The sequence below is a fragment of the Lytechinus pictus genome, unplaced genomic scaffold, assembly GCF_037042905.1.
Source record: "Lytechinus pictus isolate F3 Inbred unplaced genomic scaffold, Lp3.0 scaffold_24, whole genome shotgun sequence".
Taxonomy (NCBI): domain Eukaryota; kingdom Metazoa; phylum Echinodermata; class Echinoidea; order Temnopleuroida; family Toxopneustidae; genus Lytechinus; species Lytechinus pictus.
The window spans coordinates 85,643-157,731 of NW_026974144.1; positions in this window are offsets into that span (position 1 = coordinate 85,643).

The window sequence follows — 72,089 nt, forward strand, 5'->3', positions numbered from 1 at the left end:
GATTCTTCCATTGTTTCACCACATATGCAGTAACCTTATTTGGGAGATAAATGAACATATATATATTTTTGTTTTTATTAAAAAAGCAAATGGTTTCCCGTCTGTAATTTCTAGCCAATGTCAAAGCTTTTAATAAAACTTCATAATTAGTGTTTGTATAAATTCTTCATTTCCAATGCAAACTTTGATTAGCGATAACTTGAAATCCACTTGTGCTCCAAATTTCATTTTTCTTTTAAAATAAAGCTCATGGATTTCTTCAAAAATTATGTAATCATGTATTTGTCTTCAAAATCTCGCCTTAATGGTTTAAATCGCCATTTAAGTCTAAGTGTTCATTTGGTGAAAGAGTTTGGGTTATTTCTTCAATTACTTGTTGCGTTATATTCTCTCTTTCATGATCTCAGGTTAAATCTTCGGTCGAAAAATGGAAAAGTAAATTCATATGAATATAGAACTATTTTTCTTGAGATATCCTTCTCAGTAGCAAACAAATGGTTTCCCGTCTGTAATATCTAGCCAATGTCAAAGCTTTTAATAAAACTTCATAATTAGTGTTTGTATAAATTCTTCATTTCCAATGCAAACTTTGATTAGCGATAACTTGAAATCCACTTGTGCTCCAAATTTCATTTTTCTTTTAAAATAAAGCTCATGGAATTCTTTAAAAATTATGTATCATGTATTTGTCTCCAAAATCTCGCCTTAATGGTTTACATCATCATTTAAGTCTAAGTGTTCATTTGCTGAATTTTGGACAGTCAGCGATCGGGTGTACGTATGCTCATCCATATTAGATTAAACCTGTGGTTTGGTATATTTTATCTTGTCTCAAAAGTAAAAGCTTGATGATTCTTCCATTTTTTCACCACATATGCAGTAACCTTATTTGGGAGATAAATGAACATATATATATTTTTGCTTTTATTCAAAAAACAAAATGGTTTCCCGTCTGTAATTTCTAGCCAATGTCAAAGCTTTTAATAAAACTTCATAATTAGTGTTTGTATAAATTCTTCATTTCCAATGCAAACTTTGATTAGCGATAACTTGAAATCCACTTGTGCTCCAAATTTCATTTTTCTTTTAAAATAAAGCTCATGGAATTCTTCAAAAATTATGTGATTATGTATTTGTCTTCAAAATCTCGCCTTAATGGTTTAAATCGCCATTTAAGTCTAAGTGTTAATTTGCTGAATTGTGGACAGTCAGCGATCGTGTGTACGTATGCTTATCTATATTAGATTAAACCTGTGGTTTGGTATATTTTATCTTGTCTCAAAAGTAAAAGCTTTATGATTCTTCCATTGTTTCACCATATATGCAGTAACCTTATTTGGGAGATAAATGAACATATATATATTTTTGTTTTTATTAAAAAAGCAAATGGTTTCCCGTCTGTAATTTCTAGCCAATGTCAAAGCTTTTAATAAAACTTCATAATTAGTGTTTGTATAAATTCTTCATTTCCAATGCAAACTTTGATTAGCGATAACTTGAAATCCACTTGTGCTCCAAATTTCATTTTTTCTTTTAAAATAAAGCTCATGGATTTCTTCAAAAATTATGTAATCATGTATTTGTCTTCAAAATCTCGCCTTAATGGTTTAAATCGCCATTTAAGTCTAAGTGTTCATTTGGTGAAAGAGTTTGGGTTATTTCTTCAATTACTTGTTGCGTTATATTCTCTCTTTCATGATCTCAGGTTAAATCTTCGGTCGAAAAATGGAAAAGTAAATTCATATGAATATATAACTATTTTCCTTGAGATATCCTTCTCAGTAGCAAACAAATGGTTTCCCGTCTGTAATTTCTAGCCAATGTCAAAGCTTTTAATAAAACTTCATAATTAGTGTTTGTATAAATTCTTCATTTCCAATGCAAACTTTGATTAGCGATAACTTGAAATCCACTTGTGCTCCAAATTTCATTTTTCTTTTAAAATAAAGCTCATGGAATTCTTCAAAAATTATGTAATCATGTATTTGTGTTCAAAATCTCGCCTTAATGGTTTAAATCGCTATTTAAGTCTAAGTGTTCATTTGCTGAATTTTGGACAGTCAGCGATCGTGTGTACGTATGCTTATCCATATTAGATTAAAGCTGTGGTTTGGTATATTTTATCTTGTCTCAAAAGTAAAAGCTTGATGATTCTTCCATTTTTTCACCACATATGCAGTAACCTTATTTGGGAGATAAATGAACATATATATATTTTTGTTTTTATTCAAAAAACAAATGGTTTCCCGTCTGTAATTTTTTGCCAATGTCAAAGCTTTTAATAAAACTTCATAATTAGTGTTTGTATAAATTCTTCATTTCCAATGCAAACTTTGATTAGCGATAACTTGAAATCCACTTGTGCTCCAAATTTCATTTTTCTTTTAAAATAAAGCTCATGGAATTCTTCAAAAATTATGTAATCATGTATTTGTGTTCAAAATATCGCCTTAATGGTTTAAATCGCTATTTAAGTCTAAGTGTTCATTTGCTGAATTTTGGACAGTCAGCGATCGTGTGTACGTATGCTTATCCATATTAGATTAAAGCTGTGGTTTGGTATATTTTATCTTGTCTCAAAAGTAAAAGCTTGATGATTCTTCCATTTTTTCACCACATATGCAGTAACCTTATTTGGGAGATAAATGAACATATATATATTTTTGTTTTTATTCAAAAAACAAAATGGTTTCCCGTCTGTAATTTCTAGCCAATGTGAAAGCTTTTAATACAACTTCATAATTAGTGTTTGTATAAATTCTTCATTTCCAATGCAAACTTTGATTAGCGATAACTTGAAATCCACTTGTGCTCCAAATTTCATTTTTCTTTTAAAATAAAGCTCATGGAATTCTTTAAAAATTATGTATCATGTATTTGTCTCCAAAATCTCGCCTTAATGGTTTACATCATCATTTAAGTCTAAGTGTTCATTTGCTGAATTTTGGACAGTCAGCGATCGGGTGTACGTATGCTCATCCATATTAGATTAAACCTGTGGTTTGGTATATTTTATCTTGTCTCAAAAGTAAAAGCTTGATGATTCTTCCATTTTTTCACCACATATGCAGTAACCTTATTTGGGAGATAAATGAACATATATATATTTTTGCTTTTATTCAAAAAACAAAATGGTTTCCCGTCTGTAATTTCTAGCCAATGTCAAAGCTTTTAATAAAACTTCATAATTAGTGTTTGTATAAATTCTTCATTTCCAATGCAAACTTTGATTAGCGATAACTTGAAATCCACTTGTGCTCCAAATTTCATTTTTCTTTTAAAATAAAGCTCATGGATTTCTTCAAAAATTATGTAATCATGTATTTGTCTTCAAAATCTCGCCTTAATGGTTTAAATCGCCATTTAAGTCTAAGTGTTCATTTGGTGAAAGAGTTTGGGTTATTTCTTCAATTACTTGTTGCGTTATATTCTCTCTTTCATGATCTCAGGTTAAATCTTCGGTCGAAAAATGGAAAAGTAAATTCATATGAATATATAACTATTTTCCTTGAGATATCCTTCTCAGTAGCAAACAAATGGTTTCCCGTCTGTAATTTCTAGCCAATGTCAAAGCTTTTAATAAAACTTCATAATTAGTGTTTGTATAAATTCTTCATTTCCAATGCAAACTTTGATTAGCGATAACTTGAAATCCACTTGTGCTCCAAATTTCATTTTTCTTTTAAAATAAAGCTCATGGAATTCTTCAAAAATTATGTAATCATGTATTTGTGTTCAAAATCTCGCCTTAATGGTTTAAATCGCTATTTAAGTCTAAGTGTTCATTTGCTGAATTTTGGACAGTCAGCGATCGTGTGTACGTATGCTTATCCATATTAGATTAAAGCTGTGGTTTGGTATATTTTATCTTGTCTCAAAAGTAAAAGCTTGATGATTCTTCCATTTTTTCACCACATATGCAGTAACCTTATTTGGGAGATAAATGAACATATATATATTTTTGTTTTTATTCAAAAAACAAATGGTTTCCCGTCTGTAATTTCTTGCCAATGTCAAAGCTTTTAATAAAACTTCATAATTAGTGTTTGTATAAATTCTTCATTTCCAATGCAAACTTTGATTAGCGATAACTTGAAATCCACTTGTGCTCCAAATTTCATTTTTTCTTTTAAAATAAAGCTCATGGATTTCTTCAAAAATTATGTAATCATGTATTTGTCTTCAAAATCTCGCCTTAATGGTTTAAATCGCCATTTAAGTCTAAGTGTTCATTTGGTGAAAGAGTTTGGGTTATTTCTTCAATTACTTGTTGCGTTATATTCTCTCTTTCATGATCTCAGGTTAAATCTTCGGTCGAAAAATGGAAAAGTAAATTCATATGAATATATAACTATTTTCCTTGAGATATCCTTCTCAGTAGCAAACAAATGGTTTCCCGTCTGTAATTTCTAGCCAATGTCAAAGCTTTTAATAAAACTTCATAATTAGTGTTTGTATAAATTCTTCATTTCCAATGCAAACTTTGATTAGCGATAACTTGAAATCCACTTGTGCTCCAAATTTCATTTTTCTTTTAAAATAAAGCTCATGGAATTCTTCAAAAATTATGTAATCATGTATTTGTGTTCAAAATCTCGCCTTAATGGTTTAAATCGCTATTTAATTCTAAGTGTTCATTTGCTGAATTTTGGACAGTCAGCGATCGTGTGTACGTATGCTTATCCATATTAGATTAAAGCTGTGGTTTGGTATATTTTATCTTGTCTCAAAAGTAAAAGCTTGATGATTCTTCCATTTTTTCACCACATATGCAGTAACCTTATTTGGGAGATAAATGAACATATATATATTTTTGTTTTTATTCAAAAAACAAATGGTATCCCGTCTGTAATTTCTTGCCAATGTCAAAGCTTTTAATAAAACTTCATAATTAGTGTTTGTATAAATTCTTCATTTCCAATGCAAACTTTGATTAGCGATAACTTGAAATCCACTTGTGCTCCAAATTTCATTTTTTCTTTTAAAATAAAGCTCATGGATTTCTTCAAAAATTATGTAATCATGTATTTGTCTTCAAAATCTCGCCTTAATGGTTTAAATCGCCATTTAAGTCTAAGTGTTCATTTGGTGAAAGAGTTTGGGTTATTTCTTCAATTACTTGTTGCGTTATATTCTCTCTTTCATGATCTCAGGTTAAATCTTCGGTCGAAAAATGGAAAAGTAAATTCATATGAATATATAACTATTTTCCTTGAGATATCCTTCTCAGTAGCAAACAAATGGTTTCCCGTCTGTAATTTCTAGCCAATGTCAAAGCTTTTAATAAAACTTCATAATTAGTGTTTGTATAAATTCTTCATTTCCAATGCAAACTTTGATTAGCGATAACTTGAAATCCACTTGTGCTCCAAATTTCATTTTTCTTTTAAAATAAAGCTCATGGAATTCTTCAAAAATTATGTAATCATGTATTTGTGTTCAAAATCTCGCCTTAATGGTTTAAATCGCTATTTAAGTCTAAGTGTTCATTTGCTGAATTTTGGACAGTCAGCGATCGTGTGTACGTATGCTTATCCATATTAGATTAAAGCTGTGGTTTGGTATATTTTATCTTGTCTCAAAAGTAAAAGCTTGATGATTCTTCCATTTTTTCACCACATATGCAGTAACCTTATTTGGGAGATAAATGAACATATATATATTTTTGTTTTTATTAAAAAAACAAATGGTTTCCCGTCTGTAATTTCTTGCCAATGTCAAAGCTTTTAATAAAACTTCATAATTAGTGTTTGTATAAATTCTTCATTTCCAATGCAAACTTTGATTAGCGATAACTTGAAATCCACTTGTGCTCCAAATTTCATTTTTCTTTTAAAATAAAGCTCATGGATTGCTTCAAAAATTATGTAATCATGTATTTGTCTTCAAAATCTCGCCTTAATGGTTTAAATCGCCATTTAAGTCTAAGTGTTCATTTGGTGAAAGAGTTTGGGTTATTTCTTCAATTACTTGTTGCGTTATATTCTCCATTTCATGATCTCAGGTTAAATCTTCGGTCGAAAAATGGAAAAGTAAATTCATATGAATATATAACTATTTTCCTTGAGATATCCTTCTCAGTAGCAAACAAATGGTTTCCCGTCTGTAATATCTAGCCAATGTCAAAGCTTTTAATAAAACTTCATAATTAGTGTTTGTATAAATTCTTCATTTCCAATGCAAACTTTGATTAGCGATAACTTGAAATCCACTTGTGCTCCAAATTTCATTTTTCTTTTAAAATAAAGCTCATGGAATTCTTCAAAAATTATGTAATCATGTATTTGTGTTCAAAATCTCGCCTTAATGGTTTAAATCGCTATTTAAGTCTAAGTGTTCATTTGCTGAATTTTGGACAGTCAGCGATCGTGTGTACGTATGCTTATCCATATTAGATTAAAGCTGTGGTTTGGTATATTTTATCTTGTCTCAAAAGTAAAAGCTTGATGATTCTTCCATTTTTTCACCACATATGCAGTAACCTTATTTGGGAGATAAATGAACATATATATATTTTTGTTTTTATTAAAAAAACAAATGGTTTCCCGTCTGTAATTTCTTGCCAATGTCAAAGCTTTTAATAAAACTTCATAATTAGTGTTTGTATAAATTCTTCATTTCCAATGCAAACTTTGATTAGCGATAACTTGAAATCCACTTGTGCTCCAAATTTCATTTTTCTTTTAAAATAAAGCTCATGGATTTCTTCAAAAATTATGTAATCATGTATTTGTCTTCAAAATCTCGCCTTAATGGTTTAAATCGCCATTTAAGTCTAAGTGTTCATTTGGTGAAAGAGTTTGGGTTATTTCTTCAATTACTTGTTGCGTTATATTCTCTCTTTCATGATCTCAGGTTAAATCTTCGGTCGAAAAATGGAAAAGTAAATTCATATGAATATATAACTATTTTCCTTGAGATATCCTTCTCAGTAGCAAACAAATGGTTTCCCGTCTGTAATTTCTAGCCAATGTCAAAGCTTTTAATAAAACTTCATAATTAGTGTTTGTATAAATTCTTCATTTCCAATGCAAACTTTGATTAGCGATAACTTGAAATCCACTTGTGCTCCAAATTTCATTTTTCTTTTAAAATAAAGCTCATGGAATTCTTCAAAAATTATGTAATCATGTATTTGTGTTCAAAATCTCGCCTTAATGGTTTAAATCGCTATTTAATTCTAAGTGTTCATTTGCTGAATTTTGGACAGTCAGCGATCGTGTGTACGTATGCTTATCCATATTAGATTAAAGCTGTGGTTTGGTATATTTTATCTTGTCTCAAAAGTAAAAGCTTGATGATTCTTCCATTTTTTCACCACATATGCAGTAACCTTATTTGGGAGATAAATGAACATATATATATTTTTGTTTTTATTCAAAAAACAAATGGTATCCCGTCTGTAATTTCTTGCCAATGTCAAAGCTTTTAATAAAACTTCATAATTAGTGTTTGTATAAATTCTTCATTTCCAATGCAAACTTTGATTAGCGATAACTTGAAATCCACTTGTGCTCCAAATTTCATTTTTTCTTTTAAAATAAAGCTCATGGATTTCTTCAAAAATTATGTAATCATGTATTTGTCTTCAAAATCTCGCCTTAATGGTTTAAATCGCCATTTAAGTCTAAGTGTTCATTTGGTGAAAGAGTTTGGGTTATTTCTTCAATTACTTGTTGCGTTATATTCTCTCTTTCATGATCTCAGGTTAAATCTTCGGTCGAAAAATGGAAAAGTAAATTCATATGAATATATAACTATTTTCCTTGAGATATCCTTCTCAGTAGCAAACAAATGGTTTCCCGTCTGTAATTTCTAGCCAATGTCAAAGCTTTTAATAAAACTTCATAATTAGTGTTTGTATAAATTCTTCATTTCCAATGCAAACTTTGATTAGCGATAACTTGAAATCCACTTGTGCTCCAAATTTCATTTTTCTTTTAAAATAAAGCTCATGGAATTCTTCAAAAATTATGTAATCATGTATTTGTGTTCAAAATCTCGCCTTAATGGTTTAAATCGCTATTTAAGTCTAAGTGTTCATTTGCTGAATTTTGGACAGTCAGCGATCGTGTGTACGTATGCTTATCCATATTAGATTAAAGCTGTGGTTTGGTATATTTTATCTTGTCTCAAAAGTAAAAGCTTGATGATTCTTCCATTTTTTCACCACATATGCAGTAACCTTATTTGGGAGATAAATGAACATATATATATTTTTGTTTTTATTAAAAAAACAAATGGTTTCCCGTCTGTAATTTCTTGCCAATGTCAAAGCTTTTAATAAAACTTCATAATTAGTGTTTGTATAAATTCTTCATTTCCAATGCAAACTTTGATTAGCGATAACTTGAAATCCACTTGTGCTCCAAATTTCATTTTTCTTTTAAAATAAAGCTCATGGATTGCTTCAAAAATTATGTAATCATGTATTTGTCTTCAAAATCTCGCCTTAATGGTTTAAATCGCCATTTAAGTCTAAGTGTTCATTTGGTGAAAGAGTTTGGGTTATTTCTTCAATTACTTGTTGCGTTATATTCTCCATTTCATGATCTCAGGTTAAATCTTCGGTCGAAAAATGGAAAAGTAAATTCATATGAATATATAACTATTTTCCTTGAGATATCCTTCTCAGTAGCAAACAAATGGTTTCCCGTCTGTAATATCTAGCCAATGTCAAAGCTTTTAATAAAACTTCATAATTAGTGTTTGTATAAATTCTTCATTTCCAATGCAAACTTTGATTAGCGATAACTTGAAATCCACTTGTGCTCCAAATTTCATTTTTCTTTTAAAATAAAGCTCATGGAATTCTTCAAAAATTATGTAATCATGTATTTGTGTTCAAAATCTCGCCTTAATGGTTTAAATCGCTATTTAAGTCTAAGTGTTCATTTGCTGAATTTTGGACAGTCAGCGATCGTGTGTACGTATGCTTATCCATATTAGATTAAAGCTGTGGTTTGGTATATTTTATCTTGTCTCAAAAGTAAAAGCTTGATGATTCTTCCATTTTTTCACCACATATGCAGTAACCTTATTTGGGAGATAAATGAACATATATATATTTTTGTTTTTATTAAAAAAACAAATGGTTTCCCGTCTGTAATTTCTTGCCAATGTCAAAGCTTTTAATAAAACTTCATAATTAGTGTTTGTATAAATTCTTCATTTCCAATGCAAACTTTGATTAGCGATAACTTGAAATCCACTTGTGCTCCAAATTTCATTTTTCTTTTAAAATAAAGCTCATGGATTGCTTCAAAAATTATGTAATCATGTATTTGTCTTCAAAATCTCGCCTTAATGGTTTAAATCGCCATTTAAGTCTAAGTGTTCATTTGGTGAAAGAGTTTGGGTTATTTCTTCAATTACTTGTTGCGTTATATTCTCCATTTCATGATCTCAGGTTAAATCTTCGGTCGAAAAATGGAAAAGTAAATTCATATGAATATATAACTATTTTCCTTGAGATATCCTTCTCAGTAGCAAACAAATGGTTTCCCGTCTGTAATATCTAGCCAATGTCAAAGCTTTTAATAAAACTTCATAATTAGTGTTTGTATAAATTCTTCATTTCCAATGCAAACTTTGATTAGCGATAACTTGAAATCCACTTGTGCTCCAAATTTCATTTTTCTTTTAAAATAAAGCTCATGGAATTCTTCAAAAATTATGTAATCATGTATTTGTGTTCAAAATCTCGCCTTAATGGTTTAAATCGCTATTTAAGTCTAAGTGTTCATTTGCTGAATTTTGGACAGTCAGCGATCGTGTGTACGTATGCTTATCCATATTAGATTAAAGCTGTGGTTTGGTATATTTTATCTTGTCTCAAAAGTAAAAGCTTGATGATTCTTCCATTTTTTCACCACATATGCAGTAACCTTATTTGGGAGATAAATGAACATATATATATTTTTGTTTTTATTCAAAAAACAAATGGTTTCCCGTCTGTAATTTCTTGCCAATGTCAAAGCTTTTAATAAAACTTCATAATTAGTGTTTGTATAAATTCTTCATTTCCAATGCAAACTTTGATTAGCGATAACTTGAAATCCACTTGTGCTCCAAATTTCATTTTTTCTTTTAAAATAAAGCTCATGGATTTCTTCAAAAAATATGTAATCATGTATTTGTCTTCAAAATCTCGCCTTAATGGTTTAAATCGCCATTTAAGTCTAAGTGTTCATTTGGTGAAAGAGTTCGGGTTATTTCTTCAATTACTTGTTGCGTTATATTCTCTCTTTCATGATCTCAGGTTAAATCTTCGGTCGAAAAATGGAAAATTAAATTCATATGAATATATAACTATTTTCCTTGAGATATCCTTCTCAGTAGCAAACAAATGGTTTCCCGTCTGTAATTTCTAGCCAATGTCAAAGCTTTTAATAAAACTTCATAATTAGTGTTTGTATAAATTGTTCATTTCCAATGCAAACTTTGATTAGCGATAACTTGAAATCCACTTGTGCTCCAAATTTCATTTTTCTTTTAAAATAAAGCTCATGGAATTCTTCAAAAATTATGTAATCATGTATTTGTGTTCAAAATCTCGCCTTAATGGTTTGAATCGCTATTTAAGTCTAAGTGTTCATTTGCTGAATTTTGGACAGTCAGCGATCGTGCGTACGTATGCTTATCCATATTAGATTAAAGCTGTGGTTTGGTATATTTTATCTTGTCTCAAAAGTAAAGGCTTGATGATTCTTCCATTTTTTCACCACATATGCAGTAACCTTATTTGGGAGATAAATGAACATATATATATTTTTGCTTTTATTCAAAAAACAAAATGGTTTCCCGTCTGTAATTTCTAGCCAATGTCAAAGCTTTTAATAAAACTTCATAATTAGTGTTTGTATAAATTCTTCATTTCCAATGCAAACTTTGATTAGCGATAACTTGAAATCCACTTGTGCTCCAAATTTCATTTTTCTTTTAAAATAAAGCTCATCGAATTCTTCAAAAATTATGTGATTATGTATTTGTCTTCAAAATCTCGCCTTAATGGTTTAAATCGCCATTTAAGTCTAAGTGTTAATTTGCTGAATTGTGGACAGTCAGCGATCGTGTGTACGTATGCTTATCTATATTAGATTAAACCTGTGGTTTGGTATATTTTATCTTGTCTCAAAAGTAAAAGCTTGATGATTCTTCCATTGTTTCACCACATATGCAGTAACCTTATTTGGGAGATAAATGAACATATATATATTTTTGTTTTTATTAAAAAAGCAAATGGTTTCCCGTCTGTAATTTCTAGCCAATGTCAAAGCTTTTAATAAAACTTCATAATTAGTGTTTGTATAAATTCTTCATTTCCAATGCAAACTTTGATTAGCGATAACTTGAAATCCACTTGTGCTCCAAATTTCATTTTTTCTTTTAAAATAAAGCTCATGGATTTCTTCAAAAATTATGTAATCATGTATTTGACTTCAAAATCTCGCCTTAATGGTTTAAATCGCCATTTAATTCTAAGTGTTCATTTGGTGAAAGAGTTTGGGTTATTTCTTCAATTACTTGTTGCGTTATATTCTCTCTTTCATGATCTCAGGTTAAATCTTCGGTCGAAAAATGGAAAAGTAAATTCATATGAATATATAACTATTTTCCTTGAGATATCCTTCTCAGTAGCAAACAAATGGTTTCCCGTCTGTAATATCTAGCCAATGTCAAAGCTTTTAATAAAACTTCATAATTAGTGTTTGTATAAATTCTTCATTTCCAATGCAAACTTTGATTAGCGATAACTTGAAATCCACTTGTGCTCCAAATTTCATTTTTCTTTTAAAATAAAGCTCATGGAATTCTTCAAAAATTATGTAATCATGTATTTGTGTTCAAAATATCGCCTTAATGGTTTAAATCGCTATTTAAGTCTAAGTGTTCATTTGCTGAATTTTGGACAGTCAGCGATCGTGTGTACGTATGCTTATCCATATTAGATTAAAGCTGTGGTTTGGTATATTTTATCTTGTCTCAAAAGTAAAAGCTTGATGATTCTTCCATTTTTTCACCACATATGCAGTAACCTTATTTGGGAGATAAATGAACATATATATATTTTTGTTTTTATTCAAAAAACAAATGGTTTCCCGTCTGTAATTTCTTGCCAATGTCAAAGCTTTTAATAAAACTTCATAATTAGTGTTTGTATAAATTGTTCATTTCCAATGCAAACTTTGATTAGCGATAACTTGAAATCCACTTGTGCTCCAAATTTCATTTTTCTTTTAAAATAAAGCTCATGGAATTCTTCAAAAATTATGTAATCATGTATTTGTGTTCAAAATCTCGCCTTAATGGTTTGAATCGCTATTTAAGTCTAAGTGTTCATTTGCTGAATTTTGGACAGTCAGCGATCGTGCGTACGTATGCTTATCCATATTAGATTAAAGCTGTGGTTTGGTATATTTTATCTTGTCTCAAAAGTAAAGGCTTGATGATTCTTCCATTTTTTCACCACATATGCAGTAACCTTATTTGGGAGATAAATGAACATATATATATTTTTGCTTTTATTCAAAAAACAAAATGGTTTCCCGTCTGTAATTTCTAGCCAATGTCAAAGCTTTTAATAAAACTTCATAATTAGTGTTTGTATAAATTCTTCATTTCCAATGCAAACTTTGATTAGCGATAACTTGAAATCCACTTGTGCTCCAAATTTCATTTTTCTTTTAAAATAAAGCTCATCGAATTCTTCAAAAATTATGTGATTATGTATTTGTCTTCAAAATCTCGCCTTAATGGTTTAAATCGCCATTTAAGTCTAAGTGTTAATTTGCTGAATTGTGGACAGTCAGCGATCGTGTGTACGTATGCTTATCTATATTAGATTAAACCTGTGGTTTGGTATATTTTATCTTGTCTCAAAAGTAAAAGCTTGATGATTCTTCCATTGTTTCACCACATATGCAGTAACCTTATTTGGGAGATAAATGAACATATATATATTTTTGTTTTTATTAAAAAAGCAAATGGTTTCCCGTCTGTAATTTCTAGCCAATGTCAAAGCTTTTAATAAAACTTCATAATTAGTGTTTGTATAAATTCTTCATTTCCAATGCAAACTTTGATTAGCGATAACTTGAAATCCACTTGTGCTCCAAATTTCATTTTTTCTTTTAAAATAAAGCTCATGGATTTCTTCAAAAATTATGTAATCATGTATTTGACTTCAAAATCTCGCCTTAATGGTTTAAATCGCCATTTAATTCTAAGTGTTCATTTGGTGAAAGAGTTTGGGTTATTTCTTCAATTACTTGTTGCGTTATATTCTCTCTTTCATGATCTCAGGTTAAATCTTCGGTCGAAAAATGGAAAAGTAAATTCATATGAATATATAACTATTTTCCTTGAGATATCCTTCTCAGTAGCAAACAAATGGTTTCCCGTCTGTAATATCTAGCCAATGTCAAAGCTTTTAATAAAACTTCATAATTAGTGTTTGTATAAATTCTTCATTTCCAATGCAAACTTTGATTAGCGATAACTTGAAATCCACTTGTGCTCCAAATTTCATTTTTCTTTTAAAATAAAGCTCATGGAATTCTTCAAAAATTATGTAATCATGTATTTGTGTTCAAAATATCGCCTTAATGGTTTAAATCGCTATTTAAGTCTAAGTGTTCATTTGCTGAATTTTGGACAGTCAGCGATCGTGTGTACGTATGCTTATCCATATTAGATTAAAGCTGTGGTTTGGTATATTTTATCTTGTCTCAAAAGTAAAAGCTTGATGATTCTTCCATTTTTTCACCACATATGCAGTAACCTTATTTGGGAGATAAATGAACATATATATATTTTTGTTTTTATTCAAAAAACAAATGGTTTCCCGTCTGTAATTTCTTGCCAATGTCAAAGCTTTTAATAAAACTTCATAATTAGTGTTTGTATAAATTCTTCATTTCCAATGCAAACTTTGATTAGCGATAACTTGAAATCCACTTGTGCTCCAAATTTCATTTTTTCTTTTAAAATAAAGCTCATGGATTTCTTCAAAAATTATGTAATCATGTATTTGTCTTCAAAATCTCGCCTTAATGGTTTAAATCGCCATTTAAGTCTAAGTGTTCATTTGGTGAAAGAGTTCGGGTTATTTCTTCAATTACTTGTTGCGTTATATTCTCTCTTTCATGATCTCAGGTTAAATCTTCGGTCGAAAAATGGAAAAGTAAATTCATATGAATATATAACTATTTTCCTTGAGATATCCTTCTCAGTAGCAAACAAATGGTTTCCCGTCTGTAATTTCTAGCCAATGTCAAAGCTTTTAATAAAACTTCATAATTAGTGTTTGTATAAATTCTTCATTTCCAATGCAAACTTTGATTAGCGATAACTTGAAATCCACTTGTGCTCCAAATTTCATTTTTCTTTTAAAATAAAGCTCATGGAATTCTTCAAAAATTATGTGATTATGTATTTGTCTTCAAAATCTCGCCTTAATGGTTTAAATCGCCATTTAAGTCTAAGTGTTAATTTGCTGAATTGTGGACAGTCAGCGATCGTGTGTACGTATGCTTATCCATATTAGATTAAAGCTGTGGTTTGGTATATTTTATCTTGTCTCAAAAGTAAAAGCTTGATGATTCTTCCATTTTTTCACCACATATGCAGTAACCTTATTTGGGAGATAAATGAACATATATATATTTTTGTTTTTATTCAAAAAACAAATGGTTTCCCGTCTGTAATTTCTTGCCAATGTCAAAGCTTTTAATAAAACTTCATAATTAGTGTTTGTATAAATTCTTCATTTCCAATGCAAACTTTGATTAGCGATAACTTGAAATCCACTTGTGCTCCAAATTTCATTTTTTCTTTTAAAATAAAGCTCATGGATTTCTTCAAAAATTATGTAATCATGTATTTGTCTTCAAAATCTCGCCTTAATGGTTTAAATCGCCATTTAAGTCTAAGTGTTCATTTGGTGAAAGAGTTCGGGTTATTTCTTCAATTACTTGTTGCGTTATATTCTCTCTTTCATGATCTCAGGTTAAATCTTCGGTCGAAAAATGGAAAAGTAAATTCATATGAATATATAACTATTTTCCTTGAGATATCCTTCTCAGTAGCAAACAAATGGTTTCCCGTCTGTAATTTCTAGCCAATGTCAAAGCTTTTAATAAAACTTCATAATTAGTGTTTGTATAAATTCTTCATTTCCAATGCAAACTTTGATTAGCGATAACTTGAAATCCACTTGTGCTCCAAATTTCATTTTTCTTTTAAAATAAAGCTCATGGAATTCTTCAAAAATTATGTGATTATGTATTTGTCTTCAAAATCTCGCCTTAATGGTTTAAATCGCCATTTAAGTCTAAGTGTTAATTTGCTGAATTGTGGACAGTCAGCGATCGTGTGTACGTATGCTTATCTATATTAGATTAAACCTGTGGTTTGGTATATTTTATCTTGTCTCAAAAGTAAAAGCTTGATGATTCTTCCATTGTTTCACCACATATGCAGTAACCTTATTTGGGAGATAAATGAACATATATATATTTTTGTTTTTATTAAAAAAGCAAATGGTTTCCCGTCTGTAATTTCTAGCCAATGTCAAAGCTTTTAATAAAACTTCATAATTAGTGTTTGTATAAATTCTTCATTTCCAATGCAAACTTTGATTAGCGATAACTTGAAATCCACTTGTGCTCCAAATTTCATTTTTTCTTTTAAAATAAAGCTCATGGATTTCTTCAAAAATTATGTAATCATGTATTTGTCTTCAAAATCTCGCCTTAATGGTTTAAATCGCCATTTAATTCTAAGTGTTCATTTGGTGAAAGAGTTTGGGTTATTTCTTCAATTACTTGTTGCGTTATATTCTCTCTTTCATGATCTCAGGTTAAATCTTCGGTCGAAAAATGGAAAAGTAAATTCATATGAATATATAACTATTTTCCTTGAGATATCCTTCTCAGTAGCAAACAAATGGTTTCCCGTCTGTAATTTCTAGCCAATGTCAAAGCTTTTAATAAAACTTCATAATTAGTGTTTGTATAAATTCTTCATTTCCAATGCAAACTTTGATTAGCGATAACTTGAAATCCACTTGTGCTCCAAATTTCATTTTTCTTTTAAAATAAAGCTCATGGAATTCTTCAAAAATTATGTAATCATGTATTTGTGTTCAAAATCTCGCCTTAATGGTTTAAATCGCTATTTAATTCTAAGTGTTCATTTGCTGAATTTTGGACAGTCAGCGATCGTGTGTACGTATGCTTATCCATATTAGATTAAAGCTGTGGTTTGGTATATTTTATCTTGTCTCAAAAGTAAAAGCTTGATGATTCTTCCATTTTTTCACCACATATGCAGTAACCTTATTTGGGAGATAAATGAACATATATATATTTTTGTTTTTATTCAAAAAACAAATGGTATCCCGTCTGTAATTTCTTGCCAATGTCAAAGCTTTTAATAAAACTTCATAATTAGTGTTTGTATAAATTCTTCATTTCCAATGCAAACTTTGATTAGCGATAACTTGAAATCCACTTGTGCTCCAAATTTCATTTTTTCTTTTAAAATAAAGCTCATGGATTTCTTCAAAAATTATGTAATCATGTATTTGTCTTCAAAATCTCGCCTTAATGGTTTAAATCGCCATTTAAGTCTAAGTGTTCATTTGGTGAAAGAGTTTGGGTTATTTCTTCAATTACTTGTTGCGTTATATTCTCTCTTTCATGATCTCAGGTTAAATCTTCGGTCGAAAAATGGAAAAGTAAATTCATATGAATATATAACTATTTTCCTTGAGATATCCTTCTCAGTAGCAAACAAATGGTTTCCCGTCTGTAATTTCTAGCCAATGTCAAAGCTTTTAATAAAACTTCATAATTAGTGTTTGTATAAATTCTTCATTTCCAATGCAAACTTTGATTAGCGATAACTTGAAATCCACTTGTGCTCCAAATTTCATTTTTCTTTTAAAATAAAGCTCATGGAATTCTTCAAAAATTATGTAATCATGTATTTGTGTTCAAAATCTCGCCTTAATGGTTTAAATCGCTATTTAAGTCTAAGTGTTCATTTGCTGAATTTTGGACAGTCAGCGATCGTGTGTACGTATGCTTATCCATATTAGATTAAAGCTGTGGTTTGGTATATTTTATCTTGTCTCAAAAGTAAAAGCTTGATGATTCTTCCATTTTTTCACCACATATGCAGTAACCTTATTTGGGAGATAAATGAACATATATATATTTTTGTTTTTATTCAAAAAACAAATGGTTTCCCGTCTGTAATTTCTTGCCAATGTCAAAGCTTTTAATAAAACTTCATAATTAGTGTTTGTATAAATTCTTCATTTCCAATGCAAACTTTGATTAGCGATAACTTGAAATCCACTTGTGCTCCAAATTTCATTTTTCTTTTAAAATAAAGCTCATGGATTGCTTCAAAAATTATGTAATCATGTATTTGTCTTCAAAATCTCGCCTTAATGGTTTAAATCGCCATTTAAGTCTAAGTGTTCATTTGGTGAAAGAGTTTGGGTTATTTCTTCAATTACTTGTTGCGTTATATTCTCTCTTTCATGATCTCAGGTTAAATCTTCGGTCGAAAAATGGAAAAGTAAATTCATATGAATATATAACTATTTTCCTTGAGATATCCTTCTCAGTAGCAAACAAATGGTTTCCCGTCTGTAATATCTAGCCAATGTCAAAGCTTTTAATAAAACTTCATAATTAGTGTTTGTATAAATTCTTCATTTCCAATGCAAACTTTGATTAGCGATAACTTGAAATCCACTTGTGCTCCAAATTTCATTTTTCTTTTAAAATAAAGCTCATGGAATTCTTCAAAAATTATGTAATCATGTATTTGTGTTCAAAATCTCGCCTTAATGGTTTAAATCGCTATTTAAGTCTAAGTGTTCATTTGCTGAATTTTGGACAGTCAGCGATCGTGTGTACGTATGCTTATCCATATTAGATTAAAGCTGTGGTTTGGTATATTTTATCTTGTCTCAAAAGTAAAAGCTTGATGATTCTTCCATTTTTTCACCACATATGCAGTAACCTTATTTGGGAGATAAATGAACATATATATATTTTTGTTTTTATTCAAAAAACAAATGGTTTCCCGTCTGTAATTTCTTGCCAATGTCAAAGCTTTTAATAAAACTTCATAATTAGTGTTTGTATAAATTCTTCATTTCCAATGCAAACTTTGATTAGCGATAACTTGAAATCCACTTGTGCTCCAAATTTCATTTTTTCTTTTAAAATAAAGCTCATGGATTTCTTCAAAAAATATGTAATCATGTATTTGTCTTCAAAATCTCGCCTTAATGGTTTAAATCGCCATTTAAGTCTAAGTGTTCATTTGGTGAAAGAGTTCGGGTTATTTCTTCAATTACTTGTTGCGTTATATTCTCTCTTTCATGATCTCAGGTTAAATCTTCGGTCGAAAAATGGAAAAGTAAATTCATATGAATATATAACTATTTTCCTTGAGATATCCTTCTCAGTAGCAAACAAATGGTTTCCCGTCTGTAATTTCTAGCCAATGTCAAAGCTTTTAATAAAACTTCATAATTAGTGTTTGTATAAATTGTTCATTTCCAATGCAAACTTTGATTAGCGATAACTTGAAATCCACTTGTGCTCCAAATTTCATTTTTCTTTTAAAATAAAGCTCATGGAATTCTTCAAAAATTATGTAATCATGTATTTGTGTTCAAAATCTCGCCTTAATGGTTTGAATCGCTATTTAAGTCTAAGTGTTCATTTGCTGAATTTTGGACAGTCAGCGATCGTGCGTACGTATGCTTATCCATATTAGATTAAAGCTGTGGTTTGGTATATTTTATCTTGTCTCAAAAGTAAAGGCTTGATGATTCTTCCATTTTTTCACCACATATGCAGTAACCTTATTTGGGAGATAAATGAACATATATATATTTTTGCTTTTATTCAAAAAACAAAATGGTTTCCCGTCTGTAATTTCTAGCCAATGTCAAAGCTTTTAATAAAACTTCATAATTAGTGTTTGTATAAATTCTTCATTTCCAATGCAAACTTTGATTAGCGATAACTTGAAATCCACTTGTGCTCCAAATTTCATTTTTCTTTTAAAATAAAGCTCATGGAATTCTTCAAAAATTATGTGATTATGTATTTGTCTTCAAAATCTCGCCTTAATGGTTTAAATCGCCATTTAAGTCTAAGTGTTAATTTGCTGAATTGTGGACAGTCAGCGATCGTGTGTACGTATGCTTATCTATATTAGATTAAACCTGTGGTTTGGTATATTTTATCTTGTCTCAAAAGTAAAAGCTTGATGATTCTTCCATTGTTTCACCACATATGCAGTAACCTTATTTGGGAGATAAATGAACATATATATATTTTTGTTTTTATTAAAAAAGCAAATGGTTTCCCGTCTGTAATTTCTAGCCAATGTCAAAGCTTTTAATAAAACTTCATAATTAGTGTTTGTATAAATTCTTCATTTCCAATGCAAACTTTGATTAGCGATAACTTGAAATCCACTTGTGCTCCAAATTTCATTTTTTCTTTTAAAATAAAGCTCATGGATTTCTTCAAAAATTATGTAATCATGTATTTGACTTCAAAATCTCGCCTTAATGGTTTAAATCGCCATTTAATTCTAAGTGTTCATTTGGTGAAAGAGTTTGGGTTATTTCTTCAATTACTTGTTGCGTTATATTCTCTCTTTCATGATCTCAGGTTAAATCTTCGGTCGAAAAATGGAAAAGTAAATTCATATGAATATATAACTATTTTCCTTGAGATATCCTTCTCAGTAGCAAACAAATGGTTTCCCGTCTGTAATATCTAGCCAATGTCAAAGCTTTTAATAAAACTTCATAATTAGTGTTTGTATAAATTCTTCATTTCCAATGCAAACTTTGATTAGCGATAACTTGAAATCCACTTGTGCTCCAAATTTCATTTTTCTTTTAAAATAAAGCTCATGGAATTCTTCAAAAATTATGTAATCATGTATTTGTGTTCAAAATATCGCCTGAATGGTTTAAATCGCTATTTAAGTCTAAGTGTTCATTTGCTGAATTTTGGACAGTCAGCGATCGTGTGTACGTATGCTTATCCATATTAGATTAAAGCTGTGGTTTGGTATATTTTATCTTGTCTCAAAAGTAAAAGCTTGATGATTCTTCCATTTTTTCACCACATATGCAGTAACCTTATTTGGGAGATAAATGAACATATATATATTTTTGTTTTTATTCAAAAAACAAATGGTTTCCCGTCTGTAATTTCTTGCCAATGTCAAAGCTTTTAATAAAACTTCATAATTAGTGTTTGTATAAATTCTTCATTTCCAATGCAAACTTTGATTAGCGATAACTTGAAATCCACTTGTGCTCCAAATTTCATTTTTTCTTTTAAAATAAAGCTCATGGATTTCTTCAAAAATTATGTAATCATGTATTTGTCTTCAAAATCTCGCCTTAATGGTTTAAATCGCCATTTAAGTCTAAGTGTTCATTTGGTGAAAGAGTTCGGGTTATTTCTTCAATTACTTGTTGCGTTATATTCTCTCTTTCATGATCTCAGGTTAAATCTTCGGTCGAAAAATGGAAAAGTAAATTCATATGAATATATAACTATTTTCCTTGAGATATCCTTCTCAGTAGCAAACAAATGGTTTCCCGTCTGTAATTTCTAGCCAATGTCAAAGCTTTTAATAAAACTTCATAATTAGTGTTTGTATAAATTCTTCATTTCCAATGCAAACTTTGATTAGCGATAACTTGAAATCCACTTGTGCTCCAAATTTCATTTTTCTTTTAAAATAAAGCTCATGGAATTCTTCAAAAATTATGTGATTATGTATTTGTCTTCAAAATCTCGCCTTAATGGTTTAAATCGCCATTTAAGTCTAAGTGTTAATTTGCTGAATTGTGGACAGTCAGCGATCGTGTGTACGTATGCTTATCTATATTAGATTAAACCTGTGGTTTGGTATATTTTATCTTGTCTCAAAAGTAAAAGCTTGATGATTCTTCCATTGTTTCACCACATATGCAGTAACCTTATTTGGGAGATAAATGAACATATATATATTTTTGTTTTTATTAAAAAAGCAAATGGTTTCCCGTCTGTAATTTCTAGCCAATGTCAAAGCTTTTAATAAAACTTCATAATTAGTGTTTGTATAAATTCTTCATTTCCAATGCAAACTTTGATTAGCGATAACTTGAAATCCACTTGTGCTCCAAATTTCATTTTTTCTTTTAAAATAAAGCTCATGGATTTCTTCAAAAATTATGTAATCATGTATTTGACTTCAAAATCTCGCCTTAATGGTTTAAATCGCCATTTAATTCTAAGTGTTCATTTGGTGAAAGAGTTTGGGTTATTTCTTCAATTACTTGTTGCGTTATATTCTCTCTTTCATGATCTCAGGTTAAATCTTCGGTCGAAAAATGGAAAAGTAAATTCATATGAATATATAACTATTTTCCTTGAGATATCCTTCTCAGTAGCAAACAAATGGTTTCCCGTCTGTAATATCTAGCCAATGTCAAAGCTTTTAATAAAACTTCATAATTAGTGTTTGTATAAATTCTTCATTTCCAATGCAAACTTTGATTAGCGATAACTTGAAATCCACTTGTGCTCCAAATTTCATTTTTCTTTTAAAATAAAGCTCATGGAATTCTTCAAAAATTATGTAATCATGTATTTGTGTTCAAAATATCGCCTTAATGGTTTAAATCGCTATTTAAGTCTAAGTGTTCATTTGCTGAATTTTGGACAGTCAGCGATCGTGTGTACGTATGCTTATCCATATTAGATTAAAGCTGTGGTTTGGTATATTTTATCTTGTCTCAAAAGTAAAAGCTTGATGATTCTTCCATTTTTTCACCACATATGCAGTAACCTTATTTGGGAGATAAATGAACATATATATATTTTTGTTTTTATTCAAAAAACAAATGGTTTCCCGTCTGTAATTTCTTGCCAATGTCAAAGCTTTTAATAAAACTTCATAATTAGTGTTTGTATAAATTCTTCATTTCCAATGCAAACTTTGATTAGCGATAACTTGAAATCCACTTGTGCTCCAAATTTCATTTTTTCTTTTAAAATAAAGCTCATGGATTTCTTCAAAAATTATGTAATCATGTATTTGTCTTCAAAATCTCGCCTTAATGGTTTAAATCGCCATTTAAGTCTAAGTGTTCATTTGGTGAAAGAGTTCGGGTTATTTCTTCAATTACTTGTTGCGTTATATTCTCTCTTTCATGATCTCAGGTTAAATCTTCGGTCGAAAAATGGAAAAGTAAATTCATATGAATATATAACTATTTTCCTTGAGATATCCTTCTCAGTAGCAAACAAATGGTTTCCCGTCTGTAATTTCTAGCCAATGTCAAAGCTTTTAATAAAACTTCATAATTAGTGTTTGTATAAATTCTTCATTTCCAATGCAAACTTTGATTAGCGATAACTTGAAATCCACTTGTGCTCCAAATTTCATTTTTCTTTTAAAATAAAGCTCATGGAATTCTTCAAAAATTATGTGATTATGTATTTGTCTTCAAAATCTCGCCTTAATGGTTTAAATCGCCATTTAAGTCTAAGTGTTAATTTGCTGAATTGTGGACAGTCAGCGATCGTGTGTACGTATGCTTATCTATATTAGATTAAACCTGTGGTTTGGTATATTTTATCTTGTCTCAAAAGTAAAAGCTTGATGATTCTTCCATTGTTTCACCACATATGCAGTAACCTTATTTGGGAGATAAATGAACATATATATATTTTTGTTTTTATTAAAAAAGCAAATGGTTTCCCGTCTGTAATTTCTAGCCAATGTCAAAGCTTTTAATAAAACTTCATAATTAGTGTTTGTATAAATTCTTCATTTCCAATGCAAACTTTGATTAGCGATAACTTGAAATCCACTTGTGCTCCAAATTTCATTTTTTCTTTTAAAATAAAGCTCATGGATTTCTTCAAAAATTATGTAATCATGTATTTGACTTCAAAATCTCGCCTTAATGGTTTAAATCGCCATTTAATTCTAAGTGTTCATTTGGTGAAAGAGTTTGGGTTATTTCTTCAATTACTTGTTGCGTTATATTCTCTCTTTCATGATCTCAGGTTAAATCTTCGGTCGAAAAATGGAAAAGTAAATTCATATGAATATATAACTATTTTCCTTGAGATATCCTTCTCAGTAGCAAACAAATGGTTTCCCGTCTGTAATATCTAGCCAATGTCAAAGCTTTTAATAAAACTTCATAATTAGTGTTTGTATAAATTCTTCATTTCCAATGCAAACTTTGATTAGCGATAACTTGAAATCCACTTGTGCTCCAAATTTCATTTTTCTTTTAAAATAAAGCTCATGGAATTCTTCAAAAATTATGTAATCATGTATTTGTGTTCAAAATATCGCCTTAATGGTTTAAATCGCTATTTAAGTCTAAGTGTTCATTTGCTGAATTTTGGACAGTCAGCGATCGTGTGTACGTATGCTTATCCATATTAGATTAAAGCTGTGGTTTGGTATATTTTATCTTGTCTCAAAAGTAAAAGCTTGATGATTCTTCCATTTTTTCACCACATATGCAGTAACCTTATTTGGGAGATAAATGAACATATATATATTTTTGTTTTTATTCAAAAAACAAATGGTTTCCCGTCTGTAATTTCTTGCCAATGTCAAAGCTTTTAATAAAACTTCATAATTAGTGTTTGTATAAATTCTTCATTTCCAATGCAAACTTTGATTAGCGATAACTTGAAATCCACTTGTGCTCCAAATTTCATTTTTTCTTTTAAAATAAAGCTCATGGATTTCTTCAAAAATTATGTAATCATGTATTTGTCTTCAAAATCTCGCCTTAATGGTTTAAATCGCCATTTAAGTCTAAGTGTTCATTTGGTGAAAGAGTTCGGGTTATTTCTTCAATTACTTGTTGCGTTATATTCTCTCTTTCATGATCTCAGGTTAAATCTTCGGTCGAAAAATGGAAAAGTAAATTCATATGAATATATAACTATTTTCCTTGAGATATCCTTCTCAGTAGCAAACAAATGGTTTCCCGTCTGTAATTTCTAGCCAATGTCAAAGCTTTTAATAAAACTTCATAATTAGTGTTTGTATAAATTGTTCATTTCCAATGCAAACTTTGATTAGCGATAACTTGAAATCCACTTGTGCTCCAAATTTCATTTTTCTTTTAAAATAAAGCTCATGGAATTCTTCAAAAATTATGTAATCATGTATTTGTGTTCAAAATCTCGCCTTAATGGTTTGAATCGCTATTTAAGTCTAAGTGTTCATTTGCTGAATTTTGGACAGTCAGCGATCGTGCGTACGTATGCTTATCCATATTAGATTAAAGCTGTGGTTTGGTATATTTTATCTTGTCTCAAAAGTAAAGGCTTGATGATTCTTCCATTTTTTCACCACATATGCAGTAACCTTATTTGGGAGATAAATGAACATATATATATTTTTGCTTTTATTCAAAAAACAAAATGGTTTCCCGTCTGTAATTTCTAGCCAATGTCAAAGCTTTTAATAAAACTTCATAATTAGTGTTTGTATAAATTCTTCATTTCCAATGCAAACTTTGATTAGCGATAACTTGAAATCCACTTGTGCTCCAAATTTCATTTTTCTTTTAAAATAAAGCTCATGGAATTCTTCAAAAATTATGTGATTATGTATTTGTCTTCAAAATCTCGCCTTAATGGTTTAAATCGCCATTTAAGTCTAAGTGTTAATTTGCTGAATTGTGGACAGTCAGCGATCGTGTGTACGTATGCTTATCTATATTAGATTAAACCTGTGGTTTGGTATATTTTATCTTGTCTCAAAAGTAAAAGCTTGATGATTCTTCCATTGTTTCACCACATATGCAGTAACCTTATTTGGGAGATAAATGAACATATATATTTTTTTGTTTTTATTAAAAAAGCAAATGGTTTCCCGTCTGTAATTTCTAGCCAATGTCAAAGCTTTTAATAAAACTTCATAATTAGTGTTTGTATAAATTCTTCATTTCCAATGCAAACTTTGATTAGCGATAACTTGAAATCCACTTGTGCTCCAAATTTCATTTTTTCTTTTAAAATAAAGCTCATGGATTTCTTCAAAAATTATGTAATCATGTATTTGACTTCAAAATCTCGCCTTAATGGTTTAAATCGCCATTTAATTCTAAGTGTTCATTTGGTGAAAGAGTTTGGGTTATTTCTTCAATTACTTGTTGCGTTATATTCTCTCTTTCATGATCTCAGGTTAAATCTTCGGTCGAAAAATGGAAAAGTAAATTCATATGAATATATAACTATTTTCCTTGAGATATCCTTCTCAGTAGCAAACAAATGGTTTCCCGTCTGTAATATCTAGCCAATGTCAAAGCTTTTAATAAAACTTCATAATTAGTGTTTGTATAAATTCTTCATTTCCAATGCAAACTTTGATTAGCGATAACTTGAAATCCACTTGTGCTCCAAATTTCATTTTTCTTTTAAAATAAAGCTCATGGAATTCTTCAAAAATTATGTAATCATGTATTTGTGTTCAAAATATCGCCTTAATGGTTTAAATCGCTATTTAAGTCTAAGTGTTCATTTGCTGAATTTTGGACAGTCAGCGATCGTGTGTACGTATGCTTATCCATATTAGATTAAAGCTGTGGTTTGGTATATTTTATCTTGTCTCAAAAGTAAAAGCTTGATGATTCTTCCATTTTTTCACCACATATGCAGTAACCTTATTTGGGAGATAAATGAACATATATATATTTTTGTTTTTATTCAAAAAACAAAATGGTTTCCCGTCTGTAATTTCTAGCCAATGTGAAAGCTTTTAATACAACTTCATAATTAGTGTTTGTATAAATTCTTCATTTCCAATGCAAACTTTGATTAGCGATAACTTGAAATCCACTTGTGCTCCAAATTTCATTTTTCTTTTAAAATAAAGCTCATGGAATTCTTTAAAAAGTATGTATCATGTATTTGTCTCCAAAATCTCGCCTTAATGGTTTACATCATCATTTAAGTCTAAGTGTTCATTTGCTGAATTTTGGACAGTCAGCGATCGGGTGTACGTATGCTCATCCATATTAGATTAAACCTGTGGTTTGGTATATTTTATCTTGTCTCAAAAGTAAAAGCTTGATGATTCTTCCATTTTTTCACCACATATGCAGTAACCTTATTTGGGAGATAAATGAACATATATATATTTTTGCTTTTATTCAAAAAACAAAATGGTTTCCCGTCTGTAATTTCTAGCCAATGTCAAAGCTTTTAATAAAACTTCATAATTAGTGTTTGTATAAATTCTTCATTTCCAATGCAAACTTTGATTAGCGATAACTTGAAATCCACTTGTGCTCCAAATTTCATTTTTTCTTTTAAAATAAAGCTCATGGATTTCTTCAAAAAATATGTAATCATGTATTTGTCTTCAAAATCTCGCCTTAATGGTTTAAATCGCCATTTAAGTCTAAGTGTTCATTTGGTGAAAGAGTTCGGGTTATTTCTTCAATTACTTGTTGCGTTATATTCTCTCTTTCATGATCTCAGGTTAAATCTTCGGTCGAAAAATGGAAAAGTAAATTCATATGAATATATAACTATTTTCCTTGAGATATCCTTCTCAGTAGCAAACAAATGGTTTCCCGTCTGTAATTTCTAGCCAATGTCAAAGCTTTTAATAAAACTTCATAATTAGTGTTTGTATAAATTGTTCATTTCCAATGCAAACTTTGATTAGCGATAACTTGAAATCCACTTGTGCTCCAAATTTCATTTTTCTTTTAAAATAAAGCTCATGGAATTCTTCAAAAATTATGTAATCATGTATTTGTGTTCAAAATCTCGCCTTAATGGTTTGAATCGCTATTTAAGTCTAAGTGTTCATTTGCTGAATTTTGGACAGTCAGCGATCGTGCGTACGTATGCTTATCCATATTAGATTAAAGCTGTGGTTTGGTATATTTTATCTTGTCTCAAAAGTAAAGGCTTGATGATTCTTCCATTTTTTCACCACATATGCAGTAACCTTATTTGGGAGATAAATGAACATATATATATTTTTGCTTTTATTCAAAAAACAAAATGGTTTCCCGTCTGTAATTTCTAGCCAATGTCAAAGCTTTTAATAAAACTTCATAATTAGTGTTTGTATAAATTCTTCATTTCCAATGCAAACTTTGATTAGCGATAACTTGAAATCCACTTGTGCTCCAAATTTCATTTTTCTTTTAAAATAAAGCTCATGGAATTCTTCAAAAATTATGTGATTATGTATTTGTCTTCAAAATCTCGCCTTAATGGTTTAAATCGCCATTTAAGTCTAAGTGTTAATTTGCTGAATTGTGGACAGTCAGCGATCGTGTGTACGTATGCTTATCTATATTAGATTAAACCTGTGGTTTGGTATATTTTATCTTGTCTCAAAAGTAAAAGCTTGATGATTCTTCCATTGTTTCACCACATATGCAGTAACCTTATTTGGGAGATAAATGAACATATATATATTTTTGTTTTTATTAAAAAAGCAAATGGTTTCCCGTCTGTAATTTCTAGCCAATGTCAAAGCTTTTAATAAAACTTCATAATTAGTGTTTGTATAAATTCTTCATTTCCAATGCAAACTTTGATTAGCGATAACTTGAAATCCACTTGTGCTCCAAATTTCATTTTTTCTTTTAAAATAAAGCTCATGGATTTCTTCAAAAATTATGTAATCATGTATTTGACTTCAAAATCTCGCCTTAATGGTTTAAATCGCCATTTAATTCTAAGTGTTCATTTGGTGAAAGAGTTTGGGTTATTTCTTCAATTACTTGTTGCGTTATATTCTCTCTTTCATGATCTCAGGTTAAATCTTCGGTCGAAAAATGGAAAAGTAAATTCATATGAATATATAACTATTTTCCTTGAGATATCCTTCTCAGTAGCAAACAAATGGTTTCCCGTCTGTAATATCTAGCCAATGTCAAAGCTTTTAATAAAACTTCATAATTAGTGTTTGTATAAATTCTTCATTTCCAATGCAAACTTTGATTAGCGATAACTTGAAATCCACTTGTGCTCCAAATTTCATTTTTCTTTTAAAATAAAGCTCATGGAATTCTTCAAAAATTATGTAATCATGTATTTGTGTTCAAAATATCGCCTTAATGGTTTAAATCGCTATTTAAGTCTAAGTGTTCATTTGCTGAATTTTGGACAGTCAGCGATCGTGTGTACGTATGCTTATCCATATTAGATTAAAGCTGTGGTTTGGTATATTTTATCTTGTCTCAAAAGTAAAAGCTTGATGATTCTTCCATTTTTTCACCACATATGCAGTAACCTTATTTGGGAGATAAATGAACATATATATATTTTTGTTTTTATTCAAAAAACAAATGGTTTCCCGTCTGTAATTTCTTGCCAATGTCAAAGCTTTTAATAAAACTTCATAATTAGTGTTTGTATAAATTCTTCATTTCCAATGCAAACTTTGATTAGCGATAACTTGAAATCCACTTGTGCTCCAAATTTCATTTTTTCTTTTAAAATAAAGCTCATGGATTTCTTCAAAAATTATGTAATCATGTATTTGTCTTCAAAATCTCGCCTTAATGGTTTAAATCGCCATTTAAGTCTAAGTGTTCATTTGGTGAAAGAGTTCGGGTTATTTCTTCAATTACTTGTTGCGTTATATTCTCTCTTTCATGATCTCAGGTTAAATCTTCGGTCGAAAAATGGAAAAGTAAATTCATATGAATATATAACTATTTTCCTTGAGATATCCTTCTCAGTAGCAAACAAATGGTTTCCCGTCTGTAATTTCTAGCCAATGTCAAAGCTTTTAATAAAACTTCATAATTAGTGTTTGTATAAATTCTTCATTTCCAATGCAAACTTTGATTAGCGATAACTTGAAATCCACTTGTGCTCCAAATTTCATTTTTCTTTTAAAATAAAGCTCATGGAATTCTTCAAAAATTATGTGATTATGTATTTGTCTTCAAAATCTCGCCTTAATGGTTTAAATCGCCATTTAAGTCTAAGTGTTAATTTGCTGAATTGTGGACAGTCAGCGATCGTGTGTACGTATGCTTATCTATATTAGATTAAACCTGTGGTTTGGTATATTTTATCTTGTCTCAAAAGTAAAAGCTTGATGATTCTTCCATTGTTTCACCACATATGCAGTAACCTTATTTGGGAGATAAATGAACATATATATATTTTTGTTTTTATTAAAAAAGCAAATGGTTTCCCGTCTGTAATTTCTAGCCAATGTCAAAGCTTTTAATAAAACTTCATAATTAGTGTTTGTATAAATTCTTCATTTCCAATGCAAACTTTGATTAGCGATAACTTGAAATCCACTTGTGCTCCAAATTTCATTTTTTCTTTTAAAATAAAGCTCATGGATTTCTTCAAAAATTATGTAATCATGTATTTGACTTCAAAATCTCGCCTTAATGGTTTAAATCGCCATTTAATTCTAAGTGTTCATTTGGTGAAAGAGTTTGGGTTATTTCTTCAATTACTTGTTGCGTTATATTCTCTCTTTCATGATCTCAGGTTAAATCTTCGGTCGAAAAATGGAAAAGTAAATTCATATGAATATATAACTATTTTCCTTGAGATATCCTTCTCAGTAGCAAACAAATGGTTTCCCGTCTGTAATATCTAGCCAATGTCAAAGCTTTTAATAAAACTTCATAATTAGTGTTTGTATAAATTCTTCATTTCCAATGCAAACTTTGATTAGCGATAACTTGAAATCCACTTGTGCTCCAAATTTCATTTTTCTTTTAAAATAAAGCTCATGAAATTCTTCAAAAATTATGTAATCATGTATTTGTGTTCAAAATATCGCCTTAATGGTTTAAATCGCTATTTAAGTCTAAGTGTTCATTTGCTGAATTTTGGACAGTCAGCGATCGTGTGTACGTATGCTTATCCATATTAGATTAAAGCTGTGGTTTGGTATATTTTATCTTGTCTCAAAAGTAAAAGCTTGATGATTCTTCCATTTTTTCACCACATATGCAGTAACCTTATTTGGGAGATAAATGAACATATATATATTTTTGTTTTTATTCAAAAAACAAATGGTTTCCCGTCTGTAATTTCTTGCCAATGTCAAAGCTTTTAATAAAACTTCATAATTAGTGTTTGTATAAATTCTTCATTTCCAATGCAAACTTTGATTAGCGATAACTTGAAATCCACTTGTGCTCCAAATTTCATTTTTTCTTTTAAAATAAAGCTCATGGATTTCTTCAAAAATTATGTAATCATGTATTTGTCTTCAAAATCTCGCCTTAATGGTTTAAATCGCCATTTAAGTCTAAGTGTTCATTTGGTGAAAGAGTTCGGGTTATTTCTTCAATTACTTGTTGCGTTATATTCTCTCTTTCATGATCTCAGGTTAAATCTTCGGTCGAAAAATGGAAAAGTAAATTCATATGAATATATAACTATTTTCCTTGAGATATCCTTCTCAGTAGCAAACAAATGGTTTCCCGTCTGTAATTTCTAGCCAATGTCAAAGCTTTTAATAAAACTTCATAATTAGTGTTTGTATAAATTGTTCATTTCCAATGCAAACTTTGATTAGCGATAACTTGAAATCCACTTGTGCTCCAAATTTCATTTTTCTTTTAAAATAAAGCTCATGGAATTCTTCAAAAATTATGTAATCATGTATTTGTGTTCAAAATCTCGCCTTAATGGTTTGAATCGCTATTTAAGTCTAAGTGTTCATTTGCTGAATTTTGGACAGTCAGCGATCGTGCGTACGTATGCTTATCCATATTAGATTAAAGCTGTGGTTTGGTATATTTTATCTTGTCTCAAAAGTAAAGGCTTGATGATTCTTCCATTTTTTCACCACATATGCAGTAACCTTATTTGGGAGATAAATGAACATATATATATTTTTGCTTTTATTCAAAAAACAAAATGGTTTCCCGTCTGTAATTTCTAGCCAATGTCAAAGCTTTTAATAAAACTTCATAATTAGTGTTTGTATAAATTCTTCATTTCCAATGCAAACTTTGATTAGCGATAACTTGAAATCCACTTGTGCTCCAAATTTCATTTTTCTTTTAAAATAAAGCTCATGGAATTCTTCAAAAATTATGTGATTATGTATTTGTCTTCAAAATCTCGCCTTAATGGTTTAAATCGCCATTTAAGTCTAAGTGTTAATTTGCTGAATTGTGGACAGTCAGCGATCGTGTGTACGTATGCTTATCTATATTAGATTAAACCTGTGGTTTGGTATATTTTATCTTGTCTCAAAAGTAAAAGCTTGATGATTCTTCCATTGTTTCACCACATATGCAGTAACCTTATTTGGGAGATAAATGAACATATATATTTTTTTGTTTTTATTAAAAAAGCAAATGGTTTCCCGTCTGTAATTTCTAGCCAATGTCAAAGCTTTTAATAAAACTTCATAATTAGTGTTTGTATAAATTCTTCATTTCCAATGCAAACTTTGATTAGCGATAACTTGAAATCCACTTGTGCTCCAAATTTCATTTTTTCTTTTAAAATAAAGCTCATGGATTTCTTCAAAAATTATGTAATCATGTATTTGACTTCAAAATCTCGCCTTAATGGTTTAAATCGCCATTTAATTCTAAGTGTTCATTTGGTGAAAGAGTTTGGGTTATTTCTTCAATTACTTGTTGCGTTATATTCTCTCTTTCATGATCTCAGGTTAAATCTTCGGTCGAAAAATGGAAAAGTAAATTCATATGAATATATAACTATTTTCCTTGAGATATCCTTCTCAGTAGCAAACAAATGGTTTCCCGTCTGTAATATCTAGCCAATGTCAAAGCTTTTAATAAAACTTCATAATTAGTGTTTGTATAAATTCTTCATTTCCAATGCAAACTTTGATTAGCGATAACTTGAAATCCACTTGTGCTCCAAATTTCATTTTTCTTTTAAAATAAAGCTCATGGAATTCTTCAAAAATTATGTAATCATGTATTTGTGTTCAAAATATCGCCTTAATGGTTTAAATCGCTATTTAAGTCTAAGTGTTCATTTGCTGAATTTTGGACAGTCAGCGATCGTGTGTACGTATGCTTATCCATATTAGATTAAAGCTGTGGTTTGGTATATTTTATCTTGTCTCAAAAGTAAAAGCTTGATGATTCTTCCATTTTTTCACCACATATGCAGTAACCTTATTTGGGAGATAAATGAACATATATATATTTTTGTTTTTATTCAAAAAACAAAATGGTTTCCCGTCTGTAATTTCTAGCCAATGTGAAAGCTTTTAATACAACTTCATAATTAGTGTTTGTATAAATTCTTCATTTCCAATGCAAACTTTGATTAGCGATAACTTGAAATCCACTTGTGCTCCAAATTTCATTTTTCTTTTAAAATAAAGCTCATGGAATTCTTTAAAAAGTATGTATCATGTATTTGTCTCCAAAATCTCGCCTTAATGGTTTACATCATCATTTAAGTCTAAGTGTTCATTTGCTGAATTTTGGACAGTCAGCGATCGGGTGTACGTATGCTCATCCATATTAGATTAAACCTGTGGTTTGGTATATTTTATCTTGTCTCAAAAGTAAAAGCTTGATGATTCTTCCATTTTTTCACCACATATGCAGTAACCTTATTTGGGAGATAAATGAACATATATATATTTTTGCTTTTATTCAAAAAACAAAATGGTTTCCCGTCTGTAATTTCTAGCCAATGTCAAAGCTTTTAATAAAACTTCATAATTAGTGTTTGTATAAATTCTTCATTTCCAATGCAAACTTTGATTAGCGATAACTTGAAATCCACTTGTGCTCCAAATTTCATTTTTCTTTTAAAATAAAGCTCATGGAATTCTTCAAAAATTATGTAATCATGTATTTGTGTTCAAAATCTCGCCTTAATGGTTTAAATCGCCATTTAAGTCTAAGTGTTAATTTGCTGAATTGTGGACAGTCAGCGATCGTGTGTACGTATGCTTATCTATATTAGATTAAACCTGTGGTTTGGTATATTTTATCTTGTCTCAAAAGTAAAAGCTTGATGATTCTTCCATTGTTTCACCACATATGCAGTAACCTTATTTGGGAGATAAATGAACATATATATATTTTTGTTTTTATTAAAAAAGCAAATGGTTTCCCGTCTGTAATTTCTAGCCAATGTCAAAGCTTTTAATAAAACTTCATAATTAGTGTTTGTATAAATTCTTCATTTCCAATGCAAACTTTGATTAGCGATAACTTGAAATCCACTTGTGCTCCAAATTTCATTTTTTCTTTTAAAATAAAGCTCATGGATTTCTTCAAAAATTATGTAATCATGTATTTGTCTTCAAAATCTCGCCTTAATGGTTTAAATCGCCATTTAAGTCTAAGTGTTCATTTGGTGAAAGAGTTTGGGTTATTTCTTCAATTACTTGTTGCGTTATATTCTCTCTTTCATGATCTCAGGTTAAATCTTCGGTCGAAAAATGGAAAAGTAAATTCATATGAATATATAACTATTTTCCTTGAGATATCCTTCTCAGTAGCAAACAAATGGTTTCCCGTCTGTAATTTCTAGCCAATGTCAAAGCTTTTAATAAAACTTCATAATTAGTGTTTGTATAAATTCTTCATTTCCAATGCAAACTTTGATTAGCGATAACTTGAAATCCACTTGTGCTCCAAATTTCATTTTTCTTTTAAAATAAAGCTCATGGAATTCTTCAAAAATTATGTAATCATGTATTTGTGTTCAAAATCTCGCCTTAATGGTTTAAATCGCTATTTAAGTCTAAGTGTTCATTTGCTGAATTTTGGACAGTCAGCGATCGTGTGTACGTATGCTTATCCATATTAGATTAAAGCTGTGGTTTGGTATATTTTATCTTGTCTCAAAAGTAAAAGCTTGATGATTCTTCCATTTTTTCACCACATATGCAGTAACCTTATTTGGGAGATAAATGAACATATATATATTTTTGTTTTTATTCAAAAAACAAATGGTTTCCCGTCTGTAATTTCTTGCCAATGTCAAAGCTTTTAATAAAACTTCATAATTAGTGTTTGTATAAATTCTTCATTTCCAATGCAAACTTTGATTAGCGATAACTTGAAATCCACTTGTGCTCCAAATTTCATTTTTTCTTTTAAAATAAAGCTCATGGATTTCTTCAAAAATTATGTAATCATGTATTTGTCTTCAAAATCTCGCCTTAATGGTTTAAATCGCCATTTAAGTCTAAGTGTTCATTTGGTGAAAGAGTTTGGGTTATATCTTCAATTACTTGTTGCGTTATATTCTCTCTTTCATGATCTCAGGTTAAATCTTCGGTCGAAAAATGGAAAAGTAAATTCATATGAATATATAACTATTTTCCTTGAGATATCCTTCTCAGTAGCAAACAAATGGTTTCCCGTCTGTAATATCTAGCCAATGTCAAAGCTTTTAATAAAACTTCATAATTAGTGTTTGTATAAATTCTTCATTTCCAATGCAAACTTTGATTAGCGATAACTTGAAATCCACTTGTGCTCCAAATTTCATTTTTCTTTTAAAATAAAGCTCATGGAATTCTTCAAAAATTATGTAATCATGTATTTGTGTTCAAAATATCGCCTTAATGGTTTAAATCGCTATTTAAATCTAAGTGTTCATTTGCTGAATTTTGGACAGTCAGCGATCGTGTGTACGTATGCTTATCCATATTAGATTAAAGCTGTGGTTTGGTATATTTTATCTTGTCTCAAAAGTAAAAGCTTGATGATTCTTCCATTTTTTCACCACATATGCAGTAACCTTATTTGGGAGATAAATGAACATATATATATTTTTGTTTTTATTCAAAAAACAAAATGGTTTCCCGTCTGTAATTTCTAGCCAATGTGAAAGCTTTTAATACAACTTCATAATTAGTGTTTGTATAAATTCTTCATTTCCAATGCAAACTTTGATTAGCGATAACTTGAAATCCACTTGTGCTCCAAATTTCATTTTTCTTTTAAAATAAAGCTCATGGAATTCTTTAAAAATTATGTATCATGTATTTGTCTCCAAAATCTCGCCTTAATGGTTTACATCATCATTTAAGTCTAAGTGTTCATTTGCTGAATTTTGGACAGTCAGCGATCGGGTGTACGTATGCTCATCCATATTAGATTAAACCTGTGGTTTGGTATATTTTATCTTGTCTCAAAAGTAAAAGCTTGATGATTCTTCCATTTTTTCACCACATATGCAGTAACCTTATTTGGGAGATAAATGAACATATATATATTTTTGCTTTTATTCAAAAACAAAATGGTTTCCCGTCTGTAATTTCTAGCCAATGTCAAAGCTTTTAATAAAACTTCATAATTAGTGTTTGTATAAATTCTTCATTTCCAATGCAAACTTTGATTAGCGATAACTTGAAATCCACTTGTGCTCCAAATTTCATTTTTCTTTTAAAATAAAGCTCATGGAATTCTTCAAAAATTATGTGATTATGTATTTGTCTTCAAAATCTCGCCTTAATGGTTTAAATCGCCATTTAAGTCTAAGTGTTAATTTGCTGAATTGTGGACAGTCAGCGATCGTGTGTACGTATGCTTATCTATATTAGATTAAACCTGTGGTTTGGTATATTTTATCTTGTCTCAAAAGTAAAAGCTTGATGATTCTTCCATTGTTTCACCACATATGCAGTAACCTTATTTGGGAGATAAATGAACATATATATATTTTTGTTTTTATTAAAAAAGCAAATGGTTTCCCGTCTGTAATTTCTAGCCAATGTCAAAGCTTTTAATAAAACTTCATAATTAGTGTTTGTATAAATTCTTCATTTCCAATGCAAACTTTGATTAGCGATAACTTGAAATCCACTTGTGCTCCAAATTTCATTTTTTCTTTTAAAATAAAGCTCATGGATTTCTTCAAAAATTATGTAATCATGTATTTGTCTTCAAAATCTCGCCTTAATGGTTTAAATCGCCATTTAAGTCTAAGTGTTCATTTGGTGAAAGAGTTTGGGTTATTTCTTCAATTACTTGTTGCGTTATATTCTCTCTTTCATGATCTCAGGTTAAATCTTCGGTCGAAAAATGGAAAAGTAAATTCATATGAATATATAACTATTTTCCTTGAGATATCCTTCTCAGTAGCAAACAAATGGTTTCCCGTCTGTAATTTCTAGCCAATGTCAAAGCTTTTAATAAAACTTCATAATTAGTGTTTGTATAAATTCTTCATTTCCAATGCAAACTTTGATTAGCGATAACTTGAAATCCACTTGTGCTCCAAATTTCATTTTTCTTTTAAAATAAAGCTCATGGAATTCTTCAAAAATTATGTAATCATGTATTTGTGTTCAAAATATCGCCTTAATGGTTTAAATCGCTATTTAAATCTAAGTGTTCATTTGCTGAATTTTGGACAGTCAGCGATCGTGTGTACGTATGCTTATCCATATTAGATTAAAGCTGTGGTTTGGTATATTTTATCTTGTCTCAAAAGTAAAAGCTTGATGATTCTTCCATTTTTTCACCACATATGCAGTAACCTTATTTGGGAGATAAATGAACATATATATATTTTTGTTTTTATTCAAAAAACAAAATGGTTTCCCGTCTGTAATTTCTAGCCAATGTGAAAGCTTTTAATACAACTTCATAATTAGTGTTTGTATAAATTCTTCATTTCCAATGCAAACTTTGATTAGCGATAACTTGAAATCCACTTGTGCTCCAAATTTCATTTTTCTTTTAAAATAAAGCTCATGGAATTCTTTAAAAATTATGTATCATGTATTTGTCTCCAAAATCTCGCCTTAATGGTTTACATCATCATTTAAGTCTAAGTGTTCATTTGCTGAATTTTGGACAGTCAGCGATCGGGTGTACGTATGCTCATCCATATTAGATTAAACCTGTGGTTTGGTATATTTTATCTTGTCTCAAAAGTAAAAGCTTGATGATTCTTCCATTTTTTCACCACATATGCAGTAACCTTATTTGGGAGATAAATGAACATATATATATTTTTGCTTTTATTCAAAAACAAAATGGTTTCCCGTCTGTAATTTCTAGCCAATGTCAAAGCTTTTAATAAAACTTCATAATTAGTGTTTGTATAAATTCTTCATTTCCAATGCAAACTTTGATTAGCGATAACTTGAAATCCACTTGTGCTCCAAATTTCATTTTTCTTTTAAAATAAAGCTCATGGAATTCTTCAAAAATTATGTGATTATGTATTTGTCTTCAAAATCTCGCCTTAATGGTTTAAATCGCCATTTAAGTCTAAGTGTTAATTTGCTGAATTGTGGACAGTCAGCGATCGTGTGTACGTATGCTTATCTATATTAGATTAAACCTGTGGTTTGGTATATTTTATCTTGTCTCAAAAGTAAAAGCTTGATGATTCTTCCATTGTTTCACCACATATGCAGTAACCTTATTTGGGAGATAAATGAACATATATATATTTTTGTTTTTATTAAAAAAGCAAATGGTTTCCCGTCTGTAATTTCTAGCCAATGTCAAAGCTTTTAATAAAACTTCATAATTAGTGTTTGTATAAATTCTTCATTTCCAATGCAAACTTTGATTAGCGATAACTTGAAATCAACTTGTGCTCCAAATTTCATTTTTTCTTTTAAAATAAAGCTCATGGATTTCTTCAAAAATTATGTAATCATGTATTTGTCTTCAAAATCTCGCCTTAATGGTTTAAATCGCCATTTAAGTCTAAGTGTTCATTTGGTGAAAGAGTTTGGGTTATTTCTTCAATTACTTGTTGCGTTATATTCTCTCTTTCATGATCTCAGGTTAAATCTTCGGTCGAAAAATGGAAAAGTAAATTCATATGAATATATAACTATTTTCCTTGAGATATCCTTCTCAGTAGCAAACAAATGGTTTCCCGTCTGTAATTTCTAGCCAATGTCAAAGCTTTTAATAAAACTTCATAATTAGTGTTTGTATAAATTCTTCATTTCCAATGCAAACTTTGATTAGCGATAACTTGAAATCCACTTGTGCTCCAAATTTCATTTTTCTTTTAAAATAAAGCTCATGGAATTCTTCAAAAATTATGTAATCATGTATTTGTGTTCAAAATCTCGCCTTAATGGTTTAAATCGCCATTTAAGTCTAAGTGTTAATTTGCTGAATTGTGGACAGTCAGCGATCGTGTGTACGTATGCTTATCTATATTAGATTAAACCTGTGGTTTGGTATATTTTATCTTGTCTCAAAAGTAAAAGCTTGATGATTCTTCCATTGTTTCACCACATATGCAGTAACCTTATTTGGGAGATAAATGAACATATATATATTTTTGTTTTTATTAAAAAAGCAAATGGTTTCCCGTCTGTAATTTCTAGCCAATGTCAAAGCTTTTAATAAAACTTCATAATTAGTGTTTGTATAAATTCTTCATTTCCAATGCAAACTTTGATTAGCGATAACTTGAAATCCACTTGTGCTCCAAATTTCATTTTTTCTTTTAAAATAAAGCTCATGGATTTCTTCAAAAATTATGTAATCATGTATTTGTCTTCAAAATCTCGCCTTAATGGTTTAAATCGCCATTTAAGTCTAAGTGTTCATTTGGTGAAAGAGTTTGGGTTATTTCTTCAATTACTTGTTGCGTTATATTCTCTCTTTCATGATCTCAGGTTAAATCTTCGGTCGAAAAATGGAAAAGTAAATTCATATGAATATATAACTATTTTCCTTGAGATATCCTTCTCAGTAGCAAACAAATGGTTTCCCGTCTGTAATTTCTAGCCAATGTCAAAGCTTTTAATAAAACTTCATAATTAGTGTTTGTATAAATTCTTCATTTCCAATGCAAACTTTGATTAGCGATAACTTGAAATCCACTTGTGCTCCAAATTTCATTTTTCTTTTAAAATAAAGCTCATGGAATTCTTCAAAAATTATGTAATCATGTATTTGTGTTCAAAATCTCGCCTTAATGGTTTAAATCGCTATTTAAGTCTAAGTGTTCATTTGCTGAATTTTGGACAGTCAGCGATCGTGTGTACGTATGCTTATCCATATTAGATTAAAGCTGTGGTTTGGTATATTTTATCTTGTCTCAAAAGTAAAAGCTTGATGATTCTTCCATTTTTTCACCACATATGCAGTAACCTTATTTGGGAGATAAATGAACATATATATATTTTTGTTTTTATTCAAAAAACAAATGGTTTCCCGTCTGTAATTTCTTGCCAATGTCAAAGCTTTTAATAAAACTTCATAATTAGTGTTTGTATAAATTCTTCATTTCCAATGCAAACTTTGATTAGCGATAACTTGAAATCCACTTGTGCTCCAAATTTCATTTTTTCTTTTAAAATAAAGCTCATGGATTTCTTCAAAAATTATGTAATCATGTATTTGTCTTCAAAATCTCGCCTTAATGGTTTAAATCGCCATTTAAGTCTAAGTGTTCATTTGGTGAAAGAGTTTGGGTTATTTCTTCAATTACTTGTTGCGTTATATTCTCTCTTTCATGATCTCAGGTTAAATCTTCGGTCGAAAAATGGAAAAGTAAATTCATATGAATATATAACTATTTTCCTTGAGATATCCTTCTCAGTAGCAAACAAATGGTTTCCCGTCTGTAATATCTAGCCAATGTCAAAGCTTTTAATAAAACTTCATAATTAGTGTTTGTATAAATTCTTCATTTCCAATGCAAACTTTGATTAGCGATAACTTGAAATCCACTTGTGCTCCAAATTTCATTTTTCTTTTAAAATAAAGCTCATGGAATTCTTCAAAAATTATGTAATCATGTATTTGTGTTCAAAATATCGCCTTAATGGTTTAAATCGCTATTTAAATCTAAGTGTTCATTTGCTGAATTTTGGACAGTCAGCGATCGTGTGTACGTATGCTTATCCATATTAGATTAAAGCTGTGGTTTGGTATATTTTATCTTGTCTCAAAAGTAAAAGCTTGATGATTCTTCCATTTTTTCACCACATATGCAGTAACCTTATTTGGGAGATAAATGAACATATATATATTTTTGTTTTTATTCAAAAAACAAAATGGTTTCCCGTCTGTAATTTCTAGCCAATGTGAAAGCTTTTAATACAACTTCATAATTAGTGTTTGTATAAATTCTTCATTTCCAATGCAAACTTTGATTAGCGATAACTTGAAATCCACTTGTGCTCCAAATTTCATTTTTCTTTTAAAATAAAGCTCATGGAATTCTTTAAAAATTATGTATCATGTATTTGTCTCCAAAATCTCGCCTTAATGGTTTACATCATCATTTAAGTCTAAGTGTTCATTTGCTGAATTTTGGACAGTCAGCGATCGGGTGTACGTATGCTCATCCATATTAGATTAAACCTGTGGTTTGGTATATTTTATCTTGTCTCAAAAGTAAAAGCTTGATGATTCTTCCATTTTTTCACCACATATGCAGTAACCTTATTTGGGAGATAAATGAACATATATATATTTTTGCTTTTATTCAAAAACAAAATGGTTTCCCGTCTGTAATTTCTAGCCAATGTCAAAGCTTTTAATAAAACTTCATAATTAGTGTTTGTATAAATTCTTCATTTCCAATGCAAACTTTGATTAGCGATAACTTGAAATCCACTTGTGCTCCAAATTTCATTTTTCTTTTAAAATAAAGCTCATGGAATTCTTCAAAAATTATGTGATTATGTATTTGTCTTCAAAATCTCGCCTTAATGGTTTAAATCGCCATTTAAGTCTAAGTGTTAATTTGCTGAAAGAGTTTGGGTTATTTCTTCAATTACTTGTTGCGTTATATTCTCTCTTTCATGATCTCAGGTTAAATCTTCGGTCGAAAAATGGAAAAGTAAATTCATATGAATATATAACTATTTTCCTTGAGATATCCTTCTCAGTAGCAAACAAATGGTTTCCCGTCTGTAATATCTAGCCAATGTCAAAGCTTTTAATAAAACTTCATAATTAGTGTTTGTATAAATTCTTCATTTCCAATGCAAACTTTGATTAGCGATAACTTGAAATCCACTTGTGCTCCAAATTTCATTTTTCTTTTAAAATAAAGCTCATGGAATTCTTCAAAAATTATGTAATCATGTATTTGTGTTCAAAATATCGCCTTAATGGTTTAAATCGCTATTTAAATCTAAGTGTTCATTTGCTGAATTTTGGACAGTCAGCGATCGTGTGTACGTATGCTTATCCATATTAGATTAAAGCTGTGGTTTGGTATATTTTATCTTGTCTCAAAAGTAAAAGCTTGATGATTCTTCCATTTTTTCACCACATATGCAGTAACCTTATTTGGGAGATAAATGAACATATATATATTTTTGTTTTTATTCAAAAAACAAAATGGTTTCCCGTCTGTAATTTCTAGCCAATGTGAAAGCTTTTAATACAACTTCATAATTAGTGTTTGTATAAATTCTTCATTTCCAATGCAAACTTTGATTAGCGATAACTTGAAATCCACTTGTGCTCCAAATTTCATTTTTCTTTTAAAATAAAGCTCATGGAATTCTTTAAAAATTATGTATCATGTATTTGTCTCCAAAATCTCGCCTTAATGGTTTACATCATCATTTAAGTCTAAGTGTTCATTTGCTGAATTTTGGACAGTCAGCGATCGGGTGTACGTATGCTCATCCATATTAGATTAAACCTGTGGTTTGGTATATTTTATCTTGTCTCAAAAGTAAAAGCTTGATGATTCTTCCATTTTTTCACCACATATGCAGTAACCTTATTTGGGAGATAAATGAACATATATATATTTTTGCTTTTATTCAAAAACAAAATGGTTTCCCGTCTGTAATTTCTAGCCAATGTCAAAGCTTTTAATAAAACTTCATAATTAGTGTTTGTATAAATTCTTCATTTCCAATGCAAACTTTGATTAGCGATAACTTGAAATCCACTTGTGCTCCAAATTTCATTTTTCTTTTAAAATAAAGCTCATGGAATTCTTCAAAAATTATGTGATTATGTATTTGTCTTCAAAATCTCGCCTTAATGGTTTAAATCGCCATTTAAGTCTAAGTGTTAATTTGCTGAATTGTGGACAGTCAGCGATCGTGTGTACGTATGCTTATCTATATTAGATTAAACCTGTGGTTTGGTATATTTTATCTTGTCTCAAAAGTAAAAGCTTGATGATTCTTCCATTGTTTCACCACATATGCAGTAACCTTATTTGGGAGATAAATGAACATATATATATTTTTGTTTTTATTAAAAAAGCAAATGGTTTCCCGTCTGTAATTTCTAGCCAATGTCAAAGCTTTTAATAAAACTTCATAATTAGTGTTTGTATAAATTCTTCATTTCCAATGCAAACTTTGATTAGCGATAACTTGAAATCCACTTGTGCTCCAAATTTCATTTTTTCTTTTAAAATAAAGCTCATGGATTTCTTCAAAAATTATGTAATCATGTATTTGTCTTCAAAATCTCGCCTTAATGGTTTAAATCGCCATTTAAGTCTAAGTGTTCATTTGGTGAAAGAGTTTGGGTTATTTCTTCAATTACTTGTTGCGTTATATTCTCTCTTTCATGATCTCAGGTTAAATCTTCGGTCGAAAAATGGAAAAGTAAATTCATATGAATATATAACTATTTTCCTTGAGATATCCTTCTCAGTAGCAAACAAATGGTTTCCCGTCTGTAATTTCTAGCCAATGTCAAAGCTTTTAATAAAACTTCATAATTAGTGTTTGTATAAATTCTTCATTTCCAATGCAAACTTTGATTAGCGATAACTTGAAATCCACTTGTGCTCCAAATTTCATTTTTCTTTTAAAATAAAGCTCATGGAATTCTTCAAAAATTATGTAATCATGTATTTGTGTTCAAAATATCGCCTTAATGGTTTAAATCGCTATTTAAATCTAAGTGTTCATTTGCTGAATTTTGGACAGTCAGCGATCGTGTGTACGTATGCTTATCCATATTAGATTAAAGCTGTGGTTTGGTATATTTTATCTTGTCTCAAAAGTAAAAGCTTGATGATTCTTCCATTTTTTCACCACATATGCAGTAACCTTATTTGGGAGATAAATGAACATATATATATTTTTGTTTTTATTCAAAAAACAAAATGGTTTCCCGTCTGTAATTTCTAGCCAATGTGAAAGCTTTTAATACAACTTCATAATTAGTGTTTGTATAAATTCTTCATTTCCAATGCAAACTTTGATTAGCGATAACTTGAAATCCACTTGTGCTCCAAATTTCATTTTTCTTTTAAAATAAAGCTCATGGAATTCTTTAAAAATTATGTATCATGTATTTGTCTCCAAAATCTCGCCTTAATGGTTTACATCATCATTTAAGTCTAAGTGTTCATTTGCTGAATTTTGGACAGTCAGCGATCGGGTGTACGTATGCTCATCCATATTAGATTAAACCTGTGGTTTGGTATATTTTATCTTGTCTCAAAAGTAAAAGCTTGATGATTCTTCCATTTTTTCACCACATATGCAGTAACCTTATTTGGGAGATAAATGAACATATATATATTTTTGCTTTTATTCAAAAACAAAATGGTTTCCCGTCTGTAATTTCTAGCCAATGTCAAAGCTTTTAATAAAACTTCATAATTAGTGTTTGTATAAATTCTTCATTTCCAATGCAAACTTTGATTAGCGATAACTTGAAATCCACTTGTGCTCCAAATTTCATTTTTCTTTTAAAATAAAGCTCATGGAATTCTTCAAAAATTATGTGATTATGTATTTGTCTTCAAAATCTCGCCTTAATGGTTTAAATCGCCATTTAAGTCTAAGTGTTAATTTGCTGAATTGTGGACAGTCAGCGATCGTGTGTACGTATGCTTATCTATATTAGATTAAACCTGTGGTTTGGTATATTTTATCTTGTCTCAAAAGTAAAAGCTTGATGATTCTTCCATTGTTTCACCACATATGCAGTAACCTTATTTGGGAGATAAATGAACATATATATATTTTTGTTTTTATTAAAAAAGCAAATGGTTTCCCGTCTGTAATTTCTAGCCAATGTCAAAGCTTTTAATAAAACTTCATAATTAGTGTTTGTATAAATTCTTCATTTCCAATGCAAACTTTGATTAGCGATAACTTGAAATCAACTTGTGCTCCAAATTTCATTTTTTCTTTTAAAATAAAGCTCATGGATTTCTTCAAAAATTATGTAATCATGTATTTGTCTTCAAAATCTCGCCTTAATGGTTTAAATCGCCATTTAAGTCTAAGTGTTCATTTGGTGAAAGAGTTTGGGTTATTTCTTCAATTACTTGTTGCGTTATATTCTCTCTTTCATGATCTCAGGTTAAATCTTCGGTCGAAAAATGGAAAAGTAAATTCATATGAATATATAACTATTTTCCTTGAGATATCCTTCTCAGTAGCAAACAAATGGTTTCCCGTCTGTAATTTCTAGCCAATGTCAAAGCTTTTAATAAAACTTCATAATTAGTGTTTGTATAAATTCTTCATTTCCAATGCAAACTTTGATTAGCGATAACTTGAAATCCACTTGTGCTCCAAATTTCATTTTTCTTTTAAAATAAAGCTCATGGAATTCTTCAAAAATTATGTAATCATGTATTTGTGTTCAAAATATCGCCTTAATGGTTTAAATCGCTATTTAAATCTAAGTGTTCATTTGCTGAATTTTGGACAGTCAGCGATCGTGTGTACGTATGCTTATCCATATTAGATTAAAGCTGTGGTTTGGTATATTTTATCTTGTCTCAAAAGTAAAAGCTTGATGATTCTTCCATTTTTTCACCACATATGCAGTAACCTTATTTGGGAGATAAATGAACATATATATATTTTTGTTTTTATTCAAAAAACAAAATGGTTTCCCGTCTGTAATTTCTAGCCAATGTGAAAGCTTTTAATACAACTTCATAATTAGTGTTTGTATAAATTCTTCATTTCCAATGCAAACTTTGATTAGCGATAACTTGAAATCCACTTGTGCTCCAAATTTCATTTTTCTTTTAAAATAAAGCTCATGGAATTCTTTAAAAATTATGTATCATGTATTTGTCTCCAAAATCTCGCCTTAATGGTTTACATCATCATTTAAGTCTAAGTGTTCATTTGCTGAATTTTGGACAGTCAGCGATCGGGTGTACGTATGCTCATCCATATTAGATTAAACCTGTGGTTTGGTATATTTTATCTTGTCTCAAAAGTAAAAGCTTGATGATTCTTCCATTTTTTCACCACATATGCAGTAACCTTATTTGGGAGATAAATGAACATATATATTTTTTTGCTTTTATTCAAAAACAAAATGGTTTCCCGTCTGTAATTTCTAGCCAATGTCAAAGCTTTTAATAAAACTTCATAATTAGTGTTTGTATAAATTCTTCATTTCCAATGCAAACTTTGATTAGCGATAACTTGAAATCCACTTGTGCTCCAAATTTCATTTTTCTTTTAAAATAAAGCTCATGGAATTCTTCAAAAATTATGTGATTATGTATTTGTCTTCAAAATCTCGCCTTAATGGTTTAAATCGCCATTTAAGTCTAAGTGTTAATTTGCTGAATTGTGGACAGTCAGCGATCGTGTGTACGTATGCTTATCTATATTAGATTAAACCTGTGGTTTGGTATATTTTATCTTGTCTCAAAAGTAAAAGCTTGATGATTCTTCCATTGTTTCACCACATATGCAGTAACCTTATTTGGGAGATAAATGAACATATATATATTTTTGTTTTTATTAAAAAAGCAAATGGTTTCCCGTCTGTAATTTCTAGCCAATGTCAAAGCTTTTAATAAAACTTCATAATTAGTGTTTGTATAAATTCTTCATTTCCAATGCAAACTTTGATTAGCGATAACTTGAAATCCACTTGTGCTCCAAATTTCATTTTTTCTTTTAAAATAAAGCTCATGGATTTCTTCAAAAATTATGTAATCATGTATTTGTCTTCAAAATCTCGCCTTAATGGTTTAAATCGCCATTTAAGTCTAAGTGTTCATTTGGTGAAAGAGTTTGGGTTATTTCTTCAATTACTTGTTGCGTTATATTCTCTCTTTCATGATCTCAGGTTAAATCTTCGGTCGAAAAATGGAAAAGTAAATTCATATGAATATATAACTATTTTCCTTGAGATATCCTTCTCAGTAGCAAACAAATGGTTTCCCGTCTGTAATTTCTAGCCAATGTCAAAGCTTTTAATAAAACTTCATAATTAGTGTTTGTATAAATTCTTCATTTCCAATGCAAACTTTGATTAGCGATAACTTGAAATCCACTTGTGCTCCAAATTTCATTTTTCTTTTAAAATAAAGCTCATGGAATTCTTCAAAAATTATGTAATCATGTATTTGTGTTCAAAATATCGCCTTAATGGTTTAAATCGCTATTTAAATCTAAGTGTTCATTTGCTGAATTTTGGACAGTCAGCGATCGTGTGTACGTATGCTTATCCATATTAGATTAAAGCTGTGGTTTGGTATATTTTATCTTGTCTCAAAAGTAAAAGCTTGATGATTCTTCCATTTTTTCACCACATATGCAGTAACCTTATTTGGGAGATAAATGAACATATATATATTTTTTTTTTTATTCAAAAAACAAAATGGTTTCCCGTCTGTAATTTCTAGCCAATGTGAAAGCTTTTAATACAACTTCATAATTAGTGTTTGTATAAATTCTTCATTTCCAATGCAAACTTTGATTAGCGATAACTTGAAATCCACTTGTGCTCCAAATTTCATTTTTCTTTTAAAATAAAGCTCATGGAATTCTTTAAAAATTATGTATCATGTATTTGTCTCCAAAATCTCGCCTTAATGGTTTACATCATCATTTAAGTCTAAGTGTTCATTTGCTGAATTTTGGACAGTCAGCGATCGGGTGTACGTATGCTCATCCATATTAGATTAAACCTGTGGTTTGGTATATTTTATCTTGTCTCAAAAGTAAAAGCTTGATGATTCTTCCATTTTTTCACCACATATGCAGTAACCTTATTTGGGAGATAAATGAACATATATATATTTTTGCTTTTATTCAAAAACAAAATGGTTTCCCGTCTGTAATTTCTAGCCAATGTCAAAGCTTTTAATAAAACTTCATAATTAGTGTTTGTATAAATTCTTCATTTCCAATGCAAACTTTGATTAGCGATAACTTGAAATCCACTTGTGCTCCAAATTTCATTTTTCTTTTAAAATAAAGCTCATGGAATTCTTCAAAAATTATGTGATTATGTATTTGTCTTCAAAATCTCGCCTTAATGGTTTAAATCGCCATTTAAGTCTAAGTGTTAATTTGCTGAATTGTGGACAGTCAGCGATCGTGTGTACGTATGCTTATCTATATTAGATTAAACCTGTGGTTTGGTATATTTTATCTTGTCTCAAAAGTAAAAGCTTGATGATTCTTCCATTGTTTCACCACATATGCAGTAACCTTATTTGGGAGATAAATGAACATATATATATTTTTGTTTTTATTAAAAAAGCAAATGGTTTCCCGTCTGTAATTTCTAGCCAATGTCAAAGCTTTTAATAAAACTTCATAATTAGTGTTTGTATAAATTCTTCATTTCCAATGCAAACTTTGATTAGCGATAACTTGAAATCAACTTGTGCTCCAAATTTCATTTTTTCTTTTAAAATAAAGCTCATGGATTTCTTCAAAAATTATGTAATCATGTATTTGTCTTCAAAATCTCGCCTTAATGGTTTAAATCGCCATTTAAGTCTAAGTGTTCATTTGGTGAAAGAGTTTGGGTTATTTCTTCAATTACTTGTTGCGTTATATTCTCTCTTTCATGATCTCAGGTTAAATCTTCGGTCGAAAAATGGAAAAGTAAATTCATATGAATATATAACTATTTTCCTTGAGATATCCTTCTCAGTAGCAAACAAATGGTTTCCCGTCTGTAATTTCTAGCCAATGTCAAAGCTTTTAATAAAACTTCATAATTAGTGTTTGTATAAATTCTTCATTTCCAATGCAAACTTTGATTAGCGATAACTTGAAATCCACTTGTGCTCCAAATTTCATTTTTCTTTTAAAATAAAGCTCATGGAATTCTTCAAAAATTATGTAATCATGTATTTGTGTTCAAAATCTCGCCTTAATGGTTTAAATCGCCATTTAAGTCTAAGTGTTAATTTGCTGAATTGTGGACAGTCAGCGATCGTGTGTACGTATGCTTATCTATATTAGATTAAACCTGTGGTTTGGTATATTTTATCTTGTCTCAAAAGTAAAAGCTTGATGATTCTTCCATTGTTTCACCACATATGCAGTAACCTTATTTGGGAGATAAATGAACATATATATATTTTTGTTTTTATTAAAAAAGCAAATGGTTTCCCGTCTGTAATTTCTAGCCAATGTCAAAGCTTTTAATAAAACTTCATAATTAGTGTTTGTATAAATTCTTCATTTCCAATGCAAACTTTGATTAGCGATAACTTGAAATCCACTTGTGCTCCAAATTTCATTTTTTCTTTTAAAATAAAGCTCATGGATTTCTTCAAATATTTATGTAATCATGTATTTGTCTTCAAAATCTCGCCTTAATGGTTTAAATCGCCATTTAAGTCTAAGTGTTCATTTGGTGAAAGAGTTTGGGTTATTTCTTCAATTACTTGTTGCGTTATATTCTCTCTTTCATGATCTCAGGTTAAATCTTCGGTCGAAAAATGGAAAAGTAAATTCATATGAATATATAACTATTTTCCTTGAGATATCCTTCTCAGTAGCAAACAAATGGTTTCCCGTCTGTAATTTCTAGCCAATGTCAAAGCTTTTAATAAAACTTCATAATTAGTGTTTGTATAAATTCTTCATTTCCAATGCAAACTTTGATTAGCGATAACTTGAAATCCACTTGTGCTCCAAATTTCATTTTTCTTTTAAAATAAAGCTCATGGAATTCTTCAAAAATTATGTAATCATGTATTTGTGTTCAAAATCTCGCCTTAATGGTTTAAATCGCTATTTAAGTCTAAGTGTTCATTTGCTGAATTTTGGACAGTCAGCGATCGTGTGTACGTATGCTTATCCATATTAGATTAAAGCTGTGGTTTGGTATATTTTATCTTGTCTCAAAAGTAAAAGCTTGATGATTCTTCCATTTTTTCACCACATATGCAGTAACCTTATTTGGGAGATAAATGAACATATATATATTTTTGTTTTTATTCAAAAAACAAATGGTTTCCCGTCTGTAATTTCTTGCCAATGTCAAAGCTTTTAATAAAACTTCATAATTAGTGTTTGTATAAATTCTTCATTTCCAATGCAAACTTTGATTAGCGATAACTTGAAATCCACTTGTGCTCCAAATTTCATTTTTTCTTTTAAAATAAAGCTCATGGATTTCTTCAAAAATTATGTAATCATGTATTTGTCTTCAAAATCTCGCCTTAATGGTTTAAATCGCCATTTAAGTCTAAGTGTTCATTTGGTGAAAGAGTTTGGGTTATTTCTTCAATTACTTGTTGCGTTATATTCTCTATTTCATGATCTCAGGTTAAATCTTCGGTCGAAAAATGGAAAAGTAAATTCATATGAATATATAACTATTTTCCTTGAGATATCCTTCTCAGTAGCAAACAAATGGTTTCCCGTCTGTAATATCTAGCCAATGTCAAAGCTTTTAATAAAACTTCATAATTAGTGTTTGTATAAATTCTTCATTTCCAATGCAAACTTTGATTAGCGATAACTTGAAATCCACTTGTGCTCCAAATTTCATTTTTCTTTTAAAATAAAGCTCATGGAATTCTTCAAAAATTATGTAATCATGTATTTGTGTTCAAAATATCGCCTTAATGGTTTAAATCGCTATTTAAATCTAAGTGTTCATTTGCTGAATTTTGGACAGTCAGCGATCGTGTGTACGTATGCTTATCCATATTAGATTAAAGCTGTGGTTTGGTATATTTTATCTTGTCTCAAAAGTAAAAGCTTGATGATTCTTCCATTTTTTCACCACATATGCAGTAACCTTATTTGGGAGATAAATGAACATATATATATTTTTGTTTTTATTCAAAAAACAAAATGGTTTCCCGTCTGTAATTTCTAGCCAATGTGAAAGCTTTTAATACAACTTCATAATTAGTGTTTGTATAAATTCTTCATTTCCAATGCAAACTTTGATTAGCGATAACTTGAAATCCACTTGTGCTCCAAATTTCATTTTTCTTTTAAAATAAAGCTCATGGAATTCTTTAAAAATTATGTATCATGTATTTGTCTCCAAAATCTCGCCTTAATGGTTTACATCATCATTTAAGTCTAAGTGTTCATTTGCTGAATTTTGGACAGTCAGCGATCGGGTGTACGTATGCTCATCCATATTAGATTAAACCTGTGGTTTGGTATATTTTATCTTGTCTCAAAAGTAAAAGCTTGATGATTCTTCCATTTTTTCACCACATATGCAGTAACCTTATTTGGGAGATAAATGAACATATATATATTTTTGCTTTTATTCAAAAACAAAATGGTTTCCCGTCTGTAATTTCTAGCCAATGTCAAAGCTTTTAATAAAACTTCATAATTAGTGTTTGTATAAATTCTTCATTTCCAATGCAAACTTTGATTAGCGATAACTTGAAATCCACTTGTGCTCCAAATTTCATTTTTATTTTAAAATAAAGCTCATGGAATTCTTCAAAAATTATGTGATTATGTATTTGTCTTCAAAATCTCGCCTTAATGGTTTAAATCGCCATTTAAGTCTAAGTGTTAATTTGCTGAATTGTCGACAGTCAGCGATCGTGTGTACGTATGCTTATCTATATTAGATTAAACCTGTGGTTTGGTATATTTTATCTTGTCTCAAAAGTAAAAGCTTGATGATTCTTCCATTGTTTCACCACATATGCAGTAACCTTATTTGGGAGATAAATGAACATATATATATTTTTGTTTTTATTAAAAAAGCAAATGGTTTCCCGTCTGTAATTTCTAGCCAATGTCAAAGCTTTTAATAAAACTTCATAATTAGTGTTTGTATAAATTCTTCATTTCCAATGCAAACTTTGATTAGCGATAACTTGAAATCCACTTGTGCTCCAAATTTCATTTTTTCTTTTAAAATAAAGCTCATGGATTTCTTCAAAAATTATGTAATCATGTATTTGTCTTCAAAATCTCGCCTTAATGGTTTAAATCGCCATTTAAGTCTAAGTGTTCATTTGGTGAAAGAGTTTGGGTTATTTCTTCAATTACTTGTTGCGTTATATTCTCTATTTCATGATCTCAGGTTAAATCTTCGGTCGAAAAATGGAAAAGTAAATTCATATGAATATATAACTATTTTCCTTGAGATATCCTTCTCAGTAGCAAACAAATGGTTTCCCGTCTGTAATATCTAGCCAATGTCAAAGCTTTTAATAAAACTTCATAATTAGTGTTTGTATAAATTCTTCATTTCCAATGCAAACTTTGATTAGCGATAACTTGAAATCCACTTGTGCTCCAAATTTCATTTTTCTTTTAAAATAAAGCTCATGGAATTCTTCAAAAATTATGTAATCATGTATTTGTGTTCAAAATATCGCCTTAATGGTTTAAATCGCTATTTAAATCTAAGTGTTCATTTGCTGAATTTTGGACAGTCAGCGATCGTGTGTACGTATGCTTATCCATATTAGATTAAAGCTGTGGTTTGGTATATTTTATCTTGTCTCAAAAGTAAAAGCTTGATGATTCTTCCATTTTTTCACCACATATGCAGTAACCTTATTTGGGAGATAAATGAACATATATATATTTTTGTTTTTATTCAAAAAACAAAATGGTTTCCCGTCTGTAATTTCTAGCCAATGTGAAAGCTTTTAATACAACTTCATAATTAGTGTTTGTATAAATTCTTCATTTCCAATGCAAACTTTGATTAGCGATAACTTGAAATCCACTTGTGCTCCAAATTTCATTTTTCTTTTAAAATAAAGCTCATGGAATTCTTTAAAAATTATGTATCATGTATTTGTCTCCAAAATCTCGCCTTAATGGTTTACATCATCATTTAAGTCTAAGTGTTCATTTGCTGAATTTTGGACAGTCAGCGATCGGGTGTACGTATGCTCATCCATATTGGATTAAACCTGTGGTTTGGTATATTTTATCTTGTCTCAAAAGTAAAAGCTTGATGATTCTTCCATTTTTTCACCACATATGCAGTAACCTTATTTGGGAGATAAATGAACATATATATATTTTTGCTTTTATTCAAAAACAAAATGGTTTCCCGTCTGTAATTTCTAGCCAATGTCAAAGCTTTTAATAAAACTTCATAATTAGTGTTTGTATAAATTCTTCATTTCCAATGCAAACTTTGATTAGCGATAACTTGAAATCCACTTGTGCTCCAAATTTCATTTTTATTTTAAAATAAAGCTCATGGAATTCTTCAAAAATTATGTGATTATGTATTTGTCTTCAAAATCTCGCCTTAATGGTTTAAATCGCCATTTAAGTCTAAGTGTTAATTTGCTGAATTGTGGACAGTCAGCGATCGTGTGTACGTATGCTTATCTATATTAGATTAAACCTGTGGTTTGGTATATTTTATCTTGTCTCAAAAGTAAAAGCTTGATGATTCTTCCATTGTTTCACCACATATGCAGTAACCTTATTTGGGAGATAAATGAACATATATATATTTTTGTTTTTATTAAAAAAGCAAATGGTTTCCCGTCTGTAATTTCTAGCCAATGTCAAAGCTTTTAATAAAACTTCATAATTAGTGTTTGTATAAATTCTTCATTTCCAATGCAAACTTTGATTAGCGATAACTTGAAATCCACTTGTGCTCCAAATTTCATTTTTTCTTTTAAAATAAAGCTCATGGATTTCTTCAAAAATTATGTAATCATGTATTTGTCTTCAAAATCTCGCCTTAATGGTTTAAATCGCCATTTAAGTCTAAGTGTTCATTTGGTGAAAGAGTTTGGGTTATTTCTTCAATTACTTGTTGCGTTATATTCTCTCTTTCATGATCTCAGGTTAAATCTTCGGTCGAAAAATGGAAAAGTAAATTCATATGAATATATAACTATTTTCCTTGAGATATCCTTCTCAGTAGCAAACAAATGGTTTCCCGTCTGTAATTTCTAGCCAATGTCAAAGCTTTTAATAAAACTTCATAATTAGTGTTTGTATAAATTCTTCATTTCCAATGCAAACTTTGATTAGCGATAACTTGAAATCCACTTGTGCTCCAAATTTCATTTTTCTTTTAAAATAAAGCTCATGGAATTCTTCAAAAATTATGTAATCATGTATTTGTGTTCAAAATCTCGCCTTAATGGTTTAAATCGCCATTTAAGTCTAAGTGTTAATTTGCTGAATTGTGGACAGTCAGCGATCGTGTGTACGTATGCTTATCTATATTAGATTAAACCTGTGGTTTGGTATATTTTATCTTGTCTCAAAAGTAAAAGCTTGATGATTCTTCCATTGTTTCACCACATATGCAGTAACCTTATTTGGGAGATAAATGAACATATATATATTTTTGTTTTTATTAAAAAAGCAAATGGTTTCCCGTCTGTAATTTCTAGCCAATGTCAAAGCTTTTAATAAAACTTCATAATTAGTGTTTGTATAAATTCTTCATTTCCAATGCAAACTTTGATTAGCGATAACTTGAAATCCACTTGTGCTCCAAATTTCATTTTTTCTTTTAAAATAAAGCTCATGGATTTCTTCAAAAATTATGTAATCATGTATTTGTCTTCAAAATCTCGCCTTAATGGTTTAAATCGCCATTTAAGTCTAAGTGTTCATTTGGTGAAAGAGTTTGGGTTATTTCTTCAATTACTTGTTGCGTTATATTCTCTCTTTCATGATCTCAGGTTAAATCTTCGGTCGAAAAATGGAAAAGTAAATTCATATGAATATATAACTATTTTCCTTGAGATATCCTTCTCAGTAGCAAACAAATGGTTTCCCGTCTGTAATTTCTAGCCAATGTCAAAGCTTTTAATAAAACTTCATAATTAGTGTTTGTATAAATTCTTCATTTCCAATGCAAACTTTGATTAGCGATAACTTGAAATCCACTTGTGCTCCAAATTTCATTTTTCTTTTAAAATAAAGCTCATGGAATTCTTCAAAAATTATGTAATCATGTATTTGTGTTCAAAATCTCGCCTTAATGGTTTAAATCGCTATTTAAGTCTAAGTGTTCATTTGCTGAATTTTGGACAGTCAGCGATCGTGTGTACGTATGCTTATCCATATTAGATTAAAGCTGTGGTTTGGTATATTTTATCTTGTCTCAAAAGTAAAAGCTTGATGATTCTTCCATTTTTTCACCACATATGCAGTAACCTTATTTGGGAGATAAATGAACATATATATATTTTTGTTTTTATTCAAAAAACAAATGGTTTCCCGTCTGTAATTTCTTGCCAATGTCAAAGCTTTTAATAAAACTTCATAATTAGTGTTTGTATAAATTCTTCATTTCCAATGCAAACTTTGATTAGCGATAACTTGAAATCCACTTGTGCTCCAAATTTCATTTTTTCTTTTAAAATAAAGCTCATGGATTTCTTCAAAAATTATGTAATCATGTATTTGTCTTCAAAATCTCGCCTTAATGGTTTAAATCGCCATTTAAGTCTAAGTGTTCATTTGGTGAAAGAGTTTGGGTTATTTCTTCAATTACTTGTTGCGTTATATTCTCTATTTCATGATCTCAGGTTAAATCTTCGGTCGAAAAATGGAAAAGTAAATTCATATGAATATATAACTATTTTCCTTGAGATATCCTTCTCAGTAGCAAACAAATGGTTTCCCGTCTGTAATATCTAGCCAATGTCAAAGCTTTTAATAAAACTTCATAATTAGTGTTTGTATAAATTCTTCATTTCCAATGCAAACTTTGATTAGCGATAACTTGAAATCCACTTGTGCTCCAAATTTCATTTTTCTTTTAAAATAAAGCTCATGGAATTCTTCAAAAATTATGTAATCATGTATTTGTGTTCAAAATATCGCCTTAATGGTTTAAATCGCTATTTAAATCTAAGTGTTCATTTGCTGAATTTTGGACAGTCAGCGATCGTGTGTACGTATGCTTATCCATATTAGATTAAAGCTGTGGTTTGGTATATTTTATCTTGTCTCAAAAGTAAAAGCTTGATGATTCTTCCATTTTTTCACCACATATGCAGTAACCTTATTTGGGAGATAAATGAACATATATATATTTTTGTTTTTATTCAAAAAACAAAATGGTTTCCCGTCTGTAATTTCTAGCCAATGTGAAAGCTTTTAATACAACTTCATAATTAGTGTTTGTATAAATTCTTCATTTCCAATGCAAACTTTGATTAGCGATAACTTGAAATCCACTTGTGCTCCAAATTTCATTTTTCTTTTAAAATAAAGCTCATGGAATTCTTTAAAAATTATGTATCATGTATTTGTCTCCAAAATCTCGCCTTAATGGTTTACATCATCATTTAAGTCTAAGTGTTCATTTGCTGAATTTTGGACAGTCAGCGATCGGGTGTACGTATGCTCATCCATATTAGATTAAACCTGTGGTTTGGTATATTTTATCTTGTCACAAAAGTAAAAGCTTGATGATTCTTCCATTTTTTCACCACATATGCAGTAACCTTATTTGGGAGATAAATGAACATATATATATTTTTGCTTTTATTCAAAAACAAAATGGTTTCCCGTCTGTAATTTCTAGCCAATGTCAAAGCTTTTAATAAAACTTCATAATTAGTGTTTGTATAAATTCTTCATTTCCAATGCAAACTTTGATTAGCGATAACTTGAAATCCACTTGTGCTCCAAATTTCATTTTTCTTTTAAAATAAAGCTCATGGAATTCTTCAAAAATTATGTGATTATGTATTTGTCTTCAAAATCTCGCCTTAATGGTTTAAATCGCCATTTAAGTCTAAGTGTTAATTTGCTGAATTGTGGACAGTCAGCGATCGTGTGTACGTATGCTTATCTATATTAGATTAAACCTGTGGTTTGGTATATTTTATCTTGTCTCAAAAGTAAAAGCTTGATGATTCTTCCATTGTTTCACCACATATGCAGTAACCTTATTTGGGAGATAAATGAACATATATATATTTTTGTTTTTATTAAAAAAGCAAATGGTTTCCCGTCTGTAATTTCTAGCCAATGTCAAAGCTTTTAATAAAACTTCATAATTAGTGTTTGTATAAATTCTTCATTTCCAATGCAAACTTTGATTAGCGATAACTTGAAATCCACTTGTGCTCCAAATTTCATTTTTTCTTTTAAAATAAAGCTCATGGATTTCTTCAAAAATTATGTAATCATGTATTTGTCTTCAAAATCTCGCCTTAATGGTTTAAATCGCCATTTAAGTCTAAGTGTTCATTTGGTGAAAGAGTTTGGGTTATTTCTTCAATTACTTGTTGCGTTATATTCTCTCTTTCATGATCTCAGGTTAAATCTTCGGTCGAAAAATGGAAAAGTAAATTCATATGAATATATAACTATTTTCCTTGAGATATCCTTCTCAGTAGCAAACAAATGGTTTCCCGTCTGTAATTTCTAGCCAATGTCAAAGCTTTTAATAAAACTTCATAATTAGTGTTTGTATAAATTCTTCATTTCCAATGCAAACTTTGATTAGCGATAACTTGAAATCCACTTGTGCTCCAAATTTCATTTTTCTTTTAAAATAAAGCTCATGGAATTCTTCAAAAATTATGTAATCATGTATTTGTGTTCAAAATATCGCCTTAATGGTTTAAATCGCTATTTAAATCTAAGTGTTCATTTGCTGAATTTTGGACAGTCAGCGATCGTGTGTACGTATGCTTATCCATATTAGATTAAAGCTGTGGTTTGGTATATTTTATCTTGTCTCAAAAGTAAAAGCTTGATGATTCTTCCATTTTTTCACCACATATGCAGTAACCTTATTTGGGAGATAAATGAACATATATATATTTTTGTTTTTATTCAAAAAACAAAATGGTTTCCCGTCTGTAATTTCTAGCCAATGTGAAAGCTTTTAATACAACTTCATAATTAGTGTTTGTATAAATTCTTCATTTCCAATGCAAACTTTGATTAGCGATAACTTGAAATCCACTTGTGCTCCAAATTTCATTTTTCTTTTAAAATAAAGCTCATGGAATTCTTTAAAAATTATGTATCATGTATTTGTCTCCAAAATTTCGCCTTAATGGTTTACATCATCATTTAAGTCTAAGTGTTCATTTGCTGAATTTTGGACAGTCAGCGATCGGGTGTACGTATGCTCATCCATATTAGATTAAACCTGTGGTTTGGTATATTTTATCTTGTCTCAAAAGTAAAAGCTTGATGATTCTTCCATTTTTTCACCACATATGCAGTAACCTTATTTGGGAGATAAATGAACATATATATATTTTTGCTTTTATTCAAAAACAAAATGGTTTCCCGTCTGTAATTTCTAGCCAATGTCAAAGCTTTTAATAAAACTTCATAATTAGTGTTTGTATAAATTCTTCATTTCCAATGCAAACTTTGATTAGCGATAACTTGAAATCCACTTGTGCTCCAAATTTCATTTTTCTTTTAAAATAAAGCTCATGGAATTCTTCAAAAATTATGTGATTATGTATTTGTCTTCAAAATCTCGCCTTAATGGTTTAAATCGCCATTTAAGTCTAAGTGTTAATTTGCTGAATTGTGGACAGTCAGCGATCGTGTGTACGTATGCTTATCTATATTAGATTAAACCTGTGGTTTGGTATATTTTATCTTGTCTCAAAAGTAAAAGCTTGATGATTCTTCCATTGTTTCACCACATATGCAGTAACCTTATTTGGGAGATAAATGAACATATATATATTTTTGTTTTTATTAAAAAAGCAAATGGTTTCCCGTCTGTAATTTCTAGCCAATGTCAAAGCTTTTAATAAAACTTCATAATTAGTGTTTGTATAAATTCTTCATTTCCAATGCAAACTTTGATTAGCGATAACTTGAAATCCACTTGTGCTCCAAATTTCATTTTTTCTTTTAAAATAAAGCTCATGGATTTCTTCAAAAATTATGTAATCATGTATTTGTCTTCAAAACCTCGCCTTAATGGTTTAAATCGCCATTTAAGTCTAAGTGTTCATTTGGTGAAAGAGTTTGGGTTATTTCTTCAATTACTTGTTGCGTTATATTCTCTCTTTCATGATCTCAGGTTAAATCTTCGGTCGAAAAATGGAAAAGTAAATTCATATGAATATATAACTATTTTCCTTGAGATATCCTTCTCAGTAGCAAACAAATGGTTTCCCGTCTGTAATTTCTAGCCAATGTCAAAGCTTTTAATAAAACTTCATAATTAGTGTTTGTATAAATTCTTCATTTCCAATGCAAACTTTGATTAGCGATAACTTGAAATCCACTTGTGCTTCAAATTTCATTTTTCTTTTAAAATAAAGCTCATGGAATTCTTCAAAAATTATGTAATCATGTATTTGTGTTCAAAATCTCGCCTTAATGGTTTAAATCGCTATTTAAGTCTAAGTGTTCATTTGCTGAATTTTGGACAGTCAGCGATCGTGTGTACGTATGCTTATCCATATTAGATTAAAGCTGTGGTTTGGTATATTTTATCTTGTCTCAAAAGTAAAAGCTTGATGATTCTTCCATTTTTTCACCACATATGCAGTAACCTTATTTGGGAGATAAATGAACATATATATATTTTTGTTTTTATTCAAAAAACAAATGGTTTCCCGTCTGTAATTTCTTGCCAATGTCAAAGCTTTTAATAAAACTTCATAATTAGTGTTTGTATAAATTCTTCATTTCCAATGCAAACTTTGATTAGCGATAACTTGAAATCCACTTGTGCTCCAAATTTCATTTTTCTTTTAAAATAAAGCTCATGGATTGCTTCAAAAATTATGTAATCATGTATTTGTCTTCAAAATCTCGCCTTAATGGTTTAAATCGCCATTTAAGTCTAAGTGTTCATTTGGTGAAAGAGTTTGGGTTATTTCTTCAATTACTTGTTGCGTTATATTCTCTCTTTCATGATCTCAGGTTAAATCTTCGGTCGAAAAATGGAAAAGTAAATTCATATGAATATATAACTATTTTCCTTGAGATATCCTTCTCAGTAGCAAACAAATGGTTTCCCGTCTGTAATTTCTAGCCAATGTCAAAGCTTTTAATAAAACTTCATAATTAGTGTTTGTATAAATTCTTCATTTCCAATGCAAACTTTGATTAGCGATAACTTGAAATCCACTTGTGCTCCAAATTTCATTTTTCTTTTAAAATAAAGCTCATGGAATTCTTCAAAAATTATGTAATCATGTATTTGTGTTCAAAATATCGCCTTAATGGTTTAAATCGCTATTTAAATCTAAGTGTTCATTTGCTGAATTTTGGACAGTCAGCGATCGTGTGTACGTATGCTTATCCATATTAGATTAAAGCTGTGGTTTGGTATATTTTATCTTGTCTCAAAAGTAAAAGCTTGATGATTCTTCCATTTTTTCACCACATATGCAGTAACCTTATTTGGGAGATAAATGAACATATATATATTTTTGTTTTTATTCAAAAAACAAAATGGTTTCCCGTCTGTAATTTCTAGCCAATGTGAAAGCTTTTAATACAACTTCATAATTAGTGTTTGTATAAATTCTTCATTTCCAATGCAAACTTTGATTAGCGATAACTTGAAATCCACTTGTGCTCCAAATTTCATTTTTCTTTTAAAATAAAGCTCATGGAATTCTTTAAAAATTATGTATCATGTATTTGTCTCCAAAATCTCGCCTTAATGGTTTACATCATCATTTAAGTCTAAGTGTTCATTTGCTGAATTTTGGACAGTCAGCGATCGGGTGTACGTATGCTCATCCATATTAGATTAAACCTGTGGTTTGGTATATTTTATCTTGTCTCAAAAGTAAAAGCTTGATGATTCTTCCATTTTTTCACCACATATGCAGTAACCTTATTTGGGAGATAAATGAACATATATATATTTTTGCTTTTATTCAAAAACAAAATGGTTTCCCGTCTGTAATTTCTAGCCAATGTCAAAGCTTTTAATAAAACTTCATAATTAGTGTTTGTATAAATTCTTCATTTCCAATGCAAACTTTGATTAGCGATAACTTGAAATCCACTTGTGCTCCAAATTTCATTTTTCTTTTAAAATAAAGCTCATGGAATTCTTCAAAAATTATGTGATTATGTATTTGTCTTCAAAATCTCGCCTTAATGGTTTAAATCGCCATTTAAGTCTAAGTGTTAATTTGCTGAATTGTGGACAGTCAGCGATCGTGTGTACGTATGCTTATCTATATTAGATTAAACCTGTGGTTTGGTATATTTTATCTTGTCTCAAAAGTAAAAGCTTGATGATTCTTCCATTGTTTCACCACATATGCAGTAACCTTATTTGGGAGATAAATGAACATATATATATTTTTGTTTTTATTAAAAAAGCAAATGGTTTCCCGTCTGTAATTTCTAGCCAATGTCAAAGCTTTTAATAAAACTTCATAATTAGTGTTTGTATAAATTCTTCATTTCCAATGCAAACTTTGATTAGCGATAACTTGAAATCCACTTGTGCTCCAAATTTCATTTTTTCTTTTAAAATAAAGCTCATGGATTTCTTCAAAAATTATGTAATCATGTATTTGTCTTCAAAATCTCGCCTTAATGGTTTAAATCGCCATTTAAGTCTAAGTGTTCATTTGGTGAAAGAGTTTGGGTTATTTCTTCAATTACTTGTTGCGTTATATTCTCTCTTTCATGATCTCAGGTTAAATCTTCGGTCGAAAAATGGAAAAGTAAATTCATATGAATATATAACTATTTTCCTTGAGATATCCTTCTCAGTAGCAAACAAATGGTTTCCCGTCTGTAATTTCTAGCCAATGTCAAAGCTTTTAATAAAACTTCATAATTAGTGTTTGTATAAATTCTTCATTTCCAATGCAAACTTTGATTAGCGATAACTTGAAATCCACTTGTGCTCCAAATTTCATTTTTCTTTTAAAATAAAGCTCATGGAATTCTTCAAAAATTATGTAATCATGTATTTGTGTTCAAAATATCGCCTTAATGGTTTAAATCGCTATTTAAATCTAAGTGTTCATTTGCTGAATTTTGGACAGTCAGCGATCGTGTGTACGTATGCTTATCCATATTAGATTAAAGCTGTGGTTTGGTATATTTTATCTTGTCTCAAAAGTAAAAGCTTGATGATTCTTCCATTTTTTCACCACATATGCAGTAACCTTATTTGGGAGATAAATGAACATATATATATTTTTGTTTTTATTCAAAAAACAAATGGTTTCCCGTCTGTAATTTCTTGCCAATGTCAAAGCTTTTAATAAAACTTCATAATTAGTGTTTGTATAAATTCTTCATTTCCAATGCAAACTTTGATTAGCGATAACTTGAAATCCACTTGTGCTCCAAATTTCATTTTTCTTTTAAAATAAAGCTCATGGATTGCTTCAAAAATTATGTAATCATGTATTTGTCTTCAAAATCTCGCCTTAATGGTTTAAATCGCCATTTAAGTCTAAGTGTTCATTTGGTGAAAGAGTTTGGGTTATTTCTTCAATTACTTGTTGCGTTATATTCTCTCTTTCATGATCTCAGGTTAAATCTTCGGTCGAAAAATGGAAAAGTAAATTCATATGAATATATAACTATTTTCCTTGAGATATCCTTCTCAGTAGCAAACAAATGGTTTCCCGTCTGTAATTTCTAGCCAATGTCAAAGCTTTTAATAAAACTTCATAATTAGTGTTTGTATAAATTGTTCATTTCCAATGCAAACTTTGATTAGCGATAACTTGAAATCCACTTGTGCTCCAAATTTCATTTTTCTTTTAAAATAAAGCTCATGGAATTCTTCAAAAATTATGTAATCATGTATTTGTGTTCAAAATCTCGCCTTAATGGTTTAAATCGCCATTTAAGTCTAAGTGTTCATTTGCTGAATTGTGGACAGTCAGCGATCGTGTGTACGTATGCTTATCTATATTAGATTAAACCTGTGGTTTGGTATATTTTATCTTGTCTCAAAAGTAAAAGCTTGATGATTCTTCCATTGTTTCACCACATATGCAGTAACCTTATTTGGGAGATAAATGAACATATATATATTTTTGTTTTTATTAAAAAAGCAAATGGTTTCCCGTCTGTAATTTCTAGCCAATGTCAAAGCTTTTAATAAAACTTCATAATTAGTGTTTGTATGAATTCTTCATTTCCAACGCAAACTTTGATTAGCGATAACTTGAAATCCACTTGTGCTCCAAATTTCATTTTTCTTTTAAAATAAAGCTCATGGATTTCTTCAAAAATTATGTAATCATGTATTTGTGTTCAAAATCTCGCCTTAATGGTTTAAATCGCCATTTAAGTCTAAGTGTTCATTTGGTGAAAGAGTTTGGGTTATTTCTTCAATTACTTGTTGTGTTATATTCTCTCTTTCATGATCTCAGGTTAAATCTTCGGTCGAAAAATGGAAAAGTAAATTCATATGAATATAGAACTATTTTTCTTGAGATATCCTTCTCAGTAGCAAACAAATGGTTTCCCGTCTGTAATTTCTAGCCAATGTCAAAGCTTTTAATAAAACTTCATAATTAGTGTTTGTATAAATTCTTCATTTCCAATGCAAACTTTGATTAGCGATAACTTGAAATCCACTTGTGCTCCAAATTTCATTTTTCTTTTAAAATAAAGCTCATGGAATTCTTCAAAAATTATGTAATCATGTATTTGTGTTCAAAATCTCGCCTTAATGGTTTAAATCGCTATTTAAGTCTAAGTGTTCATTTGCTGAATTTTGGACAGTCAGCGATCGTGTGTACGTATGCTTATCCATATTAGATTAAAGCTGTGGTTTGGTATATTTTATCTTGTCTCAAAAGTAAAAGCTTGATGATTCTTCCATTTTTTCACCACATATGCAGTAACCTTATTTGGGAGATAAATGAACATATATATATTTTTGTTTTTATTCAAAAAACAAAATGGTTTCCCGTCTGTAATTTCTAGCCAATGTGAAAGCTTTTAATACAACTTCATAATTAGTGTTTGTATAAATTCTTCATTTCCAATGCAAACTTTGATTAGCGATAACTTGAAATCCACTTGTGCTCCAAATTTCATTTTTCTTTTAAAATAAAGCTCATGGAATTCTTTAAAAATTATGTATCATGTATTTGTCTCCAAAATCTCGCCTTAATGGTTTACATCATCATTTAAGTCTAAGTGTTCATTTGCTGAATTTTGGACAGTCAGCGATCGGGTGTACGTATGCTCATCCATATTAGATTAAACCTGTGGTTTGGTATATTTTATCTTGTCTCAAAAGTAAAAGCTTGATGATTCTTCCATTTTTTCACCACATATGCAGTAACCTTATTTGGGAGATAAATGAACATATATATATTTTTGCTTTTATTCAAAAAACAAAATGGTTTCCCGTCTGTAATTTCTAGCCAATGTCAAAGCTTTTAATAAAACTTCATAATTAGTGTTTGTATAAATTCTTCATTTCCAATGCAAACTTTGATTAGCGATAACTTCAAATCCACTTGTGCTCCAAATTTCATTTTTCTTTTAAAATAAAGCTCATGGAATTCTTCAAAAATTATGTGATTATGTATTTGTGTTCAAAATCTCGCCTTAATGGTTTAAATCGCCATTTAAGTCTAAGTGTTCATTTGCTGAATTGTGGACAGTCAGCGATCGTGTGTACGTATGCTTATCTATATTAGATTAAACCTGTGGTTTGGTATATTTTATCTTGTCTCAAAAGTAAAAGCTTGATGATTCTTCCATTGTTTCACCACATATGCAGTAACCTTATTTGGGAGATAAATGAACATATATATATTTTTGTTTTTATTAAAAAAGCAAATGGTTTCCCGTCTGTAATTTCTAGCCAATGTCAAAGCTTTTAATAAAACTTCATAATTAGTGTTTGTATGAATTCTTCATTTCCAACGCAAACTTTGATTAGCGATAACTTGAAATCCACTTGTGCTCCAAATTTCATTTTTCTTTTAAAATAAAGCTCATGGATTTCTTCAAAAATTATGTAATCATGTATTTGTGTTCAAAATCTCGCCTTAATGGTTTAAATCGCCATTTAAGTCTAAGTGTTCATTTGGTGAAAGAGTTTGGGTTATTTCTTCAATTACTTGTTGTGTTATATTCTCTCTTTCATGATCTCAGGTTAAATCTTCGGTCGAAAAATGGAAAAGTAAATTCATATGAATATAGAACTATTTTTCTTGAGATATCCTTCTCAGTAGCAAACAAATGGTTTCCCGTCTGTAATTTCTAGCCAATGTCAAAGCTTTTAATAAAACTTCATAATTAGTGTTTGTATAAATTCTTCATTTCCAATGCAAACTTTGATTAGCGATAACTTGAAATCCACTTGTGCTCCAAATTTCATTTTTCTTTTAAAATAAAGCTCATGGAATTCTTCAAAAATTATGTAATCATGTATTTGTGTTCAAAATCTCGCCTTAATGGTTTAAATCGCTATTTAAGTCTAAGTGTTCATTTGCTGAATTTTGGACAGTCAGCGATCGTGTGTACGTATGCTTATCCATATTAGATTAAAGCTGTGGTTTGGTATATTTTATCTTGTCTCAAAAGTAAAAGCTTGATGATTCTTCCATTTTTTCACCACATATGCAGTAACCTTATTTGGGAGATAAATGAACATATATATATTTTTGTTTTTATTCAAAAAACAAAATGGTTTCCCGTCTGTAATTTCTAGCCAATGTGAAAGCTTTTAATACAACTTCATAATTAGTGTTTGTATAAATTCTTCATTTCCAATGCAAACTTTGATTAGCGATAACTTGAAATCCACTTGTGCTCCAAATTTCATTTTTCTTTTAAAATAAAGCTCATGGAATTCTTTAAAAATTATGTATCATGTATTTGTCTCCAAAATCTCGCCTTAATGGTTTACATCATCATTTAAGTCTAAGTGTTCATTTGCTGAATTTTGGACAGTCAGCGATCGGGTGTACGTATGCTCATCCATATTAGATTAAACCTGTGGTTTGGTATATTTTATCTTGTCTCAAAAGTAAAAGCTTGATGATTCTTCCATTTTTTCATCACATATGCAGTAACCTTATTTGGGAGATAAATGAACATATATATATTTTTGCTTTTATTCAAAAAACAAAATGGTTTCCCGTCTGTAATTTCTAGCCAATGTCAAAGCTTTTAATAAAACTTCATAATTAGTGTTTGTATAAATTCTTCATTTCCAATGCAAACTTTGATTAGCGATAACTTGAAATCCACTTGTGCTCCAAATTTCATTTTTCTTTTAAAATAAAGCTCATGGAATTCTTCAAAAATTATGTAATCATGTATTTGTGTTCAAAATCTCGCCTTAATGGTTTAAATCGCTATTTAAGTCTAAGTGTTCATTTGCTGAATTTTGGACAGTCAGCGATCGTGTGTACGTATGCTTATCCATATTAGATTAAAGCTGTGGTTTGGTATATTTTATCTTGTCTCAAAAGTAAAAGCTTGATGATTCTTCCATTTTTTCACCACATATGCAGTAACCTTATTTGGGAGATAAATGAACATATATATATTTTTGTTTTTATTCAAAAAACAAATGGTTTCCCGTCTGTAATTTCTTGCCAATGTCAAAGCTTTTAATAAAACTTCATAATTAGTGTTTGTATAAATTCTTCATTTCCAATGCAAACTTTGATTAGCGATAACTTGAAATCCACTTGTGCTCCAAATTTCATTTTTCTTTTAAAATAAAGCTCATGGATTGCTTCAAAAATTATGTAATCATGTATTTGTCTTCAAAATCTCGCCTTAATGGTTTAAATCGCCATTTAAGTCTAAGTGTTCATTTGGTGAAAGAGTTTGGGTTATTTCTTCAATTACTTGTTGCGTTATATTCTCTCTTTCATGATCTCAGGTTAAATCTTCGGTCGAAAAATGGAAAAGTAAATTCATATGAATATATAACTATTTTCCTTGAGATATCCTTCTCAGTAGCAAACAAATGGTTTCCCGTCTGTAATTTCTAGCCAATGTCAAAGCTTTTAATAAAACTTCATAATTAGTGTTTGTATAAATTGTTCATTTCCAATGCAAACTTTGATTAGCGATAACTTGAAATCCACTTGTGCTCCAAATTTCATTTTTCTTTTAAAATAAAGCTCATGGAATTCTTCAAAAATTATGTAATCATGTATTTGTGTTCAAAATCTCGCCTTAATGGTTTAAATCGCCATTTAAGTCTAAGTGTTCATTTGCTGAATTGTGGACAGTCAGCGATCGTGTGTACGTATGCTTATCTATATTAGATTAAACCTGTGGTTTGGTATATTTTATCTTGTCTCAAAAGTAAAAGCTTGATGATTCTTCCATTGTTTCACCACATATGCAGTAACCTTATTTGGGAGATAAATGAACATATATATATTTTTGTTTTTATTAAAAAAGCAAATGGTTTCCCGTCTGTAATTTCTAGCCAATGTCAAAGCTTTTAATAAAACTTCATAATTAGTGTTTGTATGAATTCTTCATTTCCAACGCAAACTTTGATTAGCGATAACTTGAAATCCACTTGTGCTCCAAATTTCATTTTTCTTTTAAAATAAAGCTCATGGATTTCTTCAAAAATTATGTAATCATGTATTTGTGTTCAAAATCTCGCCTTAATGGTTTAAATCGCCATTTAAGTCTAAGTGTTCATTTGGTGAAAGAGTTTGGGTTATTTCTTCAATTACTTGTTGTGTTATATTCTCTCTTTCATGATCTCAGGTTAAATCTTCGGTCGAAAAATGGAAAAGTAAATTCATATGAATATAGAACTATTTTTCTTGAGATATCCTTCTCAGTAGCAAACAAATGGTTTCCCGTCTGTAATATCTAGCCAATGTCAAAGCTTTTAATAAAACTTCATAATTAGTGTTTGTATAAATTGTTCATTTCCAATGCAAACTTTGATTAGCGATAACTTGAAATCCACTTGTGCTCCAAATTTCATTTTTCTTTTAAAATAAAGCTCATGGAATTCTTCAAAAATTATGTAATCATGTATTTGTGTTCAAAATCTCGCCTTAATGGTTTAAATCGCTATTTAAGTCTAAGTGTTCATTTGCTGAATTTTGGACAGTCAGCGATCGTGTGTACGTATGCTTATCCATATTAGATTAAAGCTGTGGTTTGGTATATTTTATCTTGTCTCAAAAGTAAAAGCTTGATGATTCTTCCATTTTTTCACCACATATGCAGTAACCTTATTTGGGAGATAAATGAACATATATATATTTTTGTTTTTATTAAAAAAGCAAATGGTTTCCCGTCTGTAATTTCTAGCCAATGTCAAAGCTTTTAATAAAACTTCATAATTAGTGTTTGTATGAATTCTTCATTTCCAACGCAAACTTTGATTAGCGATAACTTGAAATCCACTTGTGCTCCAAATTTCATTTTTCTTTTAAAATAAAGCTCATGGATTTCTTCAAAAATTATGTAATCATGTATTTGTGTTCAAAATCTCGCCTTAATGGTTTAAATCGCCATTTAAGTCTAAGTGTTCATTTGGTGAAAGAGTTTGGGTTATTTCTTCAATTACTTGTTGTGTTATATTCTCTCTTTCATGATCTCAGGTTAAATCTTCGGTCGAAAAATGGAAAAGTAAATTCATATGAATATAGAACTATTTTTCTTGAGATATCCTTCTCAGTAGCAAACAAATGGTTTCCCGTCTGTAATATCTAGCCAATGTCAAAGCTTTTAATAAAACTTCATAATTAGTGTTTGTATAAATTCTTCATTTCCAATGCAAACTTTGATTAGCGATAACTTGAAATCCACTTGTGCTCCAAATTTCATTTTTCTTTTAAAATAAAGCTCATGGAATTCTTCAAAAATTATGTAATCATGTATTTGTGTTTAAAATCTCGCCTTAATGGTTTAAATCGCTATTTAAGTCTAAGTGTTCATTTGCTGAATTTTGGACAGTCAGCGATCGTGTGTACGTATGCTTATCCATATTAGATTAAAGCTGTGGTTTGGTATATTTTATCTTGTCTCAAAAGTAAAAGCTTGATGATTCTTCCATTTTTTCACCACATATGCAGTAACCTTATTTGGGAGATAAATGAACATATATATATTTTTGTTTTTATTAAAAAAGCAAATGGTTTCCCGTCTGTAATTTCTTGCCAATGTCAAAGCTTTTAATAAAACTTCATAATTAGTGTTTGTATGAATTCTTCATTTCCAACGCAAACTTTGATTAGCGATAACTTGAAATCCACTTGTGCTCCAAATTTCATTTTTCTTTTAAAATAAAGCTCATGGATTTCTTCAAAAATTATGTAATCATGTATTTGTGTTCAAAATCTCGCCTTAATGGTTTAAATCGCCATTTAAGTCTAAGTGTTCATTTGGTGAAAGAGTTTGGGTTATTTCTTCAATTACTTGTTGTGTTATATTCTCTCTTTCATGATCTCAGGTTAAATCTTCGGTCGAAAAATGGAAAAGTAAATTCATATGAATATAGAACTATTTTTCTTGAGATATCCTTCTCAGTAGCAAACAAATGGTTTCCCGTCTGTAATATCTAGCCAATGTCAAAGCTTTTAATAAAACTTCATAATTAGTGTTTGTATAAATTCTTCATTTCCAATGCAAACTTTGATTAGCGATAACTTCAAATCCACTTGTGCTCCAAATTTCATTTTTCTTTTAAAATAAAGCTCATGGAATTCTTCAAAAATTATGTGATTATGTATTTGTGTTCAAAATCTCGCCTTAATGGTTTAAATCGCCATTTAAGTCTAAGTGTTCATTTGCTGAATTGTGGACAGTCAGCGATCGTGTGTACGTATGCTTATCTATATTAGATTAAACCTGTGGTTTGGTATATTTTATCTTGTCTCAAAAGTAAAAGCTTGATGATTCTTCCATTTTTTCACCACATATGCAGTAACCTTATTTGGGAGATAAATGAACATATATATATTTTTGCTTTTATTCAAAAAACAAAATGGTTTCCCGTCTGTAATTTCTAGCCAATGTCAAAGCTTTTAATAAAACTTCATAATTAGTGTTTGTATAAATTCTTCATTTCCAATGCAAACTTTGATTAGCGATAACTTCAAATCCACTTGTGCTCCAAATTTCATTTTTCTTTTAAAATAAAGCTCATGGAATTCTTCAAAAATTATGTGATTATGTATTTGTGTTCAAAATCTCGCCTTAATGGTTTAAATCGCCATTTAAGTCTAAGTGTTCATTTGCTGAATTGTGGACAGTCAGCGATCGTGTGTACGTATGCTTATCTATATTAGATTAAACCTGTGGTTTGGTATATTTTATCTTGTCTCAAAAGTAAAAGCTTGATGATTCTTCCATTGTTTCACCACATATGCAGTAACCTTATTTGGGAGATAAATGAACATATATATATTTTTGTTTTTATTAAAAAAGCAAATGGTTTCCCGTCTGTAATTTCTAGCCAATGTCAAAGCTTTTAATAAAACTTCATAATTAGTGTTTGTATGAATTCTTCATTTCCAACGCAAACTTTGATTAGCGATAACTTGAAATCCACTTGTGCTCCAAATTTCATTTTTCTTTTAAAATAAAGCTCATGGATTTCTTCAAAAATTATGTAATCATGTATTTGTGTTCAAAATCTCGCCTTAATGGTTTAAATCGCCATTTAAGTCTAAGTGTTCATTTGGTGAAAGAGTTTGGGTTATTTCTTCAATTACTTGTTGTGTTATATTCTCTCTTTCATGATCTCAGGTTAAATCTTCGGTCGAAAAATGGAAAAGTAAATTCATATGAATATAGAACTATTTTTCTTGAGATATCCTTCTCAGTAGCAAACAAATGGTTTCCCGTCTGTAATTTCTAGCCAATGTCAAAGCTTTTAATAAAACTTCATAATTAGTGTTTGTATAAATTCTTCATTTCCAATGCAAACTTTGATTAGCGATAACTTGAAATCCACTTGTGCTCCAAATTTCATTTTTCTTTTAAAATAAAGCTCATGGAATTCTTCAAAAATTATGTAATCATGTATTTGTGTTCAAAATCTCGCCTTAATGGTTTAAATCGCTATTTAAGTCTAAGTGTTCATTTGCTGAATTTTGGACAGTCAGCGATCGTGTGTACGTATGCTTATCCATATTAGATTAAAGCTGTGGTTTGGTATATTTTATCTTGTCTCAAAAGTAAAAGCTTGATGATTCTTCCATTTTTTCACCACATATGCAGTAACCTTATTTGGGAGATAAATGAACATATATATATTTTTGTTTTTATTCAAAAAACAAAATGGTTTCCCGTCTGTAATTTCTAGCCAATGTGAAAGCTTTTAATACAACTTCATAATTAGTGTTTGTATAAATTCTTCATTTCCAATGCAAACTTTGATTAGCGATAACTTGAAATCCACTTGTGCTCCAAATTTCATTTTTCTTTTAAAATAAAGCTCATGGAATTCTTTAAAAATTATGTATCATGTATTTGTCTCCAAAATCTCGCCTTAATGGTTTACATCATCATTTAAGTCTAAGTGTTCATTTGCTGAATTTTGGACAGTCAGCGATCGGGTGTACGTATGCTCATCCATATTAGATTAAACCTGTGGTTTGGTATATTTTATCTTGTCTCAAAAGTAAAAGCTTGATGATTCTTCCATTTTTTCATCACATATGCAGTAACCTTATTTGGGAGATAAATGAACATATATATATTTTTGCTTTTATTCAAAAAACAAAATGGTTTCCCGTCTGTAATTTCTAGCCAATGTCAAAGCTTTTAATAAAACTTCATAATTAGTGTTTGTATAAATTCTTCATTTCCAATGCAAACTTTGATTAGCGATAACTTGAAATCCACTTGTGCTCCAAATTTCATTTTTCTTTTAAAATAAAGCTCATGGAATTCTTCAAAAATTATGTAATCATGTATTTGTGTTCAAAATCTCGCCTTAATGGTTTAAATCGCTATTTAAGTCTAAGTGTTCATTTGCTGAATTTTGGACAGTCAGCGATCGTGTGTACGTATGCTTATCCATATTAGATTAAAGCTGTGGTTTGGTATATTTTATCTTGTCTCAAAAGTAAAAGCTTGATGATTCTTCCATTTTTTCACCACATATGCAGTAACCTTATTTGGGAGATAAATGAACATATATATATTTTTGTTTTTATTCAAAAAACAAATGGTTTCCCGTCTGTAATTTCTTGCCAATGTCAAAGCTTTTAATAAAACTTCATAATTAGTGTTTGTATAAATTCTTCATTTCCAATGCAAACTTTGATTAGCGATAACTTGAAATCCACTTGTGCTCCAAATTTCATTTTTCTTTTAAAATAAAGCTCATGGATTGCTTCAAAAATTATGTAATCATGTATTTGTCTTCAAAATCTCGCCTTAATGGTTTAAATCGCCATTTAAGTCTAAGTGTTCATTTGGTGAAAGAGTTTGGGTTATTTCTTCAATTACTTGTTGCGTTATATTCTCTCTTTCATGATCTCAGGTTAAATCTTCGGTCGAAAAATGGAAAAGTAAATTCATATGAATATATAACTATTTTCCTTGAGATATCCTTCTCAGTAGCAAACAAATGGTTTCCCGTCTGTAATTTCTAGCCAATGTCAAAGCTTTTAATAAAACTTCATAATTAGTGTTTGTATAAATTGTTCATTTCCAATGCAAACTTTGATTAGCGATAACTTGAAATCCACTTGTGCTCCAAATTTCATTTTTCTTTTAAAATAAAGCTCATGGAATTCTTCAAAAATTATGTAATCATGTATTTGTGTTCAAAATCTCGCCTTAATGGTTTAAATCGCCATTTAAGTCTAAGTGTTCATTTGCTGAATTGTGGACAGTCAGCGATCGTGTGTACGTATGCTTATCTATATTAGATTAAACCTGTGGTTTGGTATATTTTATCTTGTCTCAAAAGTAAAAGCTTGATGATTCTTCCATTGTTTCACCACATATGCAGTAACCTTATTTGGGAGATAAATGAACATATATATATTTTTGTTTTTATTAAAAAAGCAAAT